Below are 50831 nucleotides of genomic sequence, written 5' to 3'. Positions count from 1 at the left end.
ATGAAACTCAAAAGGGCTCTGTCTTGGAACTAAAAGGTTTCTACTTGGAACCAAAAATAGTTCTTAAAAGGGTTCTCCTATGGGGACAGCCGAAGAACCCTTTAAGGTTCCAGATAGCACCTTTTTTTTCTTACGAGTGTACATGGTGTTAATTTTTCATTTGCGTCAGTATGTAAATCGAATCATTGTGCTCTCATCCGCTGTGCCTCATGGCTCCTAATACGGTCGATATATTGTCTGTTTAAAACGTATTATTTGAATTGTATATATCTCTATAGTATACATTATATGTCATTTGGATGAGGTACAGTTGGAATGTACATAAGTCTACACGTGTTTAATAGCTATCTGAATGTTCCCTTCCCTTCTCACCCTACCTTGTCCTAATATGATACTCCCTCACCCCTAATGTACAGTAATGTTAATGATTTCCTTTGCGCCATTAGTTGATTGTTTAATAGTTCTGGATAATGAAGCTGAGTGTTAATATCACTGGCCACTCACTCACTTATGAAGCTGTAAAATATTAACCATATTCAGTGGATTTATGGTGGCGTATTCATTTTTTAAATCAATTCAAATAAAATGTATGAAAAATGTATCATGGCATTTTGTGTCCAGATTATTGAAATGATAGTGGTGTGGAGAAATGGATCACTTGTTAGGTCGGAATTGGAAATAGCTTTCATATTAAGCCTCCATAATTTCATATGAACATGAAATTACTTCAATCAGGGTGAGTAAACATCACACATATTTGGACATCATTTCAAAGTTGTTGTTTTTTAATGTAATCGATAATTAGGACAGGTCAACTCCAGTTGTAAACTACAATAACAGTTTTACTCCGAGTTCAACTGGAGAGCGGGGAACTACAAAGTGAGGTATAATAGCAGGAGAACCAGAACTAATACTGGACACAAGCTCTTACACACTAACAGCTGTACAGAACATTAGCTAATTTATACAAAAGTTGACAAAAGTTTACATCTTTCATTGTAGATAACATTAGAAAACGAATTTCCTTTACATCAATGAGTACTTATGTTTCTTATTAATGTATGCCCTCAAACTGTTAGAAAAGTTGTTAGCAATTTTGCTGTTGAGGGTACCAGCAAAATAACCTTTAAAACCCCAGTAAAGGCATGAGGTTTTAACTTTAAGCTGCTTTAAATCAAGACATGCAAGAAATTATTTTTTATTTGAGTGAGAATCGTTTTGTCACCTCAAACAAAAAGGATGTTATGTAATATGAACAAAAATCCAATTTATTTCGACTTTCCAAAAATGACCCTGAAAAATGTTATAAGGTAAGCATTTTAGTAAGAAATGCTTAATTTGTATTATTCACGCAAAGTATGAAATCGCCTACAAGATTTTCCTATGAGAAATTTGAAAGAAATACATGTTATCACTACTATCCAACTCTTTGTTGTGTAGCTGCTACAGGCCCCTATAAACCTACAGGACAAACAAATAGGAACCATGCTGAGATAGGGCAGTAATAAGCATCAACTTCCATTTCCTGATTCCCATGATGCACCACTAGTCCATCGGAGTGCGCTCCCTCTTCTTCCCATCCCGCTTCGGCTTCTTGGCATCTGCAAGAACAGGTGGGCATCAGGTTAGAATCTACATCCATACTGTCACTTACCCTGCAGTCAGTCGTGTTGTTAATCCTACCGCTGACCTGAGGACTGCAGGTTTACTGTGCATGTGGACAAACATGAAAAGTGCTTTATCATCGTCCCACAAGAGTGGCTTTAGTACCTGACAGCCATGACAGGAACCACAGTCAATACCCCAGTCTCTGGTCTGATGAACAGGAGTAACATACCCCACCCTCCATACATATATTCTGCTATCTATCTATCTATCCATCTGTCTGTCTGCACGTCTGCTTGTCTATCTGCCTTCCTGTCTGTCTGCCTGCCTATCTGTCTGTGTGTCTGTCTGCCTGTCTGCCTGTTTGCATGTCTGTCTGCATTTAGAAGAGCGTGAGGGGGAAAGTAAACAACAAGGAAAAGGCAGGACTCATCTAAAGTCTGTTTCCCCCAGGAGCTCCTATCATTGTAGATTACAGGGTGGGATGTTGTTGGTGGGCGGTAACAGACGAGGATGTCAACTGGCTAATCAACACCTGTTTGTTTTGTACCTGATCTCAAGCAAGTTCCCACCTGCCACTAATTTAAGGTCCTCCCACGTCAGTTTGTTGATGAAAGCCTTGCCACCCTCTCCAGCTAATCTGAGAAAAACGTCCTCAACATAAAACATTGAAACACTCCATCAATACTACTGTACGTTGCTGCTCCACTGCAACATATTAGAACGATCCAAACTGGATTTAAATTTACAGCACATGAATCGATCTATTCACCACCAATACAGCATTAGCCAATATGCAGTGCCAAGCCAAATCATATACTGTACCAAGCCAAGTCATGTACAGTACCAAGCCAAGTCATATACAGTACCAAGCCAAGTCATATACTGTACCAAGCCAAGTCATGTACAGTACCAAGCCAAGTCATATACAGTACCAAGCCATATACTGTACCAAGCCAAGTTATAAACATCCGATCAGCAGTGGAGCATTAATGTGAAGAATGTGATGATAATCAGCATACTATTGTAAATCATCCCGATGCTAATCTTTAATCCCTGTTAAACAAACAATGCAATCCATCGGTAAATACAGAAGTAATGATTCCTTGCTTGTATAGAATTGCCAAATCATTAATAAGTGGGTATAAATGAACCCGTTGTAAGGGTCGATATGCCTCAGGCCAATGTACAGACCTAGAGATGACTCATGAATCGCAAGTGTCTAACTGATTGGTGATAACCTACCAGATGTTGCCTGTGCTACCAAAATGCATAATGTTTGTCACTCGAATCCTCCTAAAATATAATGCTGACATCAATGCCCCAGGGACCTGCTATCTGATCTATACATTTCTCATAAGCACATGTATTGCAATTGTCACGGCCCCTCCTCTGCAGTGCATATTGTGGACAAGCCGAGAGAGTTCTGTGAGTTTGGAGATTGGGATGTGGGTGTTCATACAAAAACACAGAAAATTGCTCCTCGCTCCATTTGTTTGGCCAGTTTTAATTTGTTTAACTGTGTTTTTGCCTTTGCCTTTGTCAGCACGTTTGGCTCCCTAGGGAGACAGAGAGAATCATATTCCCTCTGCGAGCCCCGTCTGTGAGATTGGAGCTCTCACCATGCCGGAGTGCTTTCTGCTGCATAGGCACATTACTGTGTACTCTCTCCGCTCTCATTTCTGCCACCTCACTTTTGACACAGACTCATAATAATCAGAGCGGCTCTGAGAGATTATGTTTTGAACCGGGATGCCATGAAACAGGCTGAGAGCAATAAAACTGAATTCAGTGTCTGAATGGGCTGTCTGGTACACAGAGACACGAAGACACATCCCTTCTCAGGGGAATGATAAACCATCGCCGGCCCCAAAAGAACTCCTTGACGGCAGCCACAGGGTTTTCATCTCTATAAAGCCTTTTGTTTCCCCCTAAATCATCTCTGACATTCTCCGCTCCCCACTGTGGCTCCCCTGCTCATTCTTCTGGGTAAGGAGGGAGGAGAATAGGAGAATTCGACAGGTATTCATAATGTTTCATTTCTGCTTCATTTCGGTCACTCTCTGTTTTCCAGCCTTTCCATTTCATTCCGTGGGGCCCGTCTCTACCTGAGGTTAGACAAGGGAGAAGCTGACACTGAATCTCAGATCGCTCCCTCGCTGCATTGTCTCCTCAAGACTATGGGCCTGACAGATGTTTTCTCCATTGCTCCTGGCAGCAGCAGACAAGGTGGCTGTTTAGAATTGTACATATGACTGGGTGGATATGGTGGCCCCAGCCGGAAGTAGGATAGTCCCTCGCTCTGTAGTCGGGGTTCATTACAAGTCCTCTGATCCCTCCTCTGTGACTCTGCCTGGCCTGGAATCCCCTTCCAACACACACACACACACTCACAGAGGCAAGCGCATACACACACGCACACACAAACATCGTCAGCCTCTCTGTTTCCCAGTAACCCCTTAGCTTACCAGGGCTTATCTGTCAAATGGCAGACATGGGAAATCATACTCTCAGATAGCAGGTCTTTCTTTTCAACTCTCTCCATTCTTCTTCTCCACCATCATCCCTCCCTCCTTCTTTCATACTGTGGTTCTCACCCTCCCTAGGGAAGTAGGCCCGATTTAAAACAGGACTGGCCTCCATCACACAGGATTCATTTGGGAGTATATGATCATCCATACAGGTACAGTGCTATACAATCCTGTACATGTGCTTGCGCGCACGCACACACACACACTGTATAGAAATTACCATTAAATGTTCATCACTGCAGAAGTAATGTTATTTCTGTGTGTCACCTTGCTATTTCTGTCACTGAAATACATGTACACCGAAGAAATACACCAACACAAATATGATTTTAATTTGGATCAGATTCCTTACATGTGACATCCTAAATAGGCTTTGCTCGGCTTATGTGAACGATATTGTAGTTTTTCCGAGAACCATTACCCAAGCCAGGGGTTCCACTCCACTGTCAATCTGACATGTTTTTTTCCGTCACAGTGAGATTTGTCTTACCAGCTTTTTACCCTTTTGAATTCCCCAACTCCCAGGTTATCAGGATGCGAGGGAAACTTGAATTGAACCCAAAATCCCAATCAGATTGACAGGATTGCGTGTTTTTATCTGTCCTCGACCAGGAAAACTGTCTTAACCGTTATCTGCCTGCCTGAAACACAATGAGGCTCTGGTCCAGTCGCTCCTGGAGAGTCTGTTCTGTTCTGGCACACGCTCTCATACAGCAGACTACTGTCAGGGCTGCTGCCAAATCTACCCTGATTCCAGTTTCACACTCTCAACATATCACCACAGTAGCCTACTTCTCAAAACGCAGTCAGATTGGACATAATGTACACACTAGCCCCATGAGTCCTTTACTGGCAACATCATGCAGCATTCATTCTATTTTTTAACAACTTCTGCTCTCACTTGATTGGTTTTAACAGTGGGAGTCAGATAAATAACGGACAAGTGGGAGTTGTTAATAAAGCCTTTATGTGGGGAAAATATATGGAAATCTGTGTGTTGGCCTCTATATGTTGGTAATATTCTGTCATTGTATTAATGATGGAGCATTGAACTAAAGCATTCATCTGATTTACTTTCGGAACATTTTGTCAAGTTTGTACATGAGGTATACATCTTATACAGTGAGGGAAAAAAGTGTTTGATCCCCTGCTGATTTTGTACGTTTGCCCACTGACAAAGAAATGATCAGTCTATAATTTTAATGGTAGGTTTATTTGAACAGTGAGAGACAGAATAACAACAAAGAAATACAGAAAAACGCATGTCAAAAATTGTATAAATTGATTTGCTTTTTAATGAGGGAAGTATTAAGTATTTGACCCCCTCTCAATCAGAAAGATTTTTGGCTCCCAGTTGTCTTTTATCCAGGTAACGAGCTGAGATTAGGCGCACACTCTTAAAGGGAGTGCTCCTAATCTCAGTTTGTTACCTGTATAAAAAAACACCTGTCCACAGAAGCAATCAATCAATCAGATTCCAAACTCTCCACCATGGCCAAGACCAAAGAGCTCTCCAAGAATGTCAGGGACAAGATTGTAGACCTACACAAGGCTGGAATGGGCTACAAGATCATCACCAAGCAGCTTGGTGAGTAGGTGACAACAGTTAGTTATTCGCTAATGGAAGAAACACAAGAGAACTGTCAATCTCCCTCGGCCTGGGGCTCCATGCAAGATCTCACCTCCTGGAGTTGCAATGATCATGAGAACGGTGAGGAATCAGCCCAGAACTACAAGGGAGGATCTTGTCAATGATGTCAAGGCAGCCGGGACCATAGTCACCAAGAAAACAATTGGTGACACATTACTCCGTGAAGGACTGAAATCCTGCAGCGCTGGCAAGGTCCCTCTGCTCAAGAAAGCACATATACATGCCCGTCTGAAGTTTGCCAATGAACATCTGAATGATTCAGGTGACAACTGGGTGAAAGTGTTGTGGTCAGATGAGACCAAAATGGAGCTCTTTGGCATCAACTCAACTCGCCGTGTTTGGAGGAGGAGGAATGCTGCCTATGACCCCAAGAACATCATCCCCACCGTCAAACATAGAGGTTATGCTTTGGGGGTGTTTTTTTGCTAAGGGGACAGGACAACTTCACCGCATCAAAGGGACAATGGACGGGGCCATGTACCATCAAATCTTGGATGAGAACCTCCTTCCCTCAGCCAGGGCATTGAAAATGGGTCGTGGATGGGTATTCCAGCATGACAAATGACCCAAAACACACGGCCAAGGCAACAAAGGAGTGGCTCAAGAAGAAGCACATTAAGGTCCTGGAGTGGCCTAGCCAGCCTCCAGACCTCAATCCCATAGAAAATCTGTGGAGGGAGCTGAAGGTTTGAGTGGCTAAACATCAGCCTCGAAACCTTAATGACTTGGAGAAGATCTGCAAAGAGGAGTGGGACAAAATCCCTCCTGATATGTGTGCAAACCTGGTGGCCAACTACAAGAAACGTCTGACCGCTGTGATTGCCAACAAGGGTTTTTCCACCAAGTACTAAGTCATGTTTTGCAGAGGGGTCAAATACTTATTTCCCTCATTAAAATGCAAATCAATTTCTAACATTTTTGACATGCGTTTTTCTGGATTGTTTTGTTGTTATTCTGTCTCTCACTGTTCAAATAAACCTACCATTAAAATGATAGACGGATCATTTTTTTGTCAGTGGGCAAACATTCAAAATCAGCAGGGGATCAAATACTTTTTTCCCTCACTGTAACAAACTGAATGGCAAAAAATGTTTTATCTTAAACACGGTTTGATGAATGATGAATGCCAATGTTCATCAGCGCATTGAATGAAGTCATTAGACAAACAGGGCTAACTGTGACTGACCTAAATATTGAATATGCACTTTCATTCTATTAAGATACTCATCTAGTTCATTGTATCAGACAGGTGAAATTAACCAAAACTAAATACATTAGAAATCTATAATGTCTGTTGGGCGAATTGCCAACTAAAACCACAATCTGCAATCCTCTATGTCATGTTCGGTGACCATCTCAGTCTCACTGCTTTACATAATTGAAAGAGAAAAATCGATGTTTCTTGACGTCTCATATTGTCCTCTTTAAACGGGTGAGTCTAGATGTCTACTGGCAGTTACTGAGAGAATGCAGCATTACATGTTCATACTTGTACTGCTCAATACTTGTATTTACCTTAGTTCACCTGAGTTGAAGACTCACTCCGACTGAACTTTTTAGGCTCAGTGAAGGGGCTAATTCCACCATAGTGGAGCTGGATTAAACACGAATCTCTGACAAGTCTAGCACTATCGCAGAATGAATCATTCAGAGGATGTGGAGTCCTCAGCAGGATGTCATCGGTGTGAGCTGTGAAAGTACTGCCAAATAATATGCTAATAAATATACGATAGCAAGGTTAAAGGATGAAAAAAGTGGACTGAAAGTGGCAACGTGCTTTAAATATGAAGCATAAAGGGAGCAGGTGAAAATGGTCCTTTTCTGACGGTTTAATTACCTGAAAGTAATATCATCTTCCAACGCTTCCGCACATTTATGGAGATTCACTCTCCAATGTATTGACTATTGTGTTTAAAATGGATCCGTTAACTTTGTGTTTTGTCCTCTACCAACCATGTACAGTGCCAGTCAAAAGTTTGGACACGCCTACTCATTCAAGGGTTTTTCTTTATTTTGAATATTTTCTACATTGTAGAATAATAGCGAAGACATCAAAACGATGAAATAACACATATGGAATCATGTAGTAACCAAAAAAGTGTTAAACAAATCAAAATATATTTTAGATTTGAGATTCTTCAAAGTAGCCACCCTTTGCCTTGATGACAGCTTTGCATTCTCTCAACCAGTAGTCACCTGGAATGCATTTCAATTAACAGTTGTGCCTTGTAAAAAGTGAATTTGCTGAATTTCTTTCCTTCTTAATGCATTTGAGCCAATCTGTTGGGTTGTGACACGGTAGGGGTGGTATACAGAAGATAGCACTATTTGGTAAAAGACCAAGTCCATATTATGGCAAGAACAGCTCAAATAAGCAAAGAAAAACGACAGTCCATCATTATTTCAAGGTCAGTCAATAAGGAACATTTCAAGAACTTTGAAAGTTTCTTCAAGTGCAGACATAAAAACCATCAAGCGCTATGATAAAACTGGCTCTCATGAGGGCCGCAACAGGAAAGGAAGACCCAGAGTTACATCGGCTGCAGGGGATAGGGGCTCCCGAGTGGCACAGAGTCTAAGGCACTGCATCGCAGTGCAAGAGGCGTCACTACATACACTGGTTTGATCCCGGGCTGTATCACATCCGGCCGTGATCGGGAGTCCCATAGGGCGGAGCTCAGAGTTATCCAGGTTAGGGGAGGGTTTGGCCGCGGTAGGCCATCATTGTAAAATAACACCTCCAGGCTGTGTAAGGGCTATGTGACCAAGAAGGAGAGTGATGGAGTGCTGCATCAGATGACCTGGCCTCCACAATTACCCGACCTCAACCCAATTGAGATGGTTTGGGATGAGTTGGACCGCAGAGTGAAGGAAAAGAAGGCAACAAGTGCTCAGCATATGTGGGAACTGCTTCAAGACTGTTGGAAAAGCATTCCAAGTAAAGGTGGTTGAGAGAATGCCAAGAGTGTGCAAAGCTGTCATCAAGGCTGGCTACTTTGAAGAATCTAAAATATATCATAAATTTAGATTTGTTTAACACTTTTTATGGTTACTACATGATTCCATATGTGTTATTTCATAGTGCTGATGTCTTAACTATTATTGTACAATATAGAAAATATAAAAAATAAAGAAAACCCCTTGAATGAGTAGGTGTGTCCAAACTTTTGACTGGTACTGTATACATTTTTAGACTAGTAATATATTGACTGGTACCTACACTATTTCCTGGTATTGTAAGTTAAACATTCACTAAACATGTGTTCCCTTTGCAGTGGTTTATCTTACCATTCAAACCCCTCAGGATATACACTACTGGTAAAGACATACAGGTACTATATATGTAAATCTATGGCTTTGCTTATAAGCTCTCCGACACTCCCCCTCAGCCTACCTTGCAGCTTGGTCTTGGGGATCTTGCCGCAGGGCTTGGTGGCGCTCACTGTGTTAGGACAGGTGGCATCCATGAGAGCGCGTTTCAGCACCCCAGTCCGGTTCTTCTTCCCTGTCACCAAGTCACACTCTCCCCAAGCCTGGAAGTCAAACTTGCATTCACCTACAGAGACATGGTTACAACAGAGATACATGTTCAATGCAAAACACACATTTTACAGGATTGTTACAGCCACAGACATGTATAAACACTGTCGTTCAAAAGTTCGGGGTCAATTAGAAATGTCCTTGTTTTTGAAAGAAAAGCACATTTTTTGTCCATTAAAATAACATCAATTTGATCAGAAATACAGCGTAGACATTGTTAATGTTGTAAAGGACTATTGCAGCTGGAAACAGCAGATTTTTATGGAGTATCTACATTTGCGTACAGAGGCCCATTATCAGCAAGCATCACTCTTGTGTTCCAATGGCAAGTTGTGTTAAATAATCCAAGTTTATCATTTTAAAAGGCTAATTGATCACTAGAAAACCCTTTTGCAATTATGTTAGCACAGCTGAAAACGGTTGTTCTGATTAAAGAAGCAATACAACTGTCCTTCTTTAGACTAGTTGAGTATCTGGTGCATCAGCATTTGTGGGTTCGATTACAGGCTCAAAATGGCCAGAAACAAAGACATTTCTTCTGAAACTCAGTCTATTCTTGTTCTGAGAAATGAATGCTATCCCATGCGAGAAACTGAAGATCACGTACAACGCTGTTTACTGGTCTGGTCTATATGGAGGAGTGGGCCAAAATCCCTGCTGCAGTGTGTGCAAACCTGGTCAAGAACTACAGGAAACATATGATCCCTGTAATTGCAAACAAAGGTTTCTGTACCAAATATTAAGTTCTGCTTTTCTGATGTATCAAATACTTACGTCATGTAATAAAATGCTAATTAATTACTTTAAAAAAATCATACAATGTGATTTTCTGGATTTTTGTTTTAGATTCCGTCTCTCAAAGTTGAAGTGTACCTATGATAAAAATAATTATAGACCTCTACATGCTTTGTAAGTAGGAAACCCTGCAAAATCAGCAGTGTATCAAATACTTGTTCTCCCCACTGTACTTCAAGTTAGAAAATCCTTCCCCTAACCCTGACCTTAACCCTTTCACCTAACTACTAACCATATCCTTAACCCTAAACCTTAGCCTCGCTAATGTTAGCCACGTAGCTAATGTTAGCATTAGCCATTTAGCCACCTAGCTAACATTCACAACAAATTGGAATTTATAACATATCTGTAACGGTTCTCTTCTATCTCCTCTGACGAAGAGGTGGAACAAGGATCGGACCAAAATGCAGCGTGATGATTCATGATATTTTAATGAAGGAAAAAACTATACATGAAGAAACTACAAAATAATGAAATATGAAACCTCAAAACAGCCCTATCTGGTGCAAAACACAGAGACAGGAACAATCACCCACAAAACACTCAAAGAATATGGCTGCCTAAATATGGTTCCCAATCAGAGACAACGATAAACACCTGCCTCTGATTGAGAACCACTCCAGACAGCCATAGACTTTGCTAGATACCCCCACTAAGCCACACACCCAATACCTAACAAAACCCCAAGACAAAACACACCACAATAAACCCATGTCACACCCCGGCCTGACCAAATAAATAAAGACAAACACAATATACTTCGACCAGGGCGTGACAATATCAGACGTATTGCAGATTTGTAATATATTATATGAATTTCAATTGTAACACATCATAAGATTTTTATGGATGATGAACTTCCACAAATTAATACATAGCACATCATACTAATTTGACTGTCCCAGATTGGTATTTACTATGTTACGTCTACCCGTAAGTCCAGGCTGCTTGTATTATGGTGATTGTAGCACCCAGAAGACATCCCATAAGTTGAATACAACTGATCAAGTAAAACATGAAATGTAATTAAATTTTTCTGCCTAGAATCAGCTATTAAGACCTGGACCCTCAAGCTCAGAGAGCTGCTGTTGTGGAACATCCTTTCTTTTACTGGAAAAGGGATTTTTTCATAAAATGTCTGATTTATTTTAGTTTTATCCGTTAAATAATCTGATCTTCTACTCAAAAACACCAGAACCGGTAATATTTGCAAAAATAATTACATTCCAACTATTCTCAGCCCCAGGACTTTCTGTATCAACTGGGGAACCGTATTATTAGCCAATGTATGGCTTTCCTGCCAAGACCGGATTGTCTCCTTTATGCTCCATTTTGCCCAGTTTCTCCACTCTGAAGATTCCATCTGTCTTTCCCATACATAGACTGTCTGACGTTCTCTGCCTTTCAAAGGAGGCCTCCACTCTTTCACTTGATATTTTATTCTCTTTATGGAAAGAAAACATTTAAGCAGTCTACAGACTGGATTTCATTAAGGATCTTATTTTACAATTTATTCGGAGTCCTCTTTAAACTCCTCCCCCAAGGATGCAGGGCTGTTCCAGGAAAGGTTAGCCATGCCCCGTTCTTGTGTGTATGAATGTGTGTCCGCATTCGTGTGTGTGTGCGTGTTTGTGTTTGTCATCCCTCCATCCCTCTCTCCCGTCCTTTTGTTGGACTCTGGCGTAGCTCCCTCTTGGCTGTGACACTCGTTTCCCTATTTCTCTCAGAGAAAAGCTTGGGCCGCTGTCACCTGGCTCTGAAATCCCAGGGCACTCGGCTGAGGGGAGCGGAGGGGGGGATGAGGAGGGGTTGACAGGACCATTGTTCTGGGAATTCTACAGGGATCTTCAAAACAGAGTGCTCTAAAAGCTGTACCTATAATTTGGCAGTGAACACGTGTAACATATGGGCATATGTGAACCTTACTCCTCAGCCTGAAGTGTCCCCACTTGCTAGCTTTTCATGTGGCGCTGACTGGTAAGATGCTTCAGGTGGGCAGTCACGTGTGCTAGCAAAGCAGAGATTTTGGGTTCAAGCCTGGGTGTGAGCTGAATCAGGAGGAAGCTAGTAAGGAAAGTGGCAGGTAGCGCATGCTCTGTTTGGACATAACTTACATCTCTGCTGTATATACCCAGGCTGTAATTTCCTGAACCAGGCAATCATTCTCTGGGAATGTCCATTCATGAAGACTGAATTGGAAACCCAACTGAATATCCTACTCCATTGAGTAGCAGCATGTTTTCCCTTTTAATGGACATGGATACACAACAAAAAATATTACCAAAACAAAAAGACATAAAATCCCTAGACCAGTCATGTTCGTGCTGAATTGTAAATGTGAGTCCGCTCCCCATGACCACACTCACACACCTCCAAACTGCTTCTTCCAGTTACAGGGGATCTTGCAGCGCTGGGTCTTGATGGTCTGCTTGCAGTCGGTGCCAGTGCGTGTGCCCTCCCTGGTGCCCAGGCCGCAGTCACCCTCGTTGGCCACGCACACACTCCACTGCCACTCCCCACAGTCCGACTTACGCTCCTTCTTCCCTGCAGGGACGCACACACACACCAACCTTATACTGCAGTTATGTCTGGAACATAATTATGTGGGCTGTAATTAGGCCAGGCTAGAGCTACACTACCACTGTGAAAGGTCAAAGTATTCAAATATATAAAGCACTGAGATGTGCTTCTGTCATTGTGAGTCTGCAGTGAGCCCCCCTGCTTAAAGTGTATTTATGCACAAATCTGACCTGATTTGAGCTTTACATCAAATTACCATTCATACCTTGTAGCAGGTACTGTAATAGGAGATCCCCCTCCATCCACATATCAACTGTCTGACTGCTAGCAATCTGCCAGTGTTTCTCACCTTGTTTCTCAGCTATCCCCCCCTCGCCTGCTGTCACTGTGAAGACCAGGAGGGCCATGACAGCCAGAAGCGTCCAGTGCTGCTGTCCTGACATGCTAGGAGAGAGGGAGAACAGGCACTGAGGAATAACAAGTACAGCAGCCTATGTAACTCTGTGGGAGACATTCCATTGAAGGCCTCCCCTTCACCACCCTCTCATTTCTTCAGACGAAGGGGCAGACTTGACAAAGAACCACAGCATGCCCCTACTTACATGTATGGTTTACAGTTACAGGTGAAGGCAAGCTCAGGCTATTTGTGGAATAAATGGTTGTTATCTGCTACAATGGCCTGCTGTGTGCTGCGCTGTGCTCGTGTCTACAGACGTGTATGATGACATGGGGAAATTATCGGCTGTCAGACAATGATACAGACGATTTGGGAATAGAAATAAACCGTTTTTTGCATGTTCTTTATGAATAGACTAATTGTTTCCCCTCCAGGTGTTCTCCGGCCTCCCAGCGGCCCAATAAAGAGAAGCACCATTCTCGTGGGTGCTGCTGTGCTCGGGAACGCTGGGTGGTGGAATTAGCGCACCATCCCCGTTTCTCATTCATTCCTTCATTCACTTTCCCCCTGTTTATTTTGGAGATACCCTAAAACCCACAGAAGGGGAATCAGCGTGAGATTTAAACAATTACCGAGCGTCTTGGATGCCAAAATGCTCCACTGTGCCCAAATTACTGCAAAAGGTACAGCCTGGCGGGGAAATCATTTACATTTGTCAATTTTAATTAATCATGAGATGACATGGCTCTTACCAACCCCCTGGCGCACTTGGCCCTGTATTTTTAGTCCTCTCCAGTTTGAGACTTTGCAGAAGTTGATGCACCCCACATCTATTAGCCATGTAGGCAAGGTGATAATCAATTTAAAAAGATGGCATTCAAACTCTTTCTTTTCTTTTATTATTAACCATTATTAATAGAGTGATCACTGGTTGAATTCACTTCTGCTCTCCGTGCATCTATATATAATGAGTCTACTCTGAGTTGAACTCATTTGAATCCTTACAGTACAGGGCTTGAACCCTCAACAGTGGAAGCATACGGCATACCCACTTTAACTCAGAGGCAGAATAACATTTGATTTGAGAACCCCTTTAGACAGACTGTTTTCTTGCCAGAAGCAGTTTTGTTGTCAGTCAAACTGTTCAGCCAATGGTCCATTCTTCTCTCTATTCCAAGAAAAATCTTGCTGGTCCAACAGCTTTGATCGTTTCTAAAAATAGACAACCTGCAAAGTCTAAAGTGTTTTCTGAGAAATTCCCCAATCGTACTCCAGGTTTGCAACCAGGAGTTTGGAAGCTACGGCATTGTGACTTTTCAAAGGAGAAGTCAAAGGAGACTTTCCTCTTTAATGATTCATAAGAAGTCTGCAGATGAGTTCCAGTCCAGGTCCAGGTGTAGTTGAGGAGGGCTACAGGTTAAAGGGGGATATCAACCTCCTGCAGCGTTCAGTACAGTATGTTCAGACAGAATTGTTTGCTGAGGGGTAGACTACAGGGTTTCCCTCATTGCAATGGAATCAAGTGTTCCTCCTTTCACTCACTGGTGCTGTGCATGAAATATTTACACCCAATCCCTTTCTGTCTCTCAGAGCATGACAACACTTTCCATAATGGATGAATGGATTGATTCAGTACACTTGACTTTTAGATGCTACATGTGCATCTCCATTGTAACCTGGATTTCCATTGTAAAAAATAAAGATGTTTTTATTGTCACATACACCAAATAGGTGCAGGGAAATGTGTTGTTTTACAGGGTCAGCCATACTAGTACAGTGCCCCTGGACCAAATTAGGCTTAAGTGCCTTGCTCAAGGGCACATAGATTTTACACCTTGTTGGCTCGGGTATTCAAACCAGCAACCGTTTGGTTACTGGCCCAACGCTGTATCTGCTATGCTACCTACCGCCCTACTACTACAGAGTCGATCGATAATACCTGAGTTCTCAGATACTGTACACACCATGCATACTGTACCATAGCCAGGTTATCGTATGATATTTAACTTGTATTTGGGAATAAAGTTACGTTTTTTTCCCACTATCCCTCCCACCATCCATAGATAATTTCAAATGTATATCTTCTCATATCACAACCAGACACAAGTCACCCTATGACAGTGGATTTCAAAGTTGGGGTTGTGAACCTCCAGTTGGGTTGCCAAAATTATACTTTTTCATACATATATTTTTTTACCGTAAAATAAGAGAACAGATTATTGTATGGGACAATATACAAACATATTTGAGAAAGTATTTGAAAAATACAATTTTATTGAGTGAATGTATTCGGGACTATTGTCCAATGTCCTCAGTCACATAAGCAAAAGTCTTGCCTGATTATGTATGTCCAGACATCGATTAACACCTCTTTATTATGAAAAGCACATTTATTGACTGTTATTGATGTGGGGATATTTATCATGTGGAATATATTGCCTCAATGTGTTTGTACCTTTTTCATTCCTTTATTGAAGTATTGTCAATTAGGTAATTGGTAGGGTTTGTGGTGCATTCTGGGTAATATGTGTTTCTACAAGAAGCTTATAATTTCTTTGCTTGTTAGACAAGACATCCAGGTAACAGGTTGGCTTGCTTGCTGCTGGTTAGTGCTGAGCGATTAACCACATCAGTTCTATTTCATTCAGTTTTTTTCTGTGAGCCTCAATAGTCAAATTGCACAGTATATCTATGAATTAATCAGATCCAGCCTGAACTGTGCGATGTCGTAGGGAGTTGTAGTTTCCAGCTGGCCAATATTCTACATAGTGTAGTGCATAAAGCATGGTAATTAACTACAAACTACTAATGTAATTGTCCGTCCGGTCTGTTTCCAAAGACAGTACAGTATGAAACTATGTATGTTTCTTTACGCCTGCTACAGAGGAGACAAGAATGCGGTATCGTGAGGGGATGTATAGATCAGCTGCTGCTTTACCAGGTATGTCTACCTGAAAATACATGATCAAAGTAATTGATAGTTGGTATTCAGCAGTCATAAAAGCATGCGTTACTTACTTTGAAGAACTACAAAATTGTGATTTTTGTCAGACAGCAGGCTGTCTATAGGCTGTCTATAGCATAGCTCTATAGAGATTAAATGACGACTTGGAATGAATTAAGAAAGTAATCAAATAAAACAAATGTAATATACACAACAATTTAAATATTTTATTAAAGTAAAGTAATGTGAATAAATGATGGTTAATAAGTAGTAATGGGAGGTCACTACCATCATGGGACTTGTATTAATTGTTTTATTCTGTGTTGTTACAGCATTCAACACAAATAATCGAAACCGAAATCGAAAACCTTTTGAATTTTTTTATAATCTAACCAAAACCAAACCGACCTCAAAGCACTACTGGTTCAGCACTACTGCCAGGTTTACAGGCATGATTGAAGCCTGTGTTTTCTTTGGGTAGAGATTTATTTGATTCTAGTCTGTAGATCTGCATTGTTGCAAAAGCTAAATCCAAATGCATGGTCAACTTCACAATATTTATTGGTTACTTTTCATTTCAATAAGAATTGAAGGTGATATGTTGATGTAAAAAAAATGTAAATTTACCATTTCAAAGGTTGTCATTAGATTTGGGATGGGTGGGGATGCGAGAAATTATTGTGAAAAAAAGTGATATTCTGGTGGGAAGAAATGGGGTCCAAACTGAAAAAGTTTGAATACCACTGGAAGCCAAATGAGAAGGCCTAATATGATGAGTCATCAATCCTATCTGTCACAATGAAGTGGGATTCTTTCCTGTGGATCAGCCGAGAAGATCACAGTGTGGAGTGCTGGGTAGGCATGTGAGGCCCAACTCCAATCACTCCGTTAGAGGAGGATGACATGGCTTAGGGACCACAGGAGAACATGCGTTCACCAGCTGCCAAGCAGGCGGGTGCACCTCAGTCCTCCTCAGCCCTCGACAGAAACACTGTGGCAGACACAGTCCATGAGCCAGGCAGAATTAGTCCGATCAAACACTCCATTTCCCCATTGATCTGTGAACAGCGGTGGCGGCGCTCAGCGAGTTTGTGGAGCTCACCACAAACTCCTTCCCCTCCATTCCCGCTCCACTCCCTCTCTCATTGATACTGCTTCAATAGTTAAAGCCTCTATTCATATCATATCAAGAAAAGAGCCGTTAAAATGAATAAATGAAAAGACAGAAAGAGAATCGACTGGGGGGTATTAGCTTTCTAAAGCTACATGCAAAATATTGGACCACGGTCATCCTCCAAAGACCGAAAATGTACACTTGATCTTTTTTTCATGTTTTTATATTTTGAAGGGAATAGATGATATGGTAATCCAACCATTACAACTCTCTACTGGTATGATAGAGGGAAATATCCTAACAAATGAGGGGGATTCATGCACTAGCATGCTGTGTTAAGTAGCCATACATAAATAAAACATGCATTGAATTCTATCCCCCTGAAGGCTCAGAGGCAAATCCCCATTTTCTTAAACCAGCAAGAATTCAATTATACATAGATCGTATTTTGAGATAAGTATAGCCTTCAAAGCATTGTTTTAGGTTTAAATAAGCTTTCCACTGTTCATCCAACCTCAGCCGCTCACAGATTACAAAAACAAATAGGCCTAAACAAACTTGTGAACAGGGAGAAGTAGCGCCCTCCCTTCCCTGTCCTATGCCTAGTATTGTTGTTCCAAAATGTAATGCGTACATGACAACATTCTGTTATCTTAGTGAGAAGGTGACCTACAATAACGGCGTACCGGTGTTTATGTAGGCTAGAGAGATGGCTATCAATGACACTAAACCAGGGTGCTAAACCTAGACAGATTGCTCAGATCACAGCGTCCTATAACTGCCTGGTCACCTGGCGGGTTTATATACTCCTTAAGACGTCATTGTGATATCTTATTACTTAGCAAAATAAAAGCTACAGTAGGTACAACAACGTCTAATGCTTGGTACAGAGCTATGAGAGGGCCAGGAGTCTTTCCTGACTTTGTGAGAAACTCCAGGCCTTAGTAAGATCAGGTCATCACGTCACTCTCGATGGTGGCCCCTAGTTTAAAACGTGATGCCAGACTATCTCAAAAGAACACAATTCACTGGTTGGTTTAGCTATTACTTTTTGTTGACTCTTATTGAAAGGGAAAATGTTTGAGTATTTTTCTATTTGTCCTTGGGGAAAGTAGCATGGATATACACCTTTGAGATGTTTTAATTATATTTTAGAGGAGCAGAAAAATGCTTCATCCAGACACACAGTACATTAAAATGATGTATTTCGTGTTGAGTGTTTGCCTGTTTGTCTTTCATCATCACACCTTAAGATACATTTCTAAACAGATGAAAAACATCTTGACTACGGAGTGCAGTGTAAGACTGGTTGCAAACACAGCCACCAGGTATACAGTATGACTAGAACAACAGTATGACCTGAACAACATAAAAGTGAACAAAACCCCAGAAAAAAACAGATCCACCAGCCAGAGGAAGATTGTCAAAGTCATGGTAAACAAATTTCAGCCAGAGGAAGGAGCTAGAAACACAAGCCTCCACTGCAGCCAGAGGAAACAGTCTGTAAAAAAAACTCCACCAGCCAGAGGAAGGACCAATAAACTTTGTCAAATTTGATTCCACCAGCCAGAGGAAAAAAAGTCATGGTAAACAAACCTCCACCAGCCAGAGGAAGAGAGTCAAAGTCATGGTAAACAAACCTCCACCAGCCAGAGGAAGAGAGTCAAAGTCATGGTAAACAAACCTCCACCAGCCAGAGGAAGATAGTCAAAGTCATGGTATACAAACCTCCACCAGCCAGAGGAAGATAGTCATGGTAAAAAAAACTCCACCAGCCAGAGGAAGAGAGTCAAAGTCATGGTAAACAAACCTCCACCAGCCAGAGGAAGAGAGTCAAAGTCATGGTAAACAAACCTCCACCAGCCAGAGGAAGATAGTCAAAGTCATGGTAAACAATGGCTGTGGGTAAATGTTGTCTCTGTACATCAACCTTGGAGCTATCAATCTGAGGGGGAGCAAGTCTTTACTCATGATCCTCCATCTGAGGCTTGGGGAGCTGTGTGAAGTATTATTTTTACTCATGATCCTCCATCCTTCATTGAGGCAGTGTGTGTGTGTGTGTGTGTGTGTGTGTGTGTGTGTGTGTGTGTGTGTGTGTGTGTGTGTGTGTGTGTGTGTGTGTGTGTGTGTGTGTGTGTGTGTGTGTGTGTGTGTGTGTGTGTGTGCGCGTTGCAAGGTGCCGAATAGAGCAGGAATCTACATAGCCGAGGCAACAGGCTTGTTTAATGTTAAAACACATTAATAACGATGACACGGAGTGGCTCAGTGAGTGCATCAGAGCTGAAAAGACTCAAATGGAAGACATCAAATTATGCATGAATGCCTCCATTACATTCAACAAATTACATTTAGCATCTAGACACCCACTCTCTGTATCCCACAACCTAAACCCAAAATTTTCTGTTCAACAATCGCTCTCTCTTACACTTCCACACACACACACACACACACACACACACACACACACTATCCAAAGATCCTAGGATCTCTCCCTTGCAAAAAGCATACAGTTCATTAACCACCACTAGAGTATAAACTCTCCAAACAAACAGCCCCTCTTCATGATAAACAGTCTCAATGCAAATATCTCTTATTTAGATCTTTTTCCACTTGACTGCCAGTATATCTGTTGAGCTGTGAGCTGTTTGACGTAAGACAGATGGGAATCCCATGTCTGTTTTAGAAAAGTCTGCTCTACCTAAATGTCTCTCAAAAAATGAGCAGTTTTGTGCTCATGGAGATCGTCACAACTCTCCAGAAAAAAATCGAAGTAAAAAGATTTCCTTTAAGCGTCTCCGTGCACCCCTGCAGGTTAGCGTGCAGCCCGAGCTGCGTTGCCTCAGCAGTTTAGCACATTAAACACTGTAACGGTTCATTACCATTAGTCCTCCTGTCTTCTGCATTCAAAGGCTTTACTCAACAAAGATGCCCATGTTTGTTTGTGTTTTGTTTCTGGCTCATACAAATTTGCATATTTTATGAATATTCATTTTCAACAGGGACTTGGGGACTTGAGATGGCGACACTAGGGCGGAGCTGAAATATTACCATTTTCCGGAAGCGCTTTTACCCCCTCTTCGTTTTGATCAGAATTCATCATAGTGAGACGGGTGGAAGTCACGCTTGAATTAGCTGTGGGAAGCCTCTGGCTATTGGAGAGATGTGTTACCTCTCTCTCTCTGAGGGGTTGGGGTAAATGCGGAGGACACATTTCGGTTGAATGCATTCAGTTGTGCAACTGACGAGGTATCCCCCTTCCTATCCATCTTTCATTTCCTCTCGTTTTGGTTCCTTCTTGTTTGCTGGAAGTAGCAGCTTTTTGTTCACTTTAGATCCTGTCTCTCTTGCCAGTTGTGTTCCTCTCATCCCCTCTCACATGCAGGCCTGACGGGCAGACAAGTGACAGCAGCCTGTCCCTCTAGCCTCACACTGTTAGCACCTCAGTCATCTCCACATCTCTCTCTCCTCATCTCCTTCTCTTCCTCTCTCTCGCTCTCACTCTCTCTCTCTGTACCTTTATCAGCTCTCTCTCAAAAGCTTCCAATTTAGATCAGCCCTCCTAATTGAAGAGACAATTGAAAGCACCTTGAGACACTAGTTCATTAAATCAGGTCTGAAAGACAGCATTTGCGTACGCCTTGGGGAGTTTGGTCTGGCTTTTGATTAAAGCGCTGTCGCTCCCCTCGGACGTGCTCTCTGGTTTTCTCTCTCTATCACTCATTCCCTGTACACAGATAGTGTGCTCATATGTTTATGCTACTTTCTTTCAGCTATGGAGCATTGTCTTGATGTCAGTCATAGGAAACTGAGTGGACGACGGAGGTTATCACAAAGGACTGATAGTTTTCAACGTGAGTGTCAGTGCCAAGGACAGTGAGGCTAAATAATGAATAATACTTTAACAATAAACTATTTGCATTAACATTATAGATGCATGAATAGTGTCGAAGGGCTCCAAGGATTTCATTAACTGCAGGGCGATATCAATATGTTAAACCCACAACGTTATGCAAACACCAGCTCCAATGTGCTCTTTAGCTCTGACAGTGGAAGCTTGACTGTGTCTTGACTTCACTATTATAGGTGCAAAATATTCTACTGCAGAACTTTAAAGGCCACAGGCTTACTTTTAACATCACTCAATACCTTTTGGAATCAAACTTTGACTCTATACTTCTGACTTACCAACCATGAATTTGCAACGAATCAGCAACTGAAAATGTTTCACATAACCTGAAAGTAGAAAAAGTATTGAACTGAAAGAACAAACCAACCCGAAGAGGACTGATTTAAAATGATAGTACTGTTAACACTCAATCGATTTCAGAATCTTTGTTTTGAGCAGTGAAGACCCATCTACAATACAGTATGTTCATTCAAACCGACGTTCACAGAACAGGGGAGGCTGCTGAGGGGAGAACGGTTTATAATAATGTCTGGAACAGAGCAATGGAATGGCATCAAGCACATAGAATTCATGTATTTGATATCATTCCACTTATTCCGCTGCAGTCATTACCACGACCACATCCTCCCCAATTCAGGTGCAACCAATCTCCTGTGTCACAGAGACACCACTTCCACAATCATACCCACCCCCTCCTCAACGACAGCTTGGCATTACAATGCGAAGGGTTTCAAAGCGCGAGACAAGATGGAACCAGCCTGGCTAAAGCTGCTAGAGGACAAGATGTAACCAGCCTGGCTAAAGCTGCTTGAGGACAAGATGGAACCAGTCTGACTAAAGCTGCTAGAGGACAAGATGTAACCAGCCTGGCTAAAGCTGCTAGAGGACCATATGTAACCAGTCTGGCTAAAGCTGCTAGAGAACAAGATGGAACCAGTCTGGCTAAAGCTGCTAGAGAACAAGATGGAACCAGTCTGGCTAAAGCTGCTAGAGGACAAGATGGAACAAGCCTGGCTAAAGCTGCTAGAGGACAAGATGTAACCAGCCTGGCTAAAGCTGCTTGAGGACAAGATGGAACCAGTCTGACTAAAGCTGCTAGAGGACAAGATGTAACAAGCCTGGCTAAAGCTGCTAGAGAACAAGATGTAACCAGCCTGGGTAAAGCTGCTAGAGGACAATATGTAACCAGTCTGGCTAAAGCTGTTAGAGGACAAGATGGAACCAGCCTGGCTAAAGCTGCTAGAGGACAAGATGGAACCAGTCTGGGTAAAGCTGCTAGAGGACAAGATGTAACCAGCCTGGCTAAAGCTGCTAGAGGACCATATGTAACCAGTCTGGCTAAAGCTGCTAGAGGACAAGATGGAACCAGCCTGGCTAAAGCTGCTAGAGGACAAGATGGAACCAGTCTGGCTAAAGCTGCTAGAGGACAAGATGTAACAAGCCTGGCTAAAGCTGCTAGAGGACAAGATGGAACCAGCCTGGCTAAAGCTGCTAGAGAACAAGATGTAACCAGCCTGGCTAAAGTTGTTAGAGGACAAGATGGAACCAGTCTGGCTAAAGCTGCTAGAGGACAAGATGTAACCAGCCTGGCTAAAGCTGCTAGAGAACAAGATGTAACCAGCCTGGCTAAAGCTGCTTGAGGACAAGATGGAACCAGTCTGACTAAAGCTGCTAGAGGACAAGATGTAACAAGCCTGGCTAAAGCTGCTAGAGAACAAGATGTAACCAGCCTGGGTAAAGCTGCTAGAGGACAAGATGGAACCAGCCTGGCTAAAGCTGTTAGAGGACAAGATGGAACCAGCCTGGCAAAAGCTGCTAGAGGACAAGATGTAACAAGCCTGGCTAAAGCTGCAAGAGAACAAGATGGAACCAGCCTGGGTAAAGCTGCTAGAGGACAAGATGGAACCAGCCTGGCTAAAGCTGTTAGAGGACAAGATGTAACCAGCCTGGCTAAAGCTGCTAGAGGACAAGATATAACCAGCCTGGCTAAAGCTGCTAGAGGACAAGATGTAACAAGCCTGGCTAAAGCTGAACAAGATGGAACCAGCCTGGGTAAAGAGGACAAGATGGAACCAGCCTAGAGGACAAGATGGAACCAGGCTAAAGCTGCTAGAGGACAAGATGGAACCAGCCTGGCTAAAGCTGCTAGAGGACAAGATGGAACCAGCCTGGCAAAAGCTGCTAGAGGACAAGATGTAACAAGCCTGGCTAAAGCTGCTAGAGAACAAGATGGAACCAGCCTGGGTAAAGCTGCTAGAGGACAAGATGTAACCAGACTGGCTAAAGCTGCTAGAGGACAAGATGGAACCAGCCTGGGTAACGCTGCTTGAGGACAAGATGGAACCAGTCTGGCTAAAGCTGCTAGAGGACAAGATGGAACCAGTCTGACTAAAGCTGCTAGAGGACAAGATGTAACAAGCCTGGCTAAAGCTGCTAGAGAACAAGATGGAACCAGCCTGGGTAAAGCTGCTAGAGGACAAGATGGAACCAGCTTGGCTAAAGCTGCTAGAGGACCATATGTAACCAGCCTGGCTAAAGCTGCTAGAGGACAAGATATAACCAGCCTGGCTAAAGCTGTTAGAGGACAAGATGTAACCAGCCTGGCTAAAGCTGTTAGAGGACAAGATGTAACCAGCCTGGCTAAAGCTGCTAGAGGACCATATGTAACCAGTTTGGCTAAAGCTGCTAGAGGACAAGATGTAACAAGCCTGGCTAAAACTGCTAGAGGACAAGATGGAACCAGCCTGGCTAAAGCTGCTAGAGAACAAGATGGAACCAGCCTGGGTAAAACTGCTAGAGGACAAGATGTAACCAGCCTGGCTAAAGCTGCTAGAGGACAAGATATAACCAGCCTGGCTAAAGCTGTTAGAGGACAAGATGTAACCAGCCTGGCTAAAGCTGTTAGAGGACAAGATGTAACCAGCCTGGCTAAAGCTGCTAGAGGACCATATGTAACCAGTTTGGCTAAAGCTGCTAGAGGACAAGATGTAACAAGCCTGGCTAAAACTGCTAGAGGACAAGATGTAACCAGCCTGGCTAAAGCTGCTAGAGGACAAGATATAACCAGCCTGGCTAAAGCTGTTAGAAGACAAGATGTAACCAGCCTGGCTAAAGCTGCTAGAGGACCATATGTAACCAGTTTGGCTAAAGCTGCTAGAGGACAAGATGTAACCAACCTGGGTAAAGCTGCTTGAGGACAAGATGGAACCAGTCTGGCTAAAGCTGCTAGAGGACAAGATGTAACAAGCCTGGCTAAAGCTGCTAGAGGACAAGATGGAACCAGCCTGGCTAAAGCTGCTAGAGGACAAGATGGAACCAGTCTGGCTAAAGCTGCTAGAGGACAAGATGTAACAAGCCTGGCTAAAGCTGCTTGAGGACAAGATGTAACCAGCCTGGCTAAAGCTGCTAGAGGACAAGATGTAACAAGCCGGGCTAAAGCTGCTAGAGAACAAGATGGAACCAGCCTGGGTAAAGCTGCTAGAGGACAAGGTGTAACCAGCCTGGCTAAAGCTGTTAGAGGACAATATGTAACCAGCCTGGCCAAAGCTGCTAGAGGACAAGATTTAACCAGCCTGGCTAAAGCTGTTAGAGGACAAGATGTAACCAGCCTGGCTAAAGCTGCTAGAGGACAAGATGTAACCAGCCTGGGTAAAGCTGCTAGAGGGCAAGATGGAACCAGCCTGGCTAAAGCTGCTAGAGGACAAGATGTAACCAGCCTGGGTAAAGCTGCTAGAGGAGATATAAAGCTGTCAGTCACCTCTAATCCTATACTACTTTCATACCCATTTAAACCACCATCCCAGGCCTATTCTATTCCCTTGTGCGAACCATGGGTTATCCATTTGTGGGAGCTGTTCTTTGTTGTGCCCTGAGTGGTGCCACTCGGGACACAAGGGAATAGAACATGGAAACCAGCGTCCCAAATGGACTTTTGACATTCCAAGCATAATCATGTCTAGGCAGTGTCTCTACCCTTTCCTTATTAGAGTCAGGGGTACCTAGGTGTCTTTACTCAATGCACCAAGGTCCTCTAGAAAACTAGCCTGTAAAAGACAGAGACAAGACAGTAAGCTGGGTGAGGGAACGAGGCTTAGGTGAAGATTACGACATACACAAAAGCCAACAGTAGTAAATTCCCTTCGCTTAGTGTCTCACCTCAGTTTACCCTGACAAGAGATTGCTACTGTGTGTGGGATATATAATACCAATGCAGTGGAGGCTGGTGGGAGGAGTTATAGGAGGATGGGATGATTGGAATGGCTGGAATGGAATTAATGGAACAGAGTCAAACATGTGATTTCCATTTAAATTCCATTCCAGGTCTTACAATGAACCTGTCCTCCTATAGCTCCTCCTGAGGCGGTCCAAAAGCATATTGGTTGGTGTTCCCTTAAACAAAGTAAATGCCTGTCCTGTGTCGCATTGATTTCAGTCCTCCAAGCAACCTATATTTTTCAGTTCCTTTTCAGATAATTCAAACTTTTAGTTTGTAACCACTAACCTGTTCGCTTTTGTACAAGTGAATTGTGGCTGGTAATTTTCAGTCGTTTTCTCTTGAGACCATTGTCACTGACGTCCTAATTGACTCCAGATGTACCCACATGCTAGTAGCAGGTGTGTGGAGTGAACAAATTAGTGCTTGTGCCCAAAATTCAAACACCTTTTCCAAGTTGTTTTATGAATATATTCCACAAGCACCTGTCTGAGGTTAGATATCCATAGAGGGGGGTTAATTCAATAGGAAAGTATTCCTCTATTGTACTTGTGTGTGGATGTGCCATATATTCTGTTCAGTTGTTTCTGTTTGTTGGATGGGAATATCCAGATTGGAGTTAACATTGAAGTGTAGATAAACAGCCGGGGATGATGTTGTGTCTGTGCTGATCTGTCTTGGTGGATAGTAGTCTAGACTAAACAGGATTGAAAATGTTCTTTGAGCTCTCGATCAATAACTGCATTTTAATAGCCCTCAAAGGTTATTCAAGTTCATGTGATTTGATCATAAGCAAGTTGTTGGAGCAGGTCCTTAGCTTGGAGTAGAAAGATGGGGAACTGAAGGCAACCTTAATATCGGCATCAGGAATAAGTTACTACTTTTTGACGACATACAGTAAATGTCTACATGTTGGTGGTATATAGTGGGTGTGCTGAATTATATCTCTTACCATCCTCCCTTATGAGTAAAACCTAATCTTCCTCTCCCACCAAGTGTTAGAGTGCTCATGTATCGTAACCTTTACTATTATACCGTGACATATTCATTTATAAAGCATTTATCATATAGACCTACAGACGCTTTTGTGCTTTTGTGTTAAATACACCTCAATACTCCACCATGAACAAAATGCTCTTACGGTTCCAGAACAGATTTAGTTCATTTTGATGGGGCTTCCAACTGTATGACGTAGAGATCCAATTGCTTTTAAGTACTTTGGGCACCGACTGGAGTCAACTGACAGACAGCAGAAGGCTCTCATGATCTGTAGTAGTAGCAGACACACAGCAACCTCTCTCACCCTCCATTCTGTTGTGTAATCCTAAACGAGCACCAGGCCTTTGTTCAATAGGCAACCTTTATGGATCGTTGCAAGTAGAAAGTCAAGAATAGAGCGGACGTTATTCCTTCTTCTACAGAGGCGTGTTTGTTCTAGAGTTTATATTTCTATCCGTTTCTATTTCTTCCAAAACGTTGTGACTTGCTGAATGCAGCCCACATCCCTTCTCTCATGAAATACTGAACAGGCTCTACTGTCTTCCTCTGCTAATACAGGCAGCAATGGCCTTGTGCTTCATCATGCTTACAGCTCTCTGCCTTGCTTGGCTTCCACACATCTGGAGTCTCTTTTGTGTCTTAGTATAGCGGGTGTTTCCATTGATTTCTCTCCATAATATTTCTTGTTCTAGCGGCTTAAATTATATCTATGGTCACAACTTCACTGAGACCTCCATGTGTAGGAGTTTTTTGTCTCTTGAGAGAACGGCTTTTGTTGCATTCAAAGTCATGGAAACGCTTGAGTTCTAGTCCTTCTCATTAACTACACACTGCCCTCTTCTGGGCTGTCCTAAGTACTGCCTGGAGAAATGAGGACCAGTGGTATAACATTTATGAGAGTTACTGTAAAATGTCAAATCCTCCCAGTGATAGAGGGCTACTGTATGATTTCACATATAGGACGTTTCCAGTCATTCATAAACAGGCAGGCTCAGTACCGTGGCTGAATAATATGTTTGTGACGTTCAGATCATGTATTCCCTTATGCATGGACTACGAAGGACTTGTTGTGTCTGGCATGTTAAGAGTGTTCTGTTCCCTGAGGCGAAAACAATTCATCTATGATAACAAATCATTTTGGCAGGCTTTGATTTTACACCAAGTCTCCAATGAGCCTGAATCATTCAAATATCAGTCCTATGAGACACTGATCTAATGCGAGTGGTGGAGGAACAGGAATTTGACACTGGTGCTTCTCCTGAGTGCCCACCATTTTGGATTAGACACGAAACAACAAAGACAGACAACACAGTCTGAATGGAGAAATACATTTGGCCATAGTGCCCAATCAATCAAAATTCAGCAAGTACGCGACAGTAGTCAAAGCAGAATGATCACCCTCCGGGATGCAGAGAGGGAGGTTATTTATTGAAAATGGTGAGTGTGAACAGATTGGACAACCCTGTTACGTCAAGGACATGACTCCAAGCCAAAACAAGTCAATGTTATTGCATTGTCTTCGGGGCTATTTGCATGAAGGGCCATGGGATGGGCCTCCAGTATACAAGTATATTCCTCAAATCCTGTGTTTCTCCAACGTTTTCTGTAAGCTATGGTACTTCCTACTTAAGGGTCTGATGACAATATACTGTAACTAACTTTAAAACTGACAAAAAGATTCATGTCAGCGAACCATCAGAGGTACCAGTCAGCGTCGTCCCTGGGACCGATGCTTGTCCCAGAACCGGAGGTTGAGAAACATTGCTCAAATGTTTCTTGCCCAGGGACCCCCTCCCAGGCCAACCGGCGACACAAAGATGTGCGTCTTGTCTTATCATCAGGTGAATGATAATGGCAAGTAGAAGTAATCAACCTTTTAAAATGAAAAGACTTGGTAGACAGGTTCGTTATTGTGACCAACCCACAATTCACTGGAAGGGGAAGGGGAAACTCTAAGAGAGCTTTGAAGCTAATTTCCAACAATTCTACACAGTTTTACATGGAGCTGGGACAATTTTGCAGTTTTAAATGTATTGCAATTCTATGCATTTTGCAATGGATAATGCTGTGTTCTTCTTATAAAAAATTATAACAAAGTCAATGGGCAGGTGCTCTGAATGGCCTTTAACTTTTCGCTGACTGTCTAGCTTTTATTTTATTTATTGATTTATTTAAGAATTTTACCCCTTTTTCATGGTATCCAATTGTTGTAGTAGCTACTATCTTGTCTCATCGCTACAACTCCCATACGGGCTCGGGAGAGACGAAGGTTGAAAGTCATGTGTCCTCCGATACATAACCCAACCAAGCCGCACTGCTTCTTAACACAGCGCGCATCCAACCCGGAAGCCAGCCGCACCAATGTGTCGGAGGAAACACCATGCACCTGGCCACCTTGGTTAGCGCACACTGCACCCGGCCCGCCACAGGAGTCGCTGGTGCGAGATGAGACAAGGACACCCCTACCGACCAAGCCCTCCCTAACCCAGACGATGCTAGGCCAATTGTGCGTCGTCCCCACGGACCTCCCGGTCGCGAACCCAGGGACTCTGATGGCACAGCTGGTGCTGCAGTACAGCGCCCTTAACCACTGCGCTACCCGGGAGGCCTGTCTAGCTTTTATTTGATGGTTAGGGTTTTGCAGTTTAAAATCAATCTCAAAGTGTCATGGTAAAGAGTGTCAATTGATCTCAAACACTGAGCGGAAGCGTTCATATATAAAATATCCCCATAGTCTAGTAAAGGCATAAATGTAGCTGATACTAGCCTCCAACAACGACGAGACAGCCTACAGGAAGGAGGTGAGGGCTCCTGGAGTGTGGTGTCAGGAAAATAACCTCTCGCTCAACATCAACAAAACAAAGGAGATGATCATGGACTTCAGAAAACAGGGAGCACCCCCCTATCCACATTGACGAGACAGCAGTGGAGAAGGTGGAAAGTTTTAAGTTTCTCGGGGTATACATCACTGGCAAACTGAAATGGTCCACTCACACAGACAGTGTGATGAAGAAGGCGCAACAGCGCCTATTCAACCTCAGGAGGCTGAAGACATTTGTCTTGTCACCTAAAACCCTCACAAACTTCTACAAATGCTCAATTGAGAGCATCCTGTCTGGCTGTATCAGCACCTGGTACGGCAATTGCACCGCCCACAACCGCAGGGCTCTCCAGCGGGTGGTGCGGTCTGCACAACGCATCACCGGGGGCAAACTACCAAACCTCCAAGACACCTACAGCACCCGATGTCACAGGAAGGCCAAAAATATCATCAAGGACAACAACCACCCGAGCCACTGCCTGTTCACTCCACTATCATCCAGAAGGCGAGGTCAATACAGGTGCACTAATGCTAGGGCCGAGAGACTGAAAAACTTCTATCTCAAGGCCATCAGACTGTTAAATAGCCATCACTAGCACAGAGAGGCTGCTGCCAACATACACAGACTTGAAATCATTGGCCACTTTAATAAATGGAGCACTAGTCACTTTAATAATGTCACTTTAATAATGTTTACATATCTTGCATTACTTATCTCATATGTATATACTGTATTCTATACTATCTACTGTATCTTAGTCTATGCTACTCAGACATTGCTCATCCATATATTTATATATTCTTAATTCCATTCCTTTACTTAGATTTGTGTGTATTAGGTATTTGTTGTGAAATTGTTAGATATTACCTGTTAGATATTGCTGCACTGTCGGAACTAGAAGCACAAGCATTTCGCTACACCTGCAATAACATCTGCTAAACACGTGTATGTGACCAATCAAATTGGATTTATTTGATTTGATTTAGAGATATAGGGATACCTGATCTGTTGCATGATTTAGAGATATAGGGATACCTGATCTGTTGCATGATCTGCTAGTCTGTAGATATAGGGATACTAGAACTTTTGGATGATCTGCTAGAGATATAGGGCTGTAGAGATATAGGGCTAATAGAGCTGTTTGATGAAGAGCATACAACCAGCCAGCCACTGTTGAAAACATGTGCAGCAGAGCCATGAGAGATCCAACGCCTCGGGCCCTGTGACGTCAGTCAGCAGAGAGGGCTGATGGGAATTCGATACACAGCAACGCTGCCTAATTTATTCCACAATAAAACCGACAGAAGCTTGTTTGTCTGTTTCTGTGTGCACTGGCTGTGGAATGTACTACAGTATATGCACACATTATTTACGGATGCTAAAAGATTCATCTGAGAAAAATGATTTGTCGTTGCATTGATTTGTCATTTGATATTTGTATGAAGTCAAGTCCAGCCTTTATTATGAAAATGTGTTATTAGTTAGCTGGCAGTGGAGGCTGCTGAGGGGAGGACGGCTCATAATAATGGCTGGAATGGAGTCAATGGAATCAACCAATGATATGGAATGATGTCATTCCATTGACTCCATTCCAGACGTTATTATGAGCCGTCCTCCCCTCAGCAGTCTCCACTGTCAGCTAGGTATTTTCAATGTTATCGTCTCATGCCATACTAATCAGAAATATTCTGTAATGAAACAATTAGTGTCTCATTGGCACATTTGAATCAGAGTACCACACATAAAATACAACATCAACTCTACGTCTTAGTCAGCTTTAGCTACTCCCATTGCCAAAACCAAAGGTCCCAAACATGCATGCACACACACACACACGAGTAAAAGCGTTTGCATGTGAAATTCCTGCCTCAGTTTGTTTTCAGAGGCTATTTCATTTATTCTCCTTACTGAGGATCTGCCAACCCTGTCTACCAACTTCATCTGTTCACATCACTGGCCTCGTCAACACATGCTATCCCCATCCATCACACATGTATTGTTATCCTGGTTCCCAAATGGCACCCTACACCTATATAGTGTACTACTTTTGACCAGGACCCCTAGGGATAGGGTGCCATTTGGGATAATACAAAACAGAAACTGCATACTGAACATAACCAAAACCAACAGTGCCTGATGAATGAGGCAACAGAGGGCTATATGAACAGAGAGTTATCAGGGTGATGATGAAGTCCAGGTGTGCTTAACGATGGGGAAGAGGTGTGCGCAATGATGGTTGCCAGGTGAACGCAGTGTGGGTTGCCAGGTGAACACAGTGTGGGTTGCCAGGACCGGTGGTTAGTAGAACCTAAATACATGCTTCTTTCCAAAGGACAACATGCAAGTACATTGAGGAGCTCTTTTTTTGCTATAGAGTGCATATAGCTTTCCACTTTCATCCTCCTCAAAGGGAATAACAACACTCCTGGGAGCCAGCATACATGACAACCTCCACTCAATCCCTATGTTTTTTCTCAGAAAAACAAAATGTTTCTGGCAGTGTCCCATCACTGTCTCTGGTCATGGTGGGATTCAAGATAGTTTCCGGCCACCTGCTCACAGACACAGCACAGCCCAGAGCATTGACCGGGCCCTTTCAACATGACACAGAACATTACGCCAGACTGGGCAGAAACACACTCCTTTTCCGTGAGTTGAAGTGTGGTTGATTGTGCAACGTGCCATGCCTTCTCTGACCACCTCTGTCACATTGAACTGGGTCACACAGACAAACAGGTTATGGCATATGTGGTTTCCCCCTCAGAGAATACATCACAACAGATTGGTATGCAAAAACTGAAGAACTCATTTCAAATCACACGTTTTTTTATGAATTTGACCTGTCTGTCTGGGTGTGTGTTTGTATAGTTATCTAATACCGTTTTCACACTACTGAGTCAAACCAAGCTGAGCTGTACTGGGTTGGCCTGGTTATACATCCAGCATAGTTGCAGAAAATGGTTGTTAACTGTGTTGGGGAGTAAGTGATTATATGTAATCTGATTACAGAAACAACTACAACTAATCCGTTACCAGCTAAAATATTGTAATCAGATTACAGATACTTTCAAAAAAGTGGACGATTACTAATTGGATTACATTTAAATTCAGAAAGGATGTTTGCAAAAAAAAACATGACAACTTCCTATTTTCTCAATGACATTCAATTCAGCATTGAAAACAGGCACAATTTAAGTTTGTTCCACCTGAGTGAATCAGAGACCACTATGAAATCATAGGGAGGACAAAAAGCCAAAAAGCCCCCTCAACCAGCACACTCAAATCACCAGGGGCATTACCCAGTTACATGTATGGGGCAAACCATTACTGTTCATCCGAGGGGTACGAGAAACAAGCTTGCTTCAACAATTTCCTCTACCTGCCCGACTACCTTTCTCTCTGGACCTTGGTTTCTCCCACCTTTCCTGAGGAGAATATGGAGTGTTGGTTCACTAACACAAGTAGATCACCCCTGAACTTCGTTGGAATCTATGTTTCTCTGCCTTTTGAAACATGGATGTGTTTCTCTGCCTTCTGAAACATGAGGGTGTTTCTCTGCATTTTGAAACACGGAAGTGTTTCTCTGCCTTCTGAAACATGGAGGTGTTTCTCTGCCTTTTGAAACATGGATGTGTTTCTCAGCCATTTGAAACATGGATGTATTTCTCTGCCTTTTGAAACATGGAGGTGTTTCTCAGCCTTTTGAAACATGGATGTATTTCTCAGCCTTTTGAAACATGGAGGTGTTTCTCTGCCTTCTGAAACACGGAAGTGTTTCTCTGCCTTCTGAAACACGGAAGTGTTTCTCTGCCTTCTGAAACACGGAAGTGTTTCTCTGCCTTCTGAAACACGGAAGTGTTTCTCTGCCTTCTGAAACATGGATGTGTGTCTCTTCCTTCTGAAACATGGATGTGTTTCTCTGCCTTCTGAAACATGGAGGTGTTTCTCTGCTTTTTGAAACATGGATGTGTTTCTCTGCCTTCTGAAACATGAGGGTGTTTCTCTGCATTTTGAAACATGGATGTGTTTCTCTGCCTTCTCAAACATGGAGGTGTTTCTCCTGCCTTCTGAAACATGGATGTGTTTCTCTGCATTCTGAAACACGGAGGTGTTTCTCTGCCTTCTGAAACATGGAGGTGTTTCTCTGCCTTTTGAAACATGGAGGTGTTTCTCTGCCTTGTGAAACATGGAGGTGTTTCTCTTCCTTCTGAAACATGGATGTGTTTCTCTTCCTTCTGAAACATGGAGGTGTTTCTCTGCTTTTTGAAACATGAATGTGTTTCTCTGCCTTCTGAAACATGGATGTGTTTCTCTGCCTTCTGAAACATGGAGGTGTTTCTCTGCTTTTTGAAACATGGATGTGTTTCTCTGCCTTCTGAAACATGAGGGTGTTTCTCTGCATTTTGAAACATGGATGTGTTTCTCTGCCTTCTGAAACATGGAAGTGTTTCTCTGCCTTCTGAAACACGGAAGTGTTTCTCTGCCTTTTGAAACATGGTGTTTCTCTGCCTTTTGAAACATGGAGGTGTTTCTCAGCCTTTTGAAACATGGATGTATTTATCTGCCTTTTGAAACATGGAGGTGTTTCTCAGCCTTTTGAAACATGGATGTATTTCTCTGCCTTTTGAAACATGGAGGTGTTTCTCTGCCTTCTGAAACACGGAAGTGTTTCTCTGCCTTCTGAAACACGGAAGTGTTTCTCTGCCTTCTGAAACATGGATGTGTGTCTCTTCCTTCTGAAACATGGATGTGTTTCTCTGCCTTCTGAAACATGGAGGTGTTTCTCTGCTTTTTGAAACATGGATGTGTTTCTCTGCCTTCTGAAACATGAGGGTGTTTCTCTGCATTTTGAAACATGGATGTGTTTCTCTGCCTTCTCAAACATGGAGGTGTTTCTCCTGCCTTCTGAAACATGGATGTGTTTCTCTGCATTCTGAAACATGGAGGTGTTTCTCTGCATTCTGAAACATGGAGGTGTTTCTCTGCCTTCTGAAACATGGAGGTGTTTCTCTGCCTTGGGAAACATGGAGGTGTTTCTCTTCCTTCTGAAACATGGATGTGTTTCTCTTCCTTCTGAAACACGGAAGTGTTTCTCTGCCTTCTGAAACACGGAAGTGTTTCTCTGCCTTCTGAAACATGGATGTGTGTCTCTTCCTTCTGAAACATGGATGTGTTTCTCTGCCTTCTGAAACATGGATGTGTTTCTCTGCCTTCTGAAACATGGATGTGTTTCTCTGCCTTCTGAAACATGGATGTGTTTCTCTGCTTTTTGAAACATGAAGGTGTTTCTCTGCTTTTTGAAACATGAAGGTGTTTCTCTGCTTTTTGAAACATGGTGTTTCTCTGCCTTCTGAAACATGGAGGTGTTTCTCTGCCTTTTGAAACATGGAGGTGTTTCTCTGCCTTGTGAAACATGGAGGTGTTTCTCTTCCTTCTGAAACATGGATGTGTTTCTCTTCCTTCTGAAACATGGAGGTGTTTCTCTGCTTTTTGAAACATGAATGTGTTTCTCTGCCTTCTGAAACATGGATGTGTTTCTCTGCCTTCTGAAACATGGAGGTGTTTCTCTGCTTTTTGAAACATGGATGTGTTTCTCTGCCTTCTGAAACATGAGGGTGTTTCTCTGCATTTTGAAACATGGATGTGTTTCTCTGCCTTCTGAAACATGGAGGTGTTTCTCTGCCTTCTGAAACACGGAAGTGTTTCTCTGCCTTTTGAAACATGGTGTTTCTCTGCCTTCTGAAACATGGAGGTGTTTCTCAGCCTTTTGAAACATGGATGTATTTCTCTGCCTTTTGAAACATGGAGGTGTTTCTCTGCCTTCTGAAACACGGAAGTGTTTCTCTGCCTTCTGAAACATGGATGTGTGTCTCTTCCTTCTGAAACATGGATGTGTTTCTCTGCCTTCTGAAACATGGAGGTGTTTCTCTGCTTTTTTGAAACATGGATGTGTTTCTCTGCCTTCTTAAACATGAGGGTGTTTCTCTGCATTTTGAAACATGGATGTGTTTCTCTGCCTTCTCAAACATGGAGGTGTTTCTCCTGCCTTCTGAAACATGGATGTGTTTCTCTGCATTCTGAAACATGGAGGTGTTTCTCTGCGTTCTGAAACATGGAGGTGTTTCTCTGCCTTCTGAAACATGGAGGTGTTTCTCTGCCTTGGGAAACATGGAGGTGTTTCTCTTCCTTCTGAAACTGTTTCTCTTCCTTCTGAAACATGGAGGTGTTTCTCTGCCTTCTGAAACATGGAGGTGTTTCTCTGCTTTTGAAACATGGATGTGTTTCTCTGCCTTCTGAAACATGGAGGTGTTTCTCTGCCTTGGGAAACATGGAGGTGTTTCTCTTCCTTCTGAAACATGGATGTGTTTCTCTTCCTTCTGAAACACGGAAGTGTTTCTCTGCCTCTGAAACACGGAAGTGTTTCTCTGCCTTCTGAAACACGGAAGTGTTTCTCTGCCTTCTGAAACACGGAGGTGTTTCTCTGCCTTCTGAAACATGGATGTGTCTCTTCCTTCTGAAACATGGATGTGTTTCTCTGCCTTCTGAAACATGGAGGTGTTTCTCTGCTTTTGAAACATGGATGTGTTTCTCTGCCTTCTGAAACATGAGGGTGTTTCTCTGCATTTTGAAACATGGAGGTGTTTCTCTGCCTTCTGAAACATGGATGTGTTTCTCTCTGAAACACGGAGGTGTTTCTCTGCCTTCTGAAACATGGAGGTGTTTCTCTGCCTTTTGAAACATGGAGGTGTTTCTCTGCCTTGTGAAACATGGAGGTGTTTCTCTTCCTTCTGAAACATGGATGTGTTTCTCTTCCTTCTGAAACATGGAGGTGTTTCTCTGCTTTTGAAACATGAATGTGTTTCTCTGCCTTCTGAAACATGGATGTGTTTCTCTGCCTTCTGAAACATGGAGGTGTTTCTCTGCTTTTGAAACATGGATGTGTTTCTCTGCCTTCTGAAACATGAGGGTGTTTCTCTGCATTTTGAAACATGGATGTGTTTCTCTGCCTTCTGAAACATGGAGGTGTTTCTCTGCCTTCTGAAACACGGAAGTGTTTCTCTGCCTTTGAAACATGGTGTTTCTCTGCCTTCTGAAACATGGAGGTGTTTCTCAGCCTTTTGAAACATGGATGTATTTCTCTGCCTTTTGAAACATGGAGGTGTTTCTCTGCCTTCTGAAACACGGAAGTGTTTCTCTGCCTTCTGAAACATGGATGTGTGTCTCTTCCTTCTGAAACATGGATGTGTTTCTCTGCCTTCTGAAACATGGAGGTGTTTCTCTGCTTTTTGAAACATGGATGTGTTTCTCTGCCTTCTGAAACATGAGGGTGTTTCTCTGCATTTTGAAACATGGATGTGTTTCTCTGCCTTCTCAAACATGGAGGTGTTTCTCCTGCCTTCTGAAACATGGATGTGTTTCTCTGCATTCTGAAACATGGAGGTGTTTCTCTGCATTCTGAAACATGGAGGTGTTTCTCTGCCTTCTGAAACATGGAGGTGTTTCTCTGCCTTGGGAAACATGGAGGTGTTTCTCTTCCTTCTGAAACATGGATGTGTTTCTCTTCCTTCTGAAACATGGAGGTGTTTCTCTGCCTTCTGAAACATGGAGGTGTTTCTCTGCTTTTTGAAACATGGATGTGTTTCTCTGCCTTCTGAAACATGAGGGTGTTTCTCTGCATTTTGAAACATGGATGTGTTTCTCTGCCTTGTCAAACATGGAGGTGTTTCTCCTGCCTTCTGAAACATGGATGTGTTTCTCTGCATTCTGAAACATGGAGGTGTTTCTCTGCCTTCTGAAACATGGAGGTGTTTCTCTGCCTTGGGAAACATGGAGGTGTTTCTCTGCCTTCTGAAACATGAGGGTGTTTCTCTGCCTTCTGAAACATGGATGTGTTTCTCTTCCTTCTGAAACATGGAGGTGTTTCTCTGCTTTTGAAACATGGATGTGTTTCTCTGCCTTCTGAAACATGGAGGTGTTTCTCTGCCTTCTGAAAACATGGAAACATGGTGTTTCTCTGCCTTTTGAAACATGGAGGTGTTTCTCAGCCTTTTGAAACATGGATGGAAAAATGGAGGTGTTTCTCTGCCTTCTGAAACACGGAAGTGTTTCTCTGCCTTCTGAAACACGGAAGTGTTTCTCTGCCTTCTGAAACATGGATGTGTCTCTTCCTTCTGAAACATGGATGTGTTTCTCTGCCTTCTGAAACATGGAGGTGTTTCTCTGCTTTTTGAAACATGGATGTGTTTCTCTGCCTTCTGAAACATGAGGGTGTTTCTCTGCATTTTGAAACATGGATGTGTTTCTCTGCCTTCTCAAACATGGAGGTGTTTCTCCTGCCTTCTGAAACATGGATGTGTTTCTCTGCATTCTGAAACATGGAGGTGTTTCTCTGCCTTCTGAAACATGGAGGTGTTTCTCTGCCTTGGGAAACATGGAGGTGTTTCTCTTCCTTCTGAAACATGGATGTGTTTCTCTTCCTTCTGAAACATGGAGGTGTTTCTCTGCCTTCTGAAACATGGAGGTGTTTCTCTGCCTTCTGAAACATGGATGTGTTTCTCTGCCTTCTGAAACATGGATGTGTTTCTCTGCCTTCTGAAACATGGATGTGTTTCTCTGCTTTTGAAACATGGAGGTGTTTCTCTGCTTTTTGAAACATGGAGGTGTTTCTCTGCTTTTTGAAACATGAAGGTGTTTCTCTGCCTTCTGAAACATGGATGTGTTTCTCTGCCTTCTGAAACATGGATGTGTTTCTCTGCCTTTTGTATAGGGTCAGGAGAATTTGAGTTATTGGTTAAAAAAAGAGTAGAAAGTTCTAATGAGCCATCCCATTCTCTGGTGTTAGTGTAGACCGGCTGTCTCTCACTATGAGCTGTGGACAGAATACTAATGTATGACTAATGGGGTGTCTGTCTCTCGCTCTCGCTCTCTCCTTCTCCATCCCGCTTCCTCTCTCTTTCTCAATCTTTCTTCCTCCCTCTCCATTGTTCTCCTCTCTCCCTCTCTCTCTCCATCTTTCTTCCTCCCTCTCCATCGTTCTCCTCTCTCCGCTCTCTCTCCTTCTTTCTCTCTCTTTCTTTCACTCTCTTCTTTTCACTCTCATTTCTCTCTCCTTCTTTCTCTCTCTCCCGCTCTCTTCCTCTCTCCCTCTCTCTCTTCATCTCTCCCTCTCTGTCTCTCCTTCTTTCTCTCTATCCCTCTCTCCCTCTATTCCCTCTCTCCCTCTCTCCACAACAAACACAGTATGTGTGAGAGCCATAATCCACCACATTGAAGACGCAACTTCAAGCACATTGAAGATTGTTTCCTTAGTGAGGGATTTGCAAAGGGATTTCTGAGCCACACAAGTCAGTCTGGGGGAATTTAGTGGGAGGTTTAATGAGAACAGGGATAAAAAACATTCTTGAACATCCCCCTGAGGCGCTGCTGATGGCAACCCTCCTCATAATTGTTGTGATCCTGAAGCTCTGATCACCTATTGGTGGGTACAAGCACCGCTTTGGTCTTAGCTCCATAGAGTGGGCTTACCTAATCCCCCCCTAGCCATTCTATGTGGTAAAGTTGTCAAATCATTCTCTCACTCCTGAATGCATCCCTCAAAGAAATAAAAACATCCCAGAACGCTATCAGCTTGTGAACGTCTCCACAGAGTCCGATTAAAACCTGGTGAGATTTAAATGGAGTAGGATTAAGCTCCATCTTTAGTGTACAAAGTCTGATTGCATTTGACTTTAACAAGGACTTTGAAATATAGCTTTTTGCAACATCTCCAATTCAGGCAACTTTAAAAACAGCCGTCATCCATAACTGATGCAGATTTTCAAAAATATTTTAAAAAACACATCCAGAACAAAGATAAGAGGATGTCTGGCATTGATTGCAGACTTGATCATGGACATGCAACGTATGCTCCTGTTTTTAACAAGAATTGATCAAGTCAGAGACCAATCCAAACAGATTATTGACAAAAGGATTGGCTCGAATGTCATTTGTGATGATGGTCTGTTGGCAACATCCTTACATTCATCATAAACATTCATCCATCCGCTAGCTACACAGAAGTGTAGAGTTTCAAAATCATCTACGCATCACAGTATATCGACTATAGGCTGTCTAACTTTATTCCATCAGAACTTGTCATTAGGCTATTATCCCCATTCCACTGCATCTCTCATTTGCATTAGCCATCCTATTAGCCGTGAGAATGGAATAAGAAAACAAAGTGGTGGAATGCTGCAGGATACTGCTCGCGCTCAGTTAATCTTTCCATTCACCTTGAGTGGACTGGCCACATCAGTGGAAATGGCTCTCAGTTTTGTCTGTCTGTACAGGGGCAGACAGACTGACAGTCCCCTAAGGACGGACTATGGTTCATCAAACCAATATGGGGAGTATTCTTGGTGGGTGTCTCGATCATTTTCTGTATTTCCCCTGCACTGTTTACGCCTTACGACAGTCTCCTTTCTGATTAACAGTGGCCATAATATTGAATAAAATCCTCTACGGTGGATCGAAGTAACTCAGCCACAGTGCTAAAAGGTCAGGTAACATAAAATGAGATTAGCATTGATTGCCTTCATAGATTTTAACATTTAGATTTTTGCATTGGAGGCGGCACATACATTGTATGTCATGTTATTGTGCCCCCAAGGAGTGTTAAATGTTATATAGGCACCTCTATTGCCAGGAAAGGTTGCTGAAAGGGATGTGGATAGTTTCATTTTCCCAATACGCATAAAAGGACACATTTAATGTTGTATGTAATGGATTGTTGCATTTATATAGTGCATTTAAATGCATCAGTAAGCATGTTCAGAACTTGGTGAGTTTCATACCATATGGAGAAAAGGTTACTACTGGCCCTTCAGCACCACCTCCAACAACAGCAACCACACTTTCCTATGTGGTCTCCCATCCAGGGGTTAACCCAGCCCTACCCTGCTTAGCTTATGTAAACCAGTCAATTTTAACAATGCAATGTACTGTAAGGATGGATTTTATCATGCCCTCCTTTCATAAAATGTCACTATGTAGAATTTGCTTTATGATTGATGAATGGCTCTGAATCACACTTCTGCACACCACATACAAGAATCCATAACGCCACATGACACAGATATGAAAGCATAGATCGCCCCCTTTCTCTCTCTCTCTCTCTCCCTCTATTTCTCTCTCTCTTCTTTCTCTCTACCCTCATCCCTTTCTCTCTCTCTTTCTCCTCCTCTCTCTCTCCCCCTCCTTTCATTGTTCTCTCTCTATATCTCATCTCTCTCTCTGTCCTCTCCATCCCTCTATCTACTCTCTCTCCATCTCCATATCTTCTCCTTGCTGTGTTCTCTCAGTTCATTAGACAAACACAAACAGGCTGGTCCCCCATGGTGTGGTAACTGCAGCCTGTACACACAAACACAGAACGTTTATCTCGCTCTCGCTCTCTCTCTTTCCTCTCTCTCGCTCTCACTCTCACTCTCTCTCTCTTGCTCTCTCGCTTTGCTCTCTCTTTCCTCTCTCTCGCTCTCACTCTCTCTCTCTTGCTCTCTCGCTTTGCTCTCTCTCGCTCTCTCTCTCGCTTTCCTCTCTCTCTTTCCTCTCTCTCTCTCTCTCTCTCTCTTTCCTCTCTCTTGTTCTTTCCTCTCTCTCTTTCCTCTCTCTCTCTCTCTCTCTCTCTCACTCTCTCTCTCTCTTTCCTCTCTCTTGCTCTTTCCTCTCTCTCTTTCCTCTCTCTTGTTCTTTCTCTCTCTCTCTTTCCTCTCTCTCTCTCTCTCTCTCTCTCTCTCTCTTTCCTCTCTCTTGCTCTTTCCTCTCTCTCTTTCCTCTCTCTTGTTCTTTCCTCTCTCTCTTCTTCCTCTCTCTCTCTCTCTCTCTCTCTCTCTCTCTCTCTCTTTCCTCTCTCTTGCTCTTTCCTCTCTCTCTTTCCTCTCTCTTGTTCTTTCCTCTCTCTCTTTCTCCTCTCTCTCTCTCTCTCTCTCTCTCTCTCTCTTTCCTCTCTCTTGCTCTTTCCTCTCTCTCTTTCCTCTCTCTTGTTCTTTCCTCTCTCTCTTTCCTCTCTCTCTCTCTCTCTCTCTCTCTCTCTCTCTCTTTCCTCTCTCTTGCTCTTTCCTCTCTCTCTTTCCTCTCTCTTGTTCTTTCCTCTCTCTCTTTCCTCTCTCTCTCTCTCTCTCTTTCTCTCTCTCCCTCTCTCTCTCTCTCTTTCCTCTCTCTTGCTCTTTCCTCTCTCTCTTTCCTCTCTCTTGTTCTTTCCTCTCTCTCTTTCCTCTCTCTCTCTCTCTCTCTTTCCTCTCTCTCCCTCTTTCCTCTCTCTCTTTCCTCTCTCTCCCTCTTTCCTCTCCCTCTTTCCTCTCTCTCTTTCCTCTCTTTCCTCTCTGGCTCTTTCCTCTCTCTCTTTCCTCTCTCTCCCTCTTTCCTCTCTCTCTTTCCTCTCTCTCCCTCTTTCCTCTCTCCCTCTTTCCTCTCTCTCTCTCTCACTCTCTCTCTCTCTCTTTCCTCTCTCTTGTTCTTTCCTCTCTCTCTTTCCTCTCTCTGGCTCTTTCCTCTCTCTCTTTCCTCTCTCTCTCTCTCTTTCTCTCTCTCTTTCTCTCTCTCTCCCTCTTTCCTCTCTCTCTTTCCTCTCTCTCTCCTCTTTCCTCTCCCTCTTTCCTCTCTCTCTCTTTCCTCTCTCTGGCTCTTTCCTCTCTCTCTTTCCTCTCTCTCCCTCTTTCCTCTCTCTCTTTCCTCTCTCTCACGCTCTATCTCTTTGCTCTCTATCTCTCTTGCTCTCTCTCGCTCTCACTCTTGCGCTCTCTCTTTGCTCTCTCCCTCTCTTTGCTCTCTATCTTTGTCCCTCTCTCTCTCTCTCTCTCTTGCTCTCTCTTTTGCTATCTATCTCCTATCTCTCTCTCTGTCCTCTCCCTCCCTCTCCATCCCTATATCTCTCTCTCTCCATCTCCCTATCTTCTCCCTCCTGTGTTCTCTCAGTTCATTAGACAAACACAAACAGGCTGTCATCCTATACACACTCAGACACCAGACTCCAAACTTCTATCAAACAGACACTGGACTCCAAACTTCTATCAAACAGACACTGGACTCCAAACTTCTATCAAAACAGACACTGGACTCCAAACTTCTATCAAACAGACACTGGACTCCAAACTTCTATCAAACAGACACTGGACTCCAAACTTCTATCAAAACAGACACTGGACTCCAAACTTCTATCAAACAGACACTGGACTCCAAACTTCTATCAAACAGACACTGGACTCCAAACTTCTATCAAACAGACACTGGACTCCAAACTTCTATCAAACAGACACTGGACTCCAAACTTCTATCAAAACAGACACTGGACTCCAAACTTCTATCAAACAGACACTGGACTCCAAACTTCTATCAGACACCAAACTCCAAACTTCTATCAAACAGACGCTGGACTATAAACTTCTCTCAGGGCACCAGTCACCTCTTGAGGCAAGGATACTTGGACAGTAGGGCTATAATTCAACAGGATTGTAGGGAGGCTTTATTTGCATTCTATTCCACAGTCACAAACATCTAATTCAACTTGACTGATTACATACTCATGCATGGGAATGCACGCACGTGCAGGCACACACACACACACACATTCCCTGTCAGGTCACATATCGAGTTTTCCTTTCTTGTGTAATTGGTATGTACAGTAGACAGACATCAACACCCTGACCTATGACCTCACCAGCAGTGTGTGGGCCAATCAGACGCCAAGGGACGGTGCCAGGAGTATGCCGGCCAAGCTGTGACTTTGGAAGACTAATGAACTAATTGATCAGGGTGGAAGGCCTCTGGCCGTCACTGTTCCTCAGAGGATCATACAGCCAATGAGGCCGATACAAGGGCCAAACCACAGTACGTCACAGTCAGAGTCAGATATTAATATGACCACAGGCAAACTAGCTCTCCACAATACAGATACTCTCCAGACAGTTTATATTCATAACATTCCTAAGAATATATTATTTGGCCATTAGTGGAAAGGTGGTCTGAATCTGAAGTTCGATGTACGTGGTTATGTGATTCGAAGTCTGTCCCATCAAACACACACACACACACACACACAGTAAGATAGACAAAAACACGGACAGACACACAAACAGATGGACACAGACATGATTCACACAAAAATGCACCCATCAGATTCCCCACAACAAAAGTCATTGGCAGCGCCATCAAGGATGTTCCTCCCTACAAAGAGACTCTGTCATGTCAAGCAATGGGTCACTGGCTTTAAGGATGTTCAGTAAGCCAGAGATTGTTACGGTTTTGTTGTAATGAAATAGCCATCTAATTGACATCTCAATTAGAATATGTGCATTTCCTCAATTGACAATTTAACCATTTGAACAATACAGGCCCTCAGCTCAGACTAAATCCCATGCCATGATTACCGATGGACTTTCTGAGAAGATTTAATGAAATAGAGAGCCAGTCATCTCTTAGTATCATAGTATCTTAGTAGCCTCTTCTAGCTCTGCGATAGTGGACACTGTTGAACCTTATCTCTCTTATTGCAGGGTCCCAGCTGACAGCTCTAGTCTAGCTACAGTACCGAACAGCATACAGCCCATGCACTTCCGAGCTCAGCCTGGTCCCAGAACTGTTTGTGCTGTACTGCCAACTTCCTAGGTCGTCAATGGCATGACGAGAGCCAGTGAGGGCTATCCGGTGCAAACAGGGGAACGGCTACTCAGGGCCTAGACTGGGGTCCGTCTCTGGTTTGGGTCTGGCAGCCCTCTCCCTCCCTCCCCAGACCCCATCTTTGTTCAGCCTACATGTGATGTGAGGGGCCAATGTGTACACCACATGAATGAACCAGCCACTCAATGTGGGGATCTTTGTGCATTTTCCTTATCCCTCCCACCCTCCCTCTCTCTCTCAGCCACTTACTCCCCATAGACCGGACCTGGCTCCTTTGAGAGTGCTTCCCTTCCCCACTGTGAAGCAGCCTTCTTAGGCATCTCACAGACCATTCTATCTATACCTTATTGCTCCAGGTCTTCCATGGAGAGTGGTCATGTGACACAGCATTTGTACAGATGAGTGAAATGCATTGGCTTTGTGTTCCATGCTGAATAGCATCTCTCAGTGTCACACATGGAAATATCAAGTGTTTGAAATGTGAGGGGCAACTTAACATTGAGGGAAAGTAGGATCCGTAAAATGTGCCTTGCCTTATCTTCCTCAAATGCCAGCCCTTACATAATTGCCAGTGCACAATGACAAATGGGACTGGTTATGTGAGAGTTAGCTCACCCTCCTGGCTTCCATCCGGGCAGCTCAGCTCCACCTCGGGTCTCTCAATGAGCTTGACTTCCCACTGACCAAAGCTAGTTTCTCAAGCTCATCTCTCCACCTATTGCCTCATGTTTAATCTCCCAGCTCTTTCATTAGGAACACACCATGTGTTACTTCTAAAGCAATGAACTGGCCAAAGCTCATTTAAATCTAGATCGAGACCGGGGCTCTTTTGTACACAGTAGGAATGCTAGAGATGTCAGTTGAAGTCTGGGTTCCTATACCAGGGGTGAACATAACTATGGCAACTCAGGCGCAAGGTCTGCTCAACCATAGGAGTGCTACAATACCGATGCCCTCGGTTTCTCATTCCAGTCAGGCCTGACCCAAATTACAATATCCTGGGAAAAACACTGTCCCCAACAACACACATGCGCACGCACATGCACGGCCACGCACAAATACTCTCTGTCAAACACACTCGCATACACTACAAGCATAGGTCTTCATAAGAGGATATCAAACAGAGGCAATAAAATGACGAGTCTAATGATATGCTTGGAGAATGAAGGGTTATGTTCTGGTGGGCGTGCACCTCTGTAGAATTGTGAAACTTGACTGATGGAGTGATTCAAGCAGTTGTGCTACAATATGAAGAAAAACGAAATATCGTTTTAGACTAGAGGAAACAGATGTTCTTAGAAGTCTTGAAGTTTGCAACGATTCCTACAGCATACTAAGTATTTGGATAAATGCTACTTTTGGTGTTAATCCCTTACTGTAATGCAAACACTAAATATTACAGGGAAATGGTAAACACAAAGCCCTGCAGCTCTCTCTACTATTGTTATTTCCTCATGAGCTTGTTTTGAGCTTCTTGTTCTTTACTGTTTTGTTTGTCTCTCATACGAAGCCTGAAAGGGAAATATATCCAGTTTAAATTATAAATCCTTTGTTAATGAAAAAAAGAAGAGCTTTTATGTTCATATACCTGATTCTTCCACGTTCAGAACTGAATAAACCATAGAAAACACATGGACAATCAAGATGGTTTACATCAACAGCGTGCTGAAAGGGATACAAAAACAACACCCATAGCTTGTGGTGATTAGTATCTGCAACCATAAATTATAATAGAGAAAAAAAACTTCACAAAAAGGCTCTCGAGCGATACTTTGGTTTGTCGCAGTGTTTAGTGTATTATTAGCCTGGGACGTGGCACGACATCCAAAACAAAGCAAGCCAGAGAACACTTACAACACAGAGAGTTAATAATGATGCTGCCAACTCAAAGACACCAGTTCCACTATCCCACAACACAAACACTCCCCCTACGCTCCTTCTGCCATCACTAATTGTCCATATCTGTCTAGGCTACAGTTGGACTCATCTGATTGAGTCTCGGCCCATTCATACTCTACAGACTCCCAGCATCGCTAGTCCCTGTCTGCCTCTCACAGTTCTGAAATCTCCCTCCTCATCTCAGCCCCAATAGCTTCACACGCCGCATCTCTCCTGGTCACCCAACTACCACCAAACATCCAAGTGTGCACCTTGCTCCGGTTATAAGTACTTACTTTGAACTGGAGGTCTGGTGGTTGTTCCAACGCTTTGCAATAGTTTGTGAACTCTCCTCTCATCTGTTCCTCACCCCTGCTGTCAGTCACTCTCTCTCTAATTCTCTCTCTACCTCCCTCTCTTTCTTTCACTTACTCTCTCACTCTTGTCTCTCCACAAGTCTGGGCAAACGATAGCTGTTTCCCCCCTCTCTCTCTCTCTTTCTCTCACCCTCTCATTTCTGTTGCTGAGAGAGGAGGGCGTTCTGAAAAGCTTGGTTTCCTGACTCGTGATCAGGATCTCATTGCCACAAGGTCACTCCAGGGACGGCCCGCTTGGCAGGGGAGCAGCACTCAGAGAGAGAGAAGAGAGAAAGAGGGGGTAGAGAGGGAGACAGGAGGAAGGAGAGGGAGCACTTAGAGACAGAACTGGAGCTATGTAGTCACACTGGGGACAGAGAAAGAGAGCGAGAGGGCGAGAGGTTGGGTTGAGTTGGGTTGGGGTGGGGTTAGCTACAGATGGGCTCTGACAGGATATAAAACAACATGAAGAACAACATGGACAATAGCATGGAGAACAGTACCCACAGAGGAAAAAATACATTTTAATATATTTAACGTCACGTAAAATGTATTTTAAGTACACTAACAGTCAAAAGTTCAAGGGTTTTTCTTTATTTTTACTATTTTCTACATTGTAGAATAATGGTGAAGATATCACAACTATGAAATAACACATATGGAATCATGTAGTATCTAAAAAAGTGTTAAACAAATCTAAATATATTTTACCTTGAAGACAGCCTTGATGACAGCTTTGCACACTTTTGGCATTCTCTCAACCAGCTTCATGAGGCAGTCACCTGGAATGAATTTCAATTAACAGGTGTGCCTTCTTAAAAGTTAATTTGTGTAATTTCTTTCCTTCTTAGTGCGTTTGAGCCAATCAGTTGTGTTGTGACAAGGTAGGGGGGTATACATAAGGTAGCCCTATTTGGTAAAAGACCAAGTCCATATTCTGGCAAAAACAGCTCAAATAAGCAAAGAGAAATGACAGTCCATGATTACTTTAAGAAGGTCAGTCAATATGGAATATTTCAAGAACTTTGAAAGTTTCTTCAAGTGCAGTCGCAAAAATCGCTCTATGATGAAACTGGCTCTCATGAGGACCACCACAGGAATGGAAAACACAGCGTTACCTCTTCTGCAGAGGATAAGTTTATTAGAGTTACCAGCCTCAGAAATTGCAGCCCACATAAATGTTTGACAGAGTTTAAGTAACAGACCGCAGAGTGAAGGAAAAGCAGCCAACAAGTACTCAGCATATGTGGGAACTCCTTCAAGACTTTTGAAAAAGCTGGAAGTTGGTTGAGAGAATGCCAAGAGTGTGCAAGCTGTCATCAAGGCAAAGGGTGGCTATTTGAAGAATCTCAAATGTAAAATATATTTTGATTATTTTAACACTTCTTTGGTTACTACATGATTCCATATGTGTTATTTTATAGTTGTGATGTCTTCACCATTACTCTACAATTTAGAAAATGGTCAAAATAAAGAAAAACTCTTGAATGTGTAGGTGTTCTAAAACTTTGGACCGGTAGTGTACGTGTACATACATTTGCATCTTTGCTCAAGTGCATGTAATGACTGACAATATTCCAGAAATGAATGACAGTGACATCTAGTCTACAGGGTAGGCAAGTGGTTCCTATGTCAGCTTCTTAAATCACTGATTACATATTGATCAATGGCGATAATTATTTTTTGGTCCACCAAGCCCAAAATTGTTATGATGAGTAAAAAAAATGTACTTTTGATTTCACCTAAATGTAACATTCTTTCAGTTACTGTAGTAAGAGCCTCTCTTCAGCTTAATTTAATAATGACAAGAAAGGTAAGCTTTTTTTATGATCTGAGTTATCGGTTTAAATAAAAACTATACTTCATACAACACGCCACAATATGTTATAATGTAGGTCTTGTGCTTCCAATGAGTGGCACTATATGGATCTACAGTGGATGGTTAGCTGGGTTATGGTGTGTTCGTATCCAAGTGGGGAGTGGGAATTTACCTCATCTGGGGAAAATCCACTTGAACGGCCATCAAACTGGTAATTACTAGTTAAATCAGCCATGAAGCAAGCCCCTTGTAACAGGGGGAAAGGAAGCGTGTTGACTGCAGCAAGGCGGGGGGGCAAGTGAATGCCCCCAAAAAATATATACATATTTTTTTATACATTTCTAGCCTGTCTATGGGTAATAGGGTTGACAAGTTATGCTCAATCCGTTCAGTTTTTCACCACAAAGCACCAGAAAATGGCCAAAAAGAGTAGAACCAGCTCACCTGCTTTTACACTATGATTTGACTATTAGATGTTCCATTTTTCTTTTGAAATACATTTTTAGAAAGGAATAGTTCCTTAAAACAAGAGTTGAGTTCATGTAACAGGGTTGACCTTAAAATGAGGGACAGATGTAAATGAATCACTAATCACTTGAAATAAATAAAAATCTTCAGAAATAACTTTGTCAAAGCAACGAAATAACTATGGCTTTACAATAATGGTGAAAACTTGAATCATTTTGGTGCAGGGGGGGGGGGCTTAAAACCTTCCTAGAAGTCTTAGAGGGTCCACGGAGAGACATGTTAAAATACTGAATTGTCACTTTAGCCTTTATTGAAAATTACATTTATTGAATTCTGTTAAAGAGAACTTCATTTCAGTATTCACACTCCTTGACTTTTTCTACAGCAGCCTGAATTTAAAATGTATTACATTTAGATTTTTGGCACTGGCCTACACACTATACCAAATAATGTCAAAGTGGAATTATGTTTTTTGAATTCTTTACAAATAAATTAAAAATGAAAATCTGAAAAGTCTTGCATCAATAAGTATTCAACCCTTTTGTTATGGCTAAAATAAGTTCAGGAGTAAACATTTGCAATCACATAAGTTGCATGAACTAATTCTGTGTGCAATAATAGTGTTTAACATGACTTTTGAATGACTCATCTATGTAAGGTCCCTCAAACGAAGGCTGTGAATTTCAAACACAGATTCAACCATAAAGACCAGGAAGGCACCTTTTGGTAGAGGGGTAAAAAAAAAGACATCAAATATCCCTTTGATCATACTGAAGTTATAAATTACACTTTGGGTGGTGTATCAATACAACCAGTCACTACAAAGATACAGGCCTCCTTCCTAACTCCGTCACCGGAGAAGACGGAAACAGCTCAGGGATTTTGAAATGACTTCAAAACAGTTACAGAGTTGAATGGCTGTGATAGGAGAAAACCGAGGCTGGACCAACATTGTAGTTACTCCACAATACTAACCTAATTGACAGACTGAAAAGAAGGAAGCCTGTACAGAATAAAATATTCAACTTATATTTTTGACAAAGCAATTAACTTGTCCTGAATACAAAGTATTATGTTCGGGGCAAATCCAATACAACACATTACTACCACTCTCCATATTTTCAAGCATAGTGGTGGCTGCATCATCTTATGGGTATGCTTGTCATCTTTAAGGACTGGAGAGTTCTTCAGGATAAAAAATAAAAAAACGGAATTGGCAAAATCCTAGAGAAACTTGTTTCAGTCTGCTTTCCACCAGACACTGGGAGATTAATTCACTTTTCAGAGGGACAATAAACATAAAACACATGGCCAAATCTACACTGGAGTTGCTTACCAAGAGGACTGAATGATACTAAGTGGCCGAGTAACAGTTTTGACTTAATTCTACGGTAAGACCTGAAAATGGTTGTCTCGCAATGTTCAACAACCTATTTGACAGAGCTTGCAGAATTTTGAAAATAATGGGCAAATGTTGCACAATCTGTGTGGAAAGCTCTTAGAGACTCCCAGCTGTAATCACTTCTAGGTAAGTGTTTCCAAGCATCTAGTAATTGGTTGATGTCATTGGAAACACATATTCCTCTGTTTGTTACTGCAAAACATAGAAACGTACCATCTTCACATATGTTGCTGTTGGTGTGGTGATGGAGATGATTTTTTTTATTCACCTTTAACCAGGTAGGCCAGTTGAGAACAAGTTCTCATTTACAACTGCGACCAGGCCAAGAACAGTTGTGTCTGGTGCAGACAAACAGAAAACTACCCACAAAACCCATGTGGGAAAAAGCTTCCTAAGTATGGTTCTCAGAGACAACGATAGGCAGCTGCCTCTGATTGAGAACCACACCCGGCCAAACAACAAAGAAATACAAAACATAGAAAATGAACATAGAATGCCCACCCTAGTCACACCCTGGCCTAACCAAAATAGAGAATAAAAGCCTCTTTGGCCAGGGTGTGACAGTACCCCCACCCCCCAAAGGTGCAGACTCCGGCCGCAAAAACCTGACTCTAAAGGGAAGGGTCCGGGTGGGCGTTCTTTATGGCGGCGGCTCTGGTGCGGGACGTGGACCCCGCTCCACCTCAACCCACATTAGGTGGCGCCTCTGGGGCGTGGACCCTCGCAACGGGCCCCGGACAGGAGGGAGACTCTGGCAGCTCCGGACAGGAGGGAGACTCTGGCAGCTCCGGACAGGAGGGTCACTCTGGCAGCTCCGGACAGGAGGGAGACTCTGGCAGCTCCGGACAGGAGGGAGACTCTGGCAGCTCCGGACAGGAGGGTCACTCTGGCAGCTCCGGACAGGAGGGAGACTCTGGCAGCTCCGGACAGGAGGGAGACTCTGGCAGCTCCGGACAGGAGGGAGACTCTGGCAGCTCCGGACAGGAGGAGACTCTGGCAGCTCCGGACAGGAGGGTCACTCTGGCAGCTCCGGACAGGAGGGAGACTCTGGCAGCTCCGGACAGGAGGGAGACTCTGTCAGCTCCGGACAGGAGGGAGACTCTGTCAGCTCCGGACAGGAGGGAGACTCTATACAGCTCCGGACAGGAGGGAGACTCTATACAGCTCCGGACAGGAGGGAGACTCTATACAGCTCCGGACAGGAGGGAGACTCTGGCA

At 43.0% G+C, this 50831-nt stretch overlaps 1 protein-coding gene across 1 annotated transcript; it reads right to left on the bottom strand.

Moving 5' to 3' along the window:
- Positions 1-764: 764 nt before the first annotated feature.
- On the bottom strand, positions 765-46095 carry LOC112264577 (pleiotrophin-A-like). Its single transcript, XM_024441273.2, has 5 exons — positions 45865-46095; positions 12992-13086; positions 12493-12666; positions 9182-9343; positions 765-1601 (listed from the first exon to the last, which is right to left on the bottom strand). Exons 2-5 carry the CDS (start codon positions 13083-13085, stop codon positions 1546-1548), a joined length of 486 nt encoding a protein of 161 aa, XP_024297041.1. The 5' UTR covers position 13086; positions 45865-46095; the 3' UTR covers positions 765-1545.
- Positions 46096-50831: the final 4736 nt, after the last annotated feature.

The sequence above is a fragment of the Oncorhynchus tshawytscha genome, linkage group LG15 (assembly GCF_018296145.1).
Source record: "Oncorhynchus tshawytscha isolate Ot180627B linkage group LG15, Otsh_v2.0, whole genome shotgun sequence".
NCBI lineage: Eukaryota > Metazoa > Chordata > Actinopteri > Salmoniformes > Salmonidae > Oncorhynchus > Oncorhynchus tshawytscha.
Note: the sequence above shows the minus strand (reverse complement) of the source record. Positions and strands in the feature narration are given on the sequence as shown.

Coding starts and splice junctions, on each gene's coding strand:
- LOC112264577 (XM_024441273.2), bottom strand. CDS start 13,085: ATGTCAGGACAGCAGCACTGGACGCTTCTGGCTGTCATGGCCCTCCTG. Junction 12,667..12,991: donor GGGGATAGCTGAGAAACAAG/GTGAGAAACACT, acceptor GCGTCCCTGCAG/GGAAGAAGGAGCGTAAGTCG. Junction 9,344..12,492: donor CTGGAAGAAGCAGTTTGGAG/GTGTGTGAGTGT, acceptor ATGTCTCTGTAG/GTGAATGCAAGTTTGACTTC.